The 69,368-nt window shown below is 42.8% G+C and overlaps 6 protein-coding genes and 1 pseudogene across 7 annotated transcripts in view; 6 read left to right on the top strand and 1 right to left on the bottom strand.

Moving 5' to 3' along the window:
* The window catches only part of LOC110753006 (putative disease resistance protein At5g66900), a 4,437-nt gene extending 338 nt beyond the window's left edge, over positions 1-4,099 (top strand). Inside the window, exons 2-6 of the mRNA XM_021953799.2 lie at positions 1-572; positions 1,471-1,874; positions 2,287-2,648; positions 2,794-3,002; positions 3,145-4,099. The exon at positions 1-572 is cut by the window's left edge and continues 111 nt beyond it. Coding sequence (XP_021809491.2) covers positions 1-572; positions 1,471-1,874; positions 2,287-2,648; positions 2,794-3,002; positions 3,145-3,986 — 2,389 coding nt within the window. The 3' untranslated portion in view covers positions 3,987-4,099. The remainder of the gene's footprint in view (positions 573-1,470; positions 1,875-2,286; positions 2,649-2,793; positions 3,003-3,144) is intronic.
* A 6,133-nt stretch (positions 4,100-10,232) lies between these two features.
* On the bottom strand, positions 10,233-11,127 carry LOC148293330 (uncharacterized). Its single transcript, XM_088244683.1, has 2 exons — positions 11,047-11,127; positions 10,233-10,976 (listed from the first exon to the last, which is right to left on the bottom strand). The coding sequence occupies exons 1-2, from the start codon at positions 11,125-11,127 to the stop codon at positions 10,233-10,235; spliced, it is 825 nt and encodes a 274-aa protein (XP_088100809.1).
* A 7,522-nt stretch (positions 11,128-18,649) lies between these two features.
* LOC110752962 (putative disease resistance protein At5g66910) lies at positions 18,650-22,274 on the top strand (annotated as a pseudogene). The gene is made up of 5 exons (XR_015825869.1): positions 18,650-19,490; positions 19,667-20,070; positions 20,450-20,794; positions 20,938-21,146; positions 21,280-22,274. The product of XR_015825869.1 is annotated as a putative disease resistance protein At5g66910 (transcript).
* Positions 22,275-24,054: 1,780 nt separating this feature from the next.
* On the top strand, positions 24,055-29,083 carry LOC110752965 (putative disease resistance protein At5g66900). The gene is made up of 6 exons (XM_088244682.1): positions 24,055-24,292; positions 25,230-25,619; positions 25,764-26,164; positions 27,403-27,764; positions 27,923-28,122; positions 28,242-29,083. The coding sequence occupies exons 1-6, from the start codon at positions 24,061-24,063 to the stop codon at positions 29,081-29,083; spliced, it is 2,427 nt and encodes an 808-aa protein (XP_088100808.1). The 5' UTR covers positions 24,055-24,060.
* A 617-nt stretch (positions 29,084-29,700) lies between these two features.
* On the top strand, positions 29,701-51,194 carry LOC110752964 (putative disease resistance protein At5g66900). The gene is made up of 6 exons (XM_088244872.1): positions 29,701-30,459; positions 30,644-31,044; positions 31,354-31,703; positions 31,808-31,870; positions 49,798-49,946; positions 50,054-51,194. The coding sequence occupies exons 1-6, from the start codon at positions 29,820-29,822 to the stop codon at positions 50,881-50,883; spliced, it is 2,433 nt and encodes an 810-aa protein (XP_088100998.1). The 5' UTR covers positions 29,701-29,819; the 3' UTR covers positions 50,884-51,194.
* A 964-nt stretch (positions 51,195-52,158) lies between these two features.
* Positions 52,159-57,193, top strand: LOC110753005 (putative disease resistance protein At5g66900). Its single transcript, XM_021953797.2, has 6 exons — positions 52,159-52,386; positions 52,641-53,255; positions 53,954-54,357; positions 54,746-55,107; positions 55,251-55,459; positions 55,593-57,193. Exons 1-6 carry the CDS (start codon positions 52,233-52,235, stop codon positions 56,432-56,434), a joined length of 2,586 nt encoding a protein of 861 aa, XP_021809489.2. The 5' UTR covers positions 52,159-52,232; the 3' UTR covers positions 56,435-57,193.
* A 142-nt stretch (positions 57,194-57,335) lies between these two features.
* Positions 57,336-67,967, top strand: LOC110766111 (putative disease resistance protein At5g66900). The gene is made up of 6 exons (XM_088244871.1): positions 57,336-58,184; positions 64,608-65,249; positions 65,440-65,840; positions 66,136-66,494; positions 66,599-66,810; positions 66,941-67,967. Exons 2-6 carry the CDS (start codon positions 64,610-64,612, stop codon positions 67,777-67,779), a joined length of 2,451 nt encoding a protein of 816 aa, XP_088100997.1. The 5' UTR covers positions 57,336-58,184; positions 64,608-64,609; the 3' UTR covers positions 67,780-67,967.
* The last annotated feature ends 1,401 nt before the right edge of the window (positions 67,968-69,368 follow it).

Genomic DNA, 69,368 nt, shown 5'->3' with positions numbered 1-69,368 from the left:
GCTTGATGCGGTTATAACAGTAAAGGCGGAGACTACCATGTTTAAGCCTCACCTTGGAAATATCAAATCCACACTAGACGCTTTACATCCAATGATAAAAGACATAGAAAAATATAACCCAAAGGAGGGGCTAGAAAATTATGCAATGCAAATGGAGGAGGGGGTAAATCTTGTTCGCAAGTGCAGCAAGGTTGGTGTGTGGAGCTGCTGCAGGAAATATAGATACACCAAAAAACTTGATGAATTGGATAGATGTCTTCAAAGACTAGTGGATGTGTTGAAAGTGCAGGGCATAAGGGATGTCAGGGAGACCTTGGTTTCATTAAGGAATATAGAGACGGTGCTGCGTCGTATTGAAGGGAACTTAGTGATGCAAAATCAGTCTGAAAAAATCAATGGTTGGTCTGCTGTGCCCGAACCTCCCCCGGTTACAGTCGGGTTGGATGTGCCAGTGAAGGAATTGAAGATAAAGCTTCTTAAGGATGATGTGTCCATGCTTGTGCTGACTGCTGCTGGTGGATGTGGGAAAACCACATTGGCCAAAAAATTTTGTCAAGATCAGGAAGTAAAAGGTATCTCGGTCTACTTTTTTTTTTTTTTTTTTTTTTTTTTTTTTTTTTTTTTTTTTTTCTGAACTTCTCTTTTAGTCTAGTAATAGTGATATGGAAGGATGAAAGCATCATTGCTCATATTTACACAATTGGAGACATATTTAAATGAGCTTCTAGTGAGAGGGACGGACCGTCCCTTTAGTTAACATGGGCTATAGCCAGGCGGTTCCCTTTTTTTTTTTAAAAAGTATAAAATAACAAACCCAGCACACCTACCCCAAGTTTCAATCAACATAAAATACCAAACCCAGCATTGAATTGGTGAAAGTGAAACAATGAACTTTTTTGTTTTGAAAACAGAGAAACAATTAACCTTAAAAAACTTTAATTAAAAACCACATTTACCCATCAAATTTTTGTTTAAATTAAAACCACACCCCCTTGCGCAATATTGTAACAATTAATAACATCAAAAAGAATTTTGAGACAAAGAAACAAGTAATACATCAGCTCCAACAAAAAAAAAAAAAGTAATAAATGTTATTTTTTTTAGAGGTAATAAATGTTATCTTTTATCTCCTTATACCATTTATGAATCAAAATTTTGCTTCCCAAATTTGAATTTTTTTTAAAAGTTAAATGTTCAAGAAAATAAATTACGATGATATAAACTAAAATTAAGTTAAGAAAAAATTAAACATAAAATTATTTTAGAGTTAAATCATTTTTAAACAATTAATAAAGTTGAGTATGAGATATACATGAATAGTTCTATTTTAGATCGGGAAATTTTGGGTTTGAGTTATCTAGCATTAGAGATGAACTTAATAAGCTTATACGTAAGGTAAATTTAGCGCATCCCATTTTGAAATCCTAAGTTCGTCTCTAGTGACACCTTTCTTATATCTTATTTCGATAGATAAATTCAAGGACAATATCTTCTTTGTCACTCTTTCGAAGAAGCCCAACTTGGACCTTATTGTACATGAAATATATCAACGGAAGGGTTCCCAGGTGCCTGCGTTCCAAAACGAAGTAATTGCGGTTAACTGGTTGCAACAATTTCTGAAGGAAACAGGACAAAGTCCTTTACTGTTTGTCCTGGATGATGTTTGGTCAGGATCAGAGTCCCTTCTTGAGAAGTTTGATCAATTCAAAATGTCAAATTACAAAGTTTTGGTCACGTCAAGATTTGCATTTCCAAGATTTGGTTCTCCATATCATTTGGAATCATTGAATGATGCGGATGCAATGGCTCTTTTTCGTCATTCATCATCCTTGGATGATAAGACCTCTTATGCTCGGGAAGACCTTTCGAGAAAGGTGAGTTCTTTGTCCGCAAAGCACAACATATATGCTTATTTATGTGTCACAGACAAGGATCAAGAGATTATGTTTGCTTTTCATATAATTACATATAGGGGTTTTTCTCTCTACATGACATCCGTCTTTTATATACAAAATTCATCTTTTGTTAAAAGGATGGATGTCCGGCTCTGAGAATTCCTATATATATATATATATGTGTGTGTGTGTATATTTGTAGAACAACCATGCATACATACATGAGTGAATAGTGAACACTCCCATTTACATCTACCTGCAAAAGATTATACGTTCATTTTAAGTAGACAATTACTTAAACCTTGTCATCTTCATGAAACCAACTTAGACACTTTTGTTTTGGGCCTGCACTCAAATATTGATTGACTTCAGTTGGGAAAATTGACTGCAGATAGTAGAGCTCTGTAAGGGATTTCCACTTGCCATTACAGCGGTTGGAAGATCACTTCGCGGCCAGCCTATAGAGATCTGGCGAAAAAAAGTAATGGAATGGTCTAAAGGTTCTTCTATACTTGCATCTAACAGTGATTTGCTTGCTTGCCTCCAAAGCAGCTTAGATGCCTTGGACAAAGAAAAGCCTATCCTCAAGGAATGTTTCCTAGACTTTTGCTCATTTCCTAAAGATCAAAGGATCTCTGCTGCCACCCTCATAGATATGTGGGCTGAGTTACATGGGCTAGACGAACCTAGTCTGTCCATTGCAAACCTCTATGAACTAACCACCCAGAGTTTAGCTAATCTTGTAGACACAAGGTATGTAGGATTCCATGTTCCTCTTGTCTGCTACTATCACTCCACTTTTTCCCTTATATTCACGACTCACCGCTGCTCATAATTTTCTGTTCCAAAATTTATGTTGAAGAAATCTCTTATGAGAAAATTATTATTGAACATCCAGGAATGAGAGGGAGGCGGATGGCTATTACACTGAACACTTTGTTACTCAGCATGATATGCTTAGAGAGTTGGCTATCCATCAGGCGAGCCAGGAACCAATAGGACAGAGAAAAAGACTAACTATAGACATACATGGAGACAATCTTCCTAAATGGCTGACAGAGGCAAAGCATCAGCTCATGCAGGCTCGACTAGTATCTATCTCAACTGGTTGTCCCATCCTTCTCTCTCTATAGTAAAAACGCATACGCACACACGTTCACATATTCACACACACACACACACTCGTATGCGCGCCAGTAGCACTTCCGCACATTTCCCACACTCACACCTTATAACATGTTTTTCGCAGATGGAGCGTTCTCAAATAAATGGCCAAACATGCAACTACCAAAAGCAGAGGTTCTAGTTCTAAATTTTGAAACAAAGAGCTACGCCTTACCCGAATTTGTGAAGAAAATGGATAATTTAAAGGTTCTAATAGTCACAAATTATGGTTTCTTACCTTCTGAGTTAAATAATTTTCAACTACTTGGTTCGTCATCAAATCTGAAAAGAATTAGATTGGAACGCATTTCAATTCCTTCCATAAGCAAGAACCTCAAACAGTTGAAAAGTGTACAGAAGATATCTTTATTCATGTGTAGCATCGGTCAAGCTTTTGGTAAAGGTTCCATCCAAATTCTAGATGCATTGCCAAATCTAGCCGAAATGCACATAGATTATTGCCATGATCTGGTGGAATTTCCAGCCGAGCTTTGTGATCTTATTCGCCTTAAGAAGCTTAGCATCACTAACTGTCATAACTTATCCGCCTTGCCTGAAAAGATTGGAAAGCTAGTAAGTTTGGAAGTGTTGAGGCTTCGGTCATGTACAGACTTGTTAGAGTTGCCAGGCTCGATTAGGAACCTTAAAAAGTTAAACTTTCTCGACATATCCTATTGCTTTAGCATTAAGGAGTTGCCTGAACACATTGGTGAGATGTGCAGTTTAAAAAAGCTCAACATGAGGCAATGCTCAAGATTGCAAGATCTGCCTGCATCAGTTTTGGACCTTGAACAGTTGAAGAATGTGATATGTGACGAAGAGACTGAAATTTTATGGGAACCCTTCTTACCCCTTCTCAAAAACATACACATAAAGGTGGTCAAAGAAGATATCAACCTAAATTGGCTCCACAAGCATCCATCTTGAAGAATTTGTTGTGTGTGGATTATCTTGTTTACGTGTATCATACGTACGTCCAATTGAAGAATTTCATGCGAAATTACTCCAACTTTACTATTTGTAATCGAGCTCAGAATAAAGATGCTATTTCTTTAAAAACGAAAAAAGGGTAAGTTATTCCTCGTTTTGGTAAAACTCATGCATCAAACAGTAAAACGTATAAAATCCTTAAGAAGAAAAACGTACATGCGGTGGGTAAATGATAAAGTAAGTAACCAACAACTTAGGTGGTGGAGTAACCAACAACCTAGGTGGTGGAGTAACCAACAACTTAACTTTTGTTAAATGTGACAACAAACCTTTGTCTTTCGAAGAAATGATAAAGAAAAAGCAAACGGCTGAACTAATAATTCAGGAAATTTCTTTTATTTCTTAAATAGCTAGGCGCAACGAGCACTCTTACATAACTAATCTTTAATCTAATGATAGTTATCTTTGTTTAACCAATTCATAGGAATGCAACATTCGGACTTTGTGGTGGGTGGAATATCTTGTTTACCAGTATAATACATCCAACCGAAGTGAAATTGCTCCAACTTTACTATTGTGATTGAGCTAAGAACTACATGTGGAGAGGACATGATATAGTGTCCTATTGTTTCCCTTAATCTAATAATATTTAGCTAGACGTTCAAAGACCGACTCATATGAATGCAACCTTCAAACCTTGTCGTGGGTGGATTATCTTGTTTGTGTTTATCATATGTTGAACAAAGAATTTCATGTGAATTGCTCCAACTTTATTATTGTGATTGAGCTCAGAATTACGTGTCGGGAGGACACAATATAGTTTCCTAACTTTGTTTTCTTTAATCTAATAATAGTCTTCTTTATTAGCTAGACGTTCAAAGACCGACTCATATGAATGCAACATTCAGACTTTGTCGTGTGTGGATTATCTTGTTTGCGTGTATCATACGTCGAACGAAGAATTTCATGCGAAATTGCTTTGACTTTATTATTGTGATAAGTGTTTTCAAAGGCATGCGTAGGCGCGTGTCGGAGGTGAGGCAAGACCAAACCGCCTCAGTATTTATTGTACATAAAGTTTTCCGTGTGTTTGTACCGTATATGACCCTCAACTCATACTTTGACACGTGGATCAGTAAAACCCCCAATGGCCCAAGGCAACGAACAATCGGTATAGGCTACTGATGACGCTTAGCGGAGTCTAGAATCGGTATCGCCTACCGATTCTGCGAAGCAAACCTCGAAGGCCACGCCCAAAATATCCAAAGACTCATGTCAACCTCGTAGGGCCCTCCAACAAGTCCCACATCGAAATTAAGTACTAAGAGCATACCAAATGCCCTCTATAAATAGGCCCCTTCATTATAATACGAGGGGTAAGACTTTTCAGCTTGACTTTTATGCTAAATACATTGTCAGTAGTAAAAGCTCTTAGAAACAAACTTACTTCGGCATCGGAGGGTCTTAGGCTGGTTCCACACCGGTTCCATAGACCTCACGAGCCTCGGCTTCCTTCTACTCAGAATCAGCATCCAAGGACAGGAAGAATCTGTGTCAAGCACTCAATCGATCTCTAGATCGTCCACATCACTTGTAAGTTGCACTCATCTCTATCTGTTCAGTTTTAGTGTCAACAAATTGGCGTCGTCTGTGGGAATTGCTTATCGATCAACCCATATCTCAAAACTTTGAGCCAAAGAATGATGAATCCATCTTCGTCCCTCCCTGCCGATGGTCCCATCCTCGGCGTCGGTGGCGAGCCAAGCCCTGCTCCCCTACCTCACACACCCCGAACAGAAACACCTGTTCGACAAAATACTCTGGAAGCTCGCATGGAGACTCTACAACGAGAAATGGCAAAAATGCAGGAGCACAACAATATCCTCTCCTCTAAACTTGATGACACCCAGAGGCAGCTTCATGATCAGCAAACGCACTCAACCCAGCTGCAGGACGGTATGGAACGGACCATACAGCTTCGGCAGGAGAAATCGTTTAAAAGCGTGCGGAAACCCAGCGCTCAGGATAAAGGGAAGTAGCAAGCCATCTGCCTCCCGAAGGCTGTTCGTACCCTCCTTAAGGGAGCGTCACTAAGAATACCAAGTTTACTCCGACTGCCGCGATAGGATCAACGATCGGCGCAAAGAGCGACCGCCTTCGCCCATCCCAATCCAAGCCAAACTTAACGATCGACGTCTGGAGGCACTCGGACCAAAATCCCCCATACGCCGAAGCTACGACGCAATCGGCCTGGAGGAGACGGACGAATCAGACTATGTTCCAACTTCACCGGGAACCACAATCTCCTACCGATCGGCAGGACCTTCAAAAGAGCACCATAGCCACCGATTGAATAAAGGGAACGATCGGCATAAGGGAAGCTATGAGAGAAACTCCAGCCGAACGGCAGATCAAGAGGCTCAGGGCCACAATGCTGGCCGACACACAGAGAACCGAGCAACAGAACCCTTTGGTTACGATCTCCCCTCCACCGATCCCACCATCCGTCTTCTCCTCTAGAAGATGAACCGCATTGAGGAAGAACAGAACCAAGCTCGGACACCAACGTGGGGAAAGGTACAACCGGGACCATTCACCAATCGCATCCGAACGTTCAGACACGAAAAAGAGGTCCAAGCACTCCGGATATCGTTTTACTCAGGGGTGGAAGACCCTGTAACTCACATCCACACTTTTCAATTGGCTTTGGGTTGCCAAGGGCTCACTGACGAAGGTCAATGCTTATTATTCCCCTCCACCTGTCTACCGCGCAGATCTCACGGCCTGGGTTTCCGGGCCGAGGGGATATGCGTTGACACGTGGCTTCCGGCTTTTGGGTGCGGTGCGTTTGTGCGTGGGCGTGCCAGCACGGTCTACTGTGCGTCGAGATGGTTGATGTGGATAGAATGGTTAAGTGGTGCGCCTGTTTGGACTCGTCTTCTAATCAAACGATTGTAGCCGAGAAAGGAACTAATCTCAGCTGTTAGGTTCACGGCCTGAGCTACAAGGCCGTTTAGTGATGGTGTTGGTGGGTTTTGGGAGGTGCTCCGGCGCGCTGCTCAGGGAGCGACGGTCGTATGATATATGGGGTGAATGAGCGAATAACAAGGATGATGCTCCGGCGCCTTGAAAATCAAGGGTCGTATGATATATTGATGAATGAATTTTCCTTACAGTCTAACACTACTCCTAGGAAAACAAGTAAAGATATTGAAAGTGCATTACAGGAAAATATAAGTTGCTCCGTGGGAGGCTTTGGTTTGGTGTTTGAACCTTTTGAATGTATCTTGAGCCTTGTATTTATAGGAGTTTCTTGGAGGAGTAATCGAGGCTGAAATCCTGCATAGTGGAGCCTGATTAGAGCAAGTGGGTAGTCCAATCAACATTTGGGATCGTGAAGTATGGTGTTGCGACCCCATAAATCCTGGTGAATCTCGGCCGCCGCCCTGATCGTGGGTTCTGCGCTTCTGGCCGTGGAGACGCATTTATTGTTCTGATAGCTGGTAACCTAATCTCTCAAGCTGCAAGAATTCTTGTGAGAATGTCCACGTCTAATCACTCTGTTTCCTGTCGCCAAACCCTGACTTCAGTCACTTCCCACCTTCCCTCATGCATTAAATGCTTATTCGTGGCCAGTGGGTTTGCTGCAATAAACAGAGGCATTACTTCATTAAATAAAGCATGGGACCCTGCTATCACGTGATGATTTTATTCTGATATCTCTGGCCGTGATTTTGCTCGGCCTTGACCTCGGCTTACAAACGAGGCCGAGATGATCATGCCTTGGCAACTTTCCTTTTGTTTTCAGGAAGGCAAAACACCTTGGCGAAACGCTGCGCTTTAGCTTCTCGAGGAAGTGCTTGGGCCGAGAAAAGGGGCTCCTTCGGCCAGTTCATGGCCGTGATTTATTAGGCACAAACACCACCCTGGCCGGAGCTGCTTTAAATTGGTTTTACCGATTGGAACCAAGTATGGTTGATTCTTTCGATCAATTGAAACTAACCTTCCTCAACCATTTTAAGATTCAGACCGACCGCTTGTATTCTGCCGATGACCTTTATACCATTCGACAACAAGACGATGAGCCCCTGAGAGAATATGCGGCTAGGTTCAGCCACGAATATTCCCAATGTCCTGAAACTGACGATAGGGCAGCCTTCGATGCCTTCAAAAGTGGCCTTCGGTCATCTCAATTTCGCTATTTAGTCCACAGCAGCAACTGGACCACCTACGCCGAGCTGATGAAACAGGCAACTATCCACGCCAAGGCCGAACATTTCAACTCCAGAGGATCAGCTTCAGCACCATCGAGCAAAACCACACCGGCCGATCGGCCTTCGACACAAAACTATGACTGATTCCCAACAAATTGGACGACAAATCAGGCCCCCTACGGAACGGCACCCCCCGCCCCTGCTTCGTTAGAAACAAGCGGAAGGACAACTTCCAGGATCGGCAGGACAGTAACAAAAAGGGCAAGGACTCCAGCAGGCGGAGCAACTTTGGAGATCAGAAGAAGAATCGGCCGGAGGAAATCTTCACTTTGCTCAACACCACCTACGAGCACCTCCTCCTGACAGAAAATCAGATGATTCCGAAGCTGAATAACCACAAACTCCCTCGACAAAACGAGAAGGACACCGATGTCTTCTGCCGATACCACCAGTACAACGGCCACGATACAGAATCATGTATCGCGCTTCGCAAAATTATCGAACGCCTCATCAACGAAGGAAAGCTAGATCAGTACCTAAGCACAAAAATGGCATCGGACCAACCCCCGAATCGGCAGATTAACATGATCAACGGAGGGGCGCCCATTGCTGAAGCCACCAATCGTTCCGTAAAAAACTACATTTGTGCCGTTCGGCACCCCCAAATCCTCAGCGTAGCAGGAGGACGCAACGACAAGATCCGGCGAATCGGCTGGGAGCCTATCACTTTTTCTGAAGAAGAAGAACGAGGCATCATCTTCCCCCACTCTGATCCCATGATCATGCGAGCCGACATTTCCGACTTCGATGTGGGCCGAATCCTCATAGACACAGGCAGTTCGGTCAACGTGCTATTTGCCGATGCTTTCAATTCCCTCGGCATCGATCCTCAGCACCTAAACAAAGACATAACCCCCCTTCTGAGTTTTTCGGGCGACGTGGTTGAACCAATCGGCAGCGTCCAGCTCCCGTTCGTCATCGGCACTATCCCCAGATGAACAATCATCTACACTCACTTCCTAGTCGTCAATTGCCCAACGGCATACAACGCTATCATCGGGAGGACGACGCTCACCAAAATGAAGGCCATGCTGTCACCACACATGCTCCTCCTCAAGTTCCCCACACACACTGGCGTCGGCTAAGTGCGAGGGGATCAGTTGAGTGCACGGACATGTTACGTTTCGGCAACAAAGGAATCGGCAAAGGCAGCGCTTCGCGAGGCATACTCCGTTTCCACCAGTATGACTGTACCAAATGGCAGAGGGACAGATAAACCCGATGATCCCAGGGACGAGGCCGTTACCCCCCAGGCGCAACCCGTGGAAGATCTAGAATCGGTAACCCTCTCCGAAACATAGCCCGACCGACAGGTCCGAATCGGTACCACATTGAGTTCAGCACTACGAGCCGATTTCATTGCCTTTTTACGCGCCAATGTAGAAGTCTTCGCCTGGTCATACAACGACATGCCCGGCATCGCCCCAAATATCATCAGTCACAAGCTCAGCGTTTCTCCCACCTTTAAGCCCATCCGACAGAAACGGCAAGCCTACGATGCCGAACGGTACGAAGCAATAAGGCTCGAAGTGGATAAATTGAAGACAATCGGCTTCATCTAGGAAGTAACCTACCCAATCTGGTTGGCAAATTCGGTCTAGGTAAAAAAATCCAACGGCGCCTGGAGAATGTGTCAGGACTATACCGATTTAAACAAGACTTGCCCAAAGGACAGTTTCCCTTTGCCAAGGATTGATCAGCTGGTAGACGCCACGGCAGGCCATGAACTTCTCAGCTTTATGGAAGCATACTCGGGCTACAACCAGATATTCACGAGCCCTGCTGGCCACGAACATACGGCATTCATCACTGACAAGGGACTATACTGCTACAATGTTATGCCGTTCGGCTTAAAGAACGCCGGAGCGACATACCAACGGTTGGTCAACAAGATTTTTTCTAAACTCATCGGCATTTCTATGGAAGTATATGTGGACGACATGCTGGTCAAAAGCAAAATGGCCGATTGTCACCTCCACAACCTCTCCCTCATGTTCAACATCTTGAAGAAATACAACATGCGCCTCAATTCAAGCAAATGCGCCTTCGGCGTCTTCTCCGGCAAGTTTCTTGGCTTCATGATCAGCCAACGGGGCATTGAGGTCAACACTGAAAAAATCAAGGCATTGCTTGACATGCCAGCTGGCACACTGGCAGCAGTCGGCACAGGATGACCATCTTCCTCCTCGCTGCTGGAGTCGGTGTCACTGGCGGAATCAGCATCGGCGTCCTCACCTTTGTACGCCTCCACCATCTCCTCGGTCACTCCTTTTGGCAGCGGAGGCGGATCCCGGAGGAAGTTTAGGTTCAGCTTCTTATCAGCGTTATACTGCTTGAACCGATACACAAGATCGTCACACTGTTCCATGACTTCCTTGTCCAAAAATCTTGTGAACTCCTCCGAGGTTCGATAGTCTGCAACGGCCTTCGCCTTCGCCTCTTCCACATCTTTGGCACGCGACCGCTCGGCCGCATCCATTGCCACCTCCACTGCCGCCTTTGCTTCGTGCGCTGCCACCACCTCCAGCTCGGCTGCCGCCAACTTAGACACGAGCTCTGCTATCTTCGCTGCATTCTCCTCGACCCACCGATCGGCTTCCTGGAGGAGCTTCCCAGCTTCGGCAATTTTGGATCGGCTCTCCTCGAACTTTTTATGGGACCGTTCGACAGCATTTACGGCTCGCTTCACGCAGAGCCACATCTTCATATCAGCCTGCAATAACAATAAGTTAGTATGCACCGAATGCGCCAACACTTGAAACACAAAAACTTACAACACTTACCGCAGCCTGAAGCCGGAAAGCTCGTTCGGTCTGCTCGCGCACCGTCTTCATCGACAACTGCTCTACCTCCGAGAGCTCCATCTGTGCGCCATCGATCAGGCAGTTGATAAACAGCACCGCCTTCCGAGGGCATGCTATGTTCACCGGCCCCTCCTCCCCCTCTCCTTCGTCGTCGGGAATCAGAACGGATGTCCCCTCATTCGGTCCCCTCAGCCTTTTCGACAACAGCGTCACATCGAGGGCACCCTCGATCAGCCTCTTCCTCGGCCTCAGCAACCCTCTTCTCCCGGCGACGATCCGCCACCGTCGTCTCGTCTGCTGAAGCCCCTCCGGAAGGCCGTGAAGCCTTATTCTTCGGTCGAGGGGACTCACCCTTCTTCTGCTTTGGCGCCGCGTGACCCTCTAGCCGCCTCCTCGTCGCCTCACTCATCGGCCTCCCTCCTGCCACTGCATAAACACACAAGTTAGCTAAGAAACGGCAACAAGACAAACAAAATGAAAGCTGCCGAACGGCATCACTTACTTTGTCTTCTCTCTTCTTCCTCTTCCTCTTCCTCTTTCTCCCTTCGGTCGTGCTCCACCTTGCTGATCAAGCCAGCCTTATACAAATTGCGAAAACCCAGCAAATTTTTGAAGAAGCGATCTTCCCTCGGACACGCTCTATCGCTTCCACTTCTCTAATCGGCGCAGCCGGCCATTTCAAAGACACTGAAACAGTTCCGCCAAAGGTCAGCCTAAAAAAAAAAAAACCAACACTTCTGCCGAACGGCAGGCTTCAACCTACCGACTGTTTGAAAGGTCGTAGGGATCGGCCTCTCAACAATCACTCCCGGCGCCGATTCCCAAGCACTGGACACAATCACCCGACGCTTGCGCCAAGTCTTTTGGGAGCTCGGCACCCTTACCACAAAGTGCCTACACTGCCCTGCCGAAAGACAGTTAGACTGAACCCAACCCCCTTGATCGGCACTCTTCGCCCTCGTCACGCTATACAACTAGGCGAACTACTCATAGCTCGGCTCCCCCTCGTCAGCTATGCCGAACGCAGTTATTGTCCCGAGCAATGTAATCCAGAAGTTCGGATTAAACTGCCCCGGTGCATACCCAATCTGAGCCAGGATCTTCTACACCGAATGCTTCAACGGGTGTTCGGTTCATTTTTACACATGATTTGTCATGTTATTCACCCATTATTTTGAGTTAGTTCTTGACATTTTATAGCTTTTTACTTCCTTTTTGTGTTTTCATAGGTTTTACCTTGGTTAGAATGAAAATGAGCTAAAAGTGCATTATTGGTTATAAATTCTGATTTTGTTCATTTTCGTAGGTCAACTTCTTGGCCTTGGATCAGCATGCTCTGGTGCTCGGATGAGGTGAAGATCTTCATGACACTTGTTCCAATGGATGTTGACTACAACATATCCAAATTTGAACTCCATTGGACAAGTGTAGCCTATCCAACTGATCTAACAATTGATGCTGGCTCTGGAAATCTGTTTTGGGCCAGTTTTACTTTCACTTGGTGTTACCTCATTTCTACTTGTTACCATGCCTTTTGGTAACAAGAAATCACTTTTGTTGAGTGGGATTTTCTGAGACAAAGAGCATCTTGGTGAAGACAAGAGCAAAAGAAACCCATCATGGCAAGGGGACAAAGGCAAAGGCTTTAACAAAAGCAAGACTTTTATATTAAAAGTATGAGCTGGAAATGATGGGCAAGGGAGTGCAATCTGAAATGAAAGGGCTATTTAACGTGGGGGAAGGAATTCATTCGATCATTCCATAATTTTGCAGAGATTTTGGAGCTGGAGATGAAGCTTGGAGCTAGGGAGCTCAAGGAGGAAGACAAGGGCAACAAAGCAAGAACTGGAAGAGATTTCCACCATTGAAGACCTTGAGCTCCCATGTTCACAAAATCTGTAACTTCTTTCTAATTTTGTTTTGAGTTTGTATTTGAAATAAGTATGAGCAACTAAACTCCATAGCTAGGGCTTAGGTTGAAGCCCTAAACATGATTACTCTATTGTTTTGATGCTTGAGTGTACGAATTTCTAGATTTTGTTGATGAATTTCAATTCACTAAAATAATCTATCCTTGATGTATGTTCTTCTTTGATTGATCACCTTTGAAAGCATGCTTCTTGAGGTTGTTGGGATTGTGTGTATTTTCATATTTTCCTAAGCAACAAATGGATGAAGTAAGAATCATCCATGTGAATTGGTTTCTTGAATACCTAATGTAAACATCATGCTATTAGGGTTCTTGTGGTGTTCATATTCTCTTTGAGCTGAATGGGTTTTTCTTGTAATTGAATCGAAGTACTAAGCACACCTAGATTCGGTTATAGGGAAGGCACAAGCATTGTAGCACTAGTACTGCACTTTATGTATATTAGAGAGAATCAATGCGTCTTGAGCCACTAGTACTGGTCTTGATTGCGAACATCTTCATCAACACATTTAGAGTTCATCACTTGAGTATCCATGAACATGGGTAGAATTGTTTAGGGTGGATTCCGAAACCCTAGTGTTTGTTACTTGATACTTTCACTTTTCGATAACTCATATCTGCCATTTTCATTTAATTTCAAAGTTCATTTACTTTCATGCATTAGAATTAGGTCACTTGAACCAAACCAAAACCCCCCCAAATTGTGTTGTGTGTGTGTTTGAAACATTGTGTGTTTTCTTATTTGATTTCTGTTTATTTATGTAACTGTTTTTGACATTTGGTCTGCGTTGTGTTCTTCGTTTTTGTGTTCTGAATCCAACCGTATAAAGAACTTGAAATTTGGACAAACAGTTGGAAAGTTATAGGCAAAACACTGGACAGAGGTCGAAACTGGAAAAAACAGAGAAACGAATCTGCCAAAAAACGACCGGTCGTCACTGTTCACGACCGGTCTCACTGTTCATGACATGTGATAAATATGTGATAAAAGGGTGATAGAAAGTGATGTTTCTGTTTTTCTTTGGTTTCTTGTTTTGTTTCTTTTCTTTACCTTCCTTTATTCATTTTTAGTTTCCAATTTGTACTGTGTTTGTGTGTTGTGTAAAATTAGTGTTCTTTACGTACTCAAATTAGAACTTATAGGAAGCCGACAAGTTCTTCGTGGGATCGACCCCGTACTTACATAATCTATACCTCAATAGATTCGTGCACTTACGGGTATTTTTAATTGGTTGTTTGCACATTAATTTGTGTCCTTTTACGAGTACAACAACGGGAGCTGAAGCCCATGTTTGAAGGCATCGGTGAAGAAGACCACTCCTTTCTCATTGTCGCTCAGAGACTCTAACGGCCCTGGGATTCGCATCACAACCGAATCCGGAATGTGATACTCGGCCCGTATCTTGGCTAGCTCAGCCTCGGTCAGCACATTTCGCTCTAGATGATCTACTCCAAACACCAGATCCTTCGGCTTCGCCATCGGGATCCGTTGCCTGCTCGCAACAACGCTCAGCACTCTCTCCCCTGGAGCGGCCACTGAGACTTCAGCCTCAGTCCCATCCACTCCACGACCGGAGGTTGATGGTTGACCACTCCCCACTTCAATCACCTCAACACTCGAAGTGCTCCCAGAATCGGCACTCTCACGCTCCTCGGTGGAGCTCCCCAAGGACGATTCATCCTCGAATGCCCCCGGACTACGACTACGCTCGGATTCGGTATCTGACATCTAGAAACACAAACGAAGGGAAACTAAATGCCATGCTAAAATCCAAGTCCCATTCTACCTCCTAAACACTTATGTTCATGCTTGTTCATACATATTCATGCAACAAATTGACGATTTGATTCATCAACAAACAAAACACGGCCACATACCTTGTTTACACGGTGTTTCCTTCTCGTCGGAAATCGCCTCCGCCTTGATAAAGCTCGCCGGAAATCGCCTACAACGCCTTTGCACAGTCGCCGGAAATCGCATCTCACAAGCTCTGGTTGCTCTTAAAAACTTCCAAGTATTCCAACTATCATCCCTTCCTCAGTTTTATAAGATGAACCTAGCATTGGGAAACGAAGCGACGTATCGGGATACGAAACGACATGACTCTCCGCAGCCCTGCCAACACGTGGCACGCATGCACGGGAAAGTCCAACCGCCAAAACCCGAAACGTTTCCACTTCCCATATGCTTGCAGCTATCGCTATCTTTTCAAGCATAACTCCACCAGCGAACGGCAGGCGCACATTGATGAGTTTTCACTCACCTCTCGTGCCGAACGGCAGGCGTTCCCAACACCAGACTTACACTAGCCTCTCAGAACATTCGGCACCTCTTGCCGTCTCTTTTCCAAACTTACTCGCTCGGGCACTTGGGGGACTACATGACCACCATCAGCAAGCCACGAAGGCAGGAACGACACCATCGTGACCGAGTCAGAATGCCGAAGACACGTTCAAGTCCCCAACCAAGAAGTCGCTTCTCAATCGGTAACTTGGGGGACTACTGTTTGTACCGTATCTGACCCTCCACTCATACTTTGACACGTGGATCAGTAAAACCCCCAATGGCCCAAGGCAGCGAACAATCGGTATAGGCTACTGATGACGCCTAGCGGAGTCTACAATCGGTATCGCCTACCGATTCTGCGGAGCAAACCTCGAAGGCCACGCCCAAAATATCCAAAGACTCGTGTCAACCTCGTAGGGCCCTCCCACGAGTCCCACATCGAAATTAAGTACTAAGAGCATACCAAATGCCCTCTATAAATAGGCCCATTCACTACAATACAAGGGGTAAGACTTTTCAGCTTCACTTTTATGCTAAATACATTGTCAGTAGTAAAAGCTCTTAGAAACAAACTTACTTCGGCATCGGAGGGTCTTAGGCTGGTTCCACACCGGTTCCATAGACCTCACGAGCCTCGGCTTCCTTCTACTCAGGATCAGCATCCAAGGACAAGAAGAATCTGTGTCAAGCACTCAATCGATCTCTAGATCGTCCACATCACTTGTAAGTTGCACTCATCTCTATCTATTCAGTTTTAGTGTCAACACCGTGTGTTCAGGTATGCCGGTGAAAATTTTTAAAGGTTGAGTATTAATTTAAAACGACCCCTAAAGATTGGGTACTTTTATGTAATTAACCCTTAAGTTTATATTATTATTATTATTTTTTTATTTTGATTTGAAAATAAACTATTGTTTTAATTAAATTTTCAGTACACGTGGAGGTCAGTTTTGCAACATCAACTTAAAAAGTGGGACCAATTTTTTCCACATCACATCAGTACTTAACAGAATTCTTAACGGTCTTATTAACGGAGGGGCTTGGATGTAGGATCTCTATGAGTTTGCAGGGTCTTCAAAACTTGGGTACCAACGTGAAATAACCCCAAAAGTTCAAGGGGTTTTATGTAGTTGATCCTTTTAATTAAGAAGTTTGATAGAAAAAGCCTTTTATACAACAACTCTAATCATAGCTCTGATTGTAATCCTTGTTTTATCTCTTAATCAATTTAGCTACTTTGCTTCTGCTTACCCCAACATTGACTTGGTATATGGAGCAAGATACAATATTGTCTTGAGGCAATTCCTCAATGCTCAAACATTTATATATGTCAAGAAAGATTAATTTTTTTAGAACCTTCAACTTGGTAATACATGAATAACGAAACCTTGGGCAGACTCTTCAATTACGTGGAGTTGTTTCTTATGGAAGGTAACTGAAATCCGCTCTAATATTATTCTCTTTAGGTTAGGTAAAGAACTCATTAGCTTGAAATTACTTAAGTCAGCTTGTAAGAAACCATAATTTGTAACTATTTAGAACCTTCAACATGGACATTTTCTTCACCAACTTGGGTAATACGTAGTTCTCTGTCTGAAAATTCAGAACTAGAACCTCAGCTTTTGGTAGATGCTTGTTGTGCCACTTTGCTGAGGACGATCCAACTGCAAACCATATGCTATATGGTGTACAGTGTGGAGAGAAATTGATGTGAAAGTACTATTCAACCCTTATGTCTCGTTTGGTATTTAGGACTAGGATTGGATTGAATTGAATTGGATAACTCGCTGAATTTAAGGCAAGTTGAAAAAAGAATGGAAGAAATAAAACAACATAGCCTAAAAAGAAAATGAAGAAAATAGGTCCGAATTGTTTTACAAGTGCTTAAATCGGTCCTATAGGTCCAAAAAAATACAAGGCTGTATATTATCTTAGGTCCAGCTACATTTTTATTTCCCATGAGGTCCATGTTAAGTATTAAAATGCCAAATAAATTGCAATGATGCCACAGTTCATTCTTTGTATTTGTAACAAGAACGAAGGAGGCAGAGAGATTTCCGTGAGCTGCTATGTTACAGCTTCTTAATTGATTGAATGGTAAAAGTTTGAAGCTATTTCCTATTTCAACACAAAAGAGACCCTAGCCAAAGTAAAGTAAAGAAAAACCAAACCAGAGAGCAAAAAGGTTTCAAATAAGCGTATTTGAACAATAACTTATCAGGTCTATTCTGCATTTTATTTTTAAGGCAAAGGAAGTCTTCTCAGGCTGATTACTCTCCGTGCACTGCTTTCAGTATACCTAGAAATTTTTGTAAGAGAGTTATCCAATTCAACAATAGGACAATCAACATTAGTATATTCTACTGTTTTCAAGATAAATGGTTTTAAAGAGTATAAGCAGGAGTCAGGAGCGGCCCTAGGGGTGTGCAAGTGGTGCCACAGAACAGGGCCCCAAAAAAAATTTATGTGTATATTATGTATATTAATATTATAGATATTATATATATACTTGAGCATGCAAAAAAGTAACACAAAGTGTGTATTTGGTTGAGTTGGAATTCATACCCTTGATTTTAGTATGCAAGTTGGGTTCAAGTCCATGTTGTGTCATGCAGTAATTGTATTTTTATTTATTGTTAATAACAGAAAAAAGAAAAAGGAAACACGTCAAAGAAGAGGAAGGCAATATATACAAGCTTTCTCCAATCAAAAAAAATTTGAATCAATCTTTGAACGTTTAACTAAATAAAGATAACTATTATTAGATTAAAGACTAGTTATGTCAGAGTGTTCATTGCGTCCAGCTATTTAAGAAATAATAAAAATTTCCTGAATTATTAGTTCAACTTTTTGCTTTTTCTTTATCATTTCTTCGAAAGACAAAAGTATGTTCTACACCGCGTGTACGTTTGCTTTACAAGAAACGTAAAGTTGTTGGTTACTTTATCATTTACTCCACCGCGTGTACGTTTTTTACCAGTGACGCGGAGTTATACCTCTTTTGTTTTTTTGGGGTGAAAACCAAGGTATCCCCGCGCGATTGCGGGGACTAACCCTCGAGGTACTGTCGGCGCAAAGCGGGGACCTCTCCCAATAAAGTCTGCTCTATTCGCAAGCGCCTGGGATCGAACCCAGAACCTCTTGTTTAAAGAAATATCATCTTTTTATAAAGATTTATTGAATAAAAAAAAAGACGGCTGTTAGTTTTGAAAGGTCTTTGCGAGTTTCGTTAACGGCTCGTGGAATTTGCTGGGCCAATTCAATTCAATTGCGTCCGTATCGTGATTGGCTGGGTCAAAAGTCGGTCAAGGGTCGTCCAACTATATTTATATTAACATTGGCACTGCAACCAAGAATTGCAAACAACGTAACTTATTTATTTTCTTCTCCGGAAACAGTTTTTCGGATTTCTTTCTTGCGCCGTCGGCATCATTAACAACAAAGTAAGACAAGATTGGGATTTCTTTCTTTGATCCCAAGTTACGTCAACTTATTGCTTTTTTTCTTCTTCTTCTTATCTTAGGCTTTGGATTGATACCAAACAGAAGAAGTCTGATTTTTGCATTGGATATTGCTTTATTCTTATGGCATTGGCAGCATGCGTGGGTGCTCTAAGAGCAGCATTTCAAACGCTGCTTGATGCGGTTATAGCAGTGAAGGCGGAAGCTACCATGTTTAAGCCTCCCCTTGAAAATATCAAATCCACACTAGACTCCTTACAGCCAATGATCGAAGAGATAGAAAAATATATCTCAAAGGAGGGGCTAGAAAATTATGCAATGCAAATGGAGGAAGGGGTAAATCTTGTTCGCAAGTGCAGCAAGGTTGGTGTGTGGCGCTGCTGCAGGAGATACAGATACACCAAAAAACTTGATGAATTGGATAGATGTCTTCAAAGACTAGTGGATGTGTTGAAAGTGCAGGGCATAAGGGATGTCAGGGAGACCTTGGTTTCGTTAAGGAATATAGAGACGGTGCTGCATCGTATCGAAGGGAACTTAGTGATGCAAAATCAGTTTGAAAAAATCAATGGTTGGCCTGCTGTGCCTGAACCTCCACAGGTTACTGTCGGGTTGGATGTGCCAGTGAAGGAATTGAGGATAAAGCTTCTTCAGGATGATGTGTCAATGCTTGTGCTGACTGCTGCTGGTGGATGTGGGAAAACCACATTGGCAAAAAAGTTTTGTCAAGATCAGGAAGTAAAAGGTACGTATCTCAACCTTCTTTTTTTTTTAAAAACTTCTTTTTTAGTCTAGTAATAGTGATATGGAAGGATGAAAATATCCTCCGTGTAGATAGTATCATTGCTCATATTTACACAATTGGAGACATATTTAAATGAGCTTCTAGTGACACCTTTCTTATATCTTATTTGGATATAGATAAATTCAAGGACAATATCTTCTTTGTCACTCTTTCGAAGAAGCCCAACTTGGACCTTATTGTACATGAACTATATCAACGGAAGGGTTCCCAGGTGCCTGCTTTCCAAAACGAAGTAATTGCGGTTAACTGGTTGCAACATTTTCTGAAGGAAACAGGACAAAGTCCTTTACTGATTGTCCTGGATGATGTTTGGTCAGGATCAGAGTCCCTTCTTGAGAAGTTTGATCAATTCAAAATGTCAAATTACAAAGTTTTGGTCACGTCAAGATTTGCATTTCCAAGATTTGGTTCTCCATATCATTTGGAATCATTGAATGATGAAGATGCAATGGCTCTTTTTCGTCATTCAGCATCCTTGGATGATAAGACCTCTTATGCTCGGGAAGACCTTTCGAGAAAGGTGATTTCTTTGTCCGCAAAGCACAACATATATGCTTATTTATGTGTCACAGACGAGGGTCAAGAGATTATGTTTGCTTTTCGTATAATTACATATAGGGGTTTTTCTCTCTACAGGACGTCCATCTTTTAGATACAGTCCGTCTCTGAGAATTCCTATATATATATATATATATATATATTTGTAAAACAACCATATATACATGAGTGAATAGTGAACACTTCCATTTACCATATCAACCTGCAAAAGATTATAAGTTCATTTTAAGTAGAAAATTACTTAAACCATTTTGTCATCTTCATGAAACCAATTTAGACACACTTGTTTTGGGCCTGCAACTCAAATAGTGATTGACTTCATTTGGGAAAATTGACTGCAGATAGTAGAGCTCTGTAAGGGATTTCCACTTGCCATTACGGAGGTTGGAAGATCACTTCGCGGCCAGCCTATAGAGATTTGGCGAAAAAAAGTAATGGAATGGTCTAAAGGTTCTTCTATACTTGCATCTAACAGTCATTTGCTTGCTTGATGCCTTGGATACAGATAAACCTATCATCAAGGAATGTTTCCTTGACCTGTGCTCATTTCCTAGAGACCAAAGGATCTCTGCTGCCAACCTCGTAGATATGTGGGCAGAGTTATATGGCCTAGATGAACCCAGTCTGTCCATTGCGAACCTCTACGAACTAACCACGCAGAGTTTAGCTAATCTTGTAGCCACAAGGTATGTAGGCTTCATGTTCCTCTTGTCTGCTACTATCACTCCACTTTTTCCTTTATACTCACTACTCGCTGCTGCTCTTAATTTTCTGTTCCAATATTTATATTGAAGAATTCTCTTATGAGCAATTATTATTGAACATCCAGGAATGAGAGAGAGCCGGATGGCTATTACACTGAACACTTTGTTACCCAACATGATATGCTTAGTGAGTTGGCTATTCATCAAGCGAATGAAGACCCAATAGAACAGAGAAAAAGACTAATTATAAAGACATGTGGAGACAATCTTCCTATGTGGTTGGCAGAGCAAAAGCATCAGCCCCTCCAGGATCGACTATTATCAATCTCAACTGGTTGTCCCATCTTTCTCTCTTTAGTAAATACGCACACACGTACACACAGACGCACACACATACTACGCACTACGACTTGAATAGTACTTTGGCGCATTTCCCACACTCACATCTTATATTATATTGTTTGCAGATGGAGAGTTCTCAAAAAAATGGCCAAACATGCAACTACCAAAAGCAGAGGTTCTAGTTCTAAATTTTGAAACAAAGAGCTACGCCTTACCCGAATTTGTGAAGAAAATGGATAATTTAAAGGTTCTAATAGTCACAAATTACGGTTTCTTACCTTCTGAGTTAAATAATTTTCAATTACTTGGTTCGTCATCAAATCTGAAGAGAATTAGATTGGAACACATTTCAATTCCTTCCATAAGCAAGAACCTCAAACAGTTGAAAAGTGTACATAAGATATCTTTATTCATGTGTAGCATTGGTCAAGCTTTTGATAAAGGTTCCATTCAAATTCTAGATGCATTGCCAAATCTAGCCGAAATGCACATAGATTATTGCCATGATCTGGTGGAATTGCCCGCGGAACTTTGTGATCTTATTCGCCTTAAGAAGCTTAGCATCACCAACTGTCATAAGTTATCCGCCTTGCCTGAAAATATTGGAAAGCTAGTCAGTTTGGAAGTGTTGAGGCTCAGGTCATGTACAGATTTGTTAGAGTTGCCAGGCACGATTAGGAACCTTAAAATGTTAAACTTTCTCGACATATCCTATTGCTTTAGCATTAAGGAGTTGCCTGAACACATTGGTGAGATGTGCAGTTTAAAAAAGCTCAACATGAGACAATGCTCAAGATTGCAAGATCTGCCTGCATCAGTTTTGGACCTTGAGCAGTTGAAGAATGTGACATGTGATGAGGAGACAGAACTTTTATGGGAACCCTTCTTACCCCTTCTCAAAAACATACACATAAAGGTGGTCAAAGAAGATATCAAGCTAAATTGGCTCCACAAGCTTCCATCTTGAGATTTTTATTTTTTATTTTGTAAATAGTTGAGCTATAACTTTGTAAATAGTTGAGCTATAGCTTTGTTACAAACGTCTCTTATGTGGTCGTCAATGGCCCCACTACTTTCAGTGTGGAATTGTTACTAAAGTTTCCTAAAAAGAACACTTATAATTTCCTAGCAAATTACTAAATGTGGTCCTACTGAGGGTTTCCATCGGGATTTCCTATAGAACATTATATGGGAGGAGGCCCTCACCCAAAGAGTCTTGCAAACAACATATTCGTTTGCCATTGACGAGCGAGAAAAGCATATTGACTCCTTTTGCATTGCTTGCTTCCAAGCTTGTCCTAAGAGTCTCTCACTTGTTCCTCATTTGTAATATGCCCCTTGTCTTACAAGTTCAGATTAAATCAAATACAAACTTTTGTTGACATATTACCATGGGTCCAGCCCATGATGGAAGAACACTCTTTCGGTGAAATCAAAAGGGATATCATTGCCAACATAATGATGAAACCAATATAATATTAAAAGGACAAAATGATGATGCTTTTGGTGGGAGACAAGGTGCAATGATGGAGAGATTATTTGTCCAACATCATTATGGTTTTCTTTGGCATGCATGTGGATGTTCTTTGGAGATAAGAATCAGCCTTCTTTCATTTGGTTATATAATGGGCATGCAAGTGTGCATGCGGGAGAGAGAGAGTTTCAGTAGAGTGCTGCACCAGAGAAGAAGTCGAGAGGCAGAGAGTTGGAGAAGCCGTGAGACAGAAAGAGAAGTGTGAGAACACTGACAGCCATCAGCAATTCCACTCTAATATTGTGAGTGTGAGAGAGTTAATTGTGTACCACTCTAAGTGTGTGAGTGAGGTAAAATAGGGAGAGTATGTTGTGAAAATGAACAAGACTTTCACTCACTCCCCTAATAATCTTGTTGTTGATGGACTTTGTGACACACACAAGGATGGATGAATCACACACACACACACTTGAGAAACCAACCAAGCACAAAGTGACACAAGTATTTTAGAGGTTCAGCAAATTGCCTACATCCTCTTGGTGATCCCCTTGAGAAATTCACTAATGAAAGAATAAGTTACAACTTTGGTTTACAAAGAAACCCCCTTAGAACTCTATTCTCTCCCAAGCTCTCTTTTCTCTCTCACCCCTTGCTTAACACTTTGATGCACTTGTGAACACTCTCACACACTGGGTGTTTCCCTCCTTGGTGTCTAGACTCTCAGGACCCAACTCAGCTCCTATCTTGAACTGATTGCCCTCTCTCTCTTCCTCCCTTGGTGAGTTTAACCTCTTGTGGACACTCTAGCTCCCAGCTACTTGACCACCCTTTGAGATTAACCACACTTTTGCTGTCTTGCTTCCTCTTCCCTTTAATACACAAGCCTTTGGACCTAGGAGAAGGCTCCATCTTTTTCTCCCACGTTCTCCCCTTGGTTTCCAGACTTGGACCACAACTTGGGCAGAACAAAGGCTAGTCATTAAAGGCTGCATGTTCAGCCACGCTATCTAGAGCTATAGGGTAGGTACTCCTTGAAGCAAGTCAACAAACATCATTCAATGGTGTTCCAGCTTTTCCAGCACCTTGCTAGACTTCCTAGAACCCATAATGCCTTGCGACCGGTCGCGTCCTACTTCACTTACAACCTTAATGTGAGCCATATTTCCAACAATAGTGTGGTGTCATTGTACTTTCTCTATGTGTATCATCAAGCCCTGGGCATTGGCTTGGTAAGATCTTTCCTGTTGTACCCATTATTTTGTTATAGTGGAAGAAGTTTATACTGCTGCCCCGTGGACGTAGGCATTGCCGAACCACGTTAATTCCTGGTGTTCTTTATTTTTCTGCTTATACTGTTATTTGAGTTGTGAAGATTTCCATTCTAGCACTATCCGATCCTAACAACTTTCAGATCTGAGTTGTTGTTGTAATTATGGATCCGGTTACTTTAGTTGTAGGGTCTGCTCTAGGAGCAGCATTTGAAATTCTATTTTCTGCAGTTCTAAAAGCGAAGCCCATGGCTAAGATGTTTCAAACACCCCTCAGAAATCTCAATATCACGCTAGACTCTTTACAACCACTGATTATACAGCTAGCACAATCTGCCAATCATTTGGTTCACCTGGTGAAGAGCCTACACAATTTTACAACAAAAATGGAGGAGGGCAAGAGGCTGGTTGAAGAGTGATGTGAGGTGTGCAGGTTGAACTATTGGGAAAATTGGCTCGCATAAAGGATATAAGCCCCGGAGACAGAACAGGAAGCGACCGGTCGCCAAATTCAAGCGACCGGTGGCTGGAGACTCTGCCTAAAAGCGACTGATCGCACGAAGCTAGCGACTGGTCGTTTTCAGGCATATTCGAAGTCTGGAGCGAAAGCTGTTGGCGACCGGTCGCCAGCTTCAAGCGACCAGTTGCTTACGACTCTGCCAAAATGCGACCGGTCGCCCTGATCGTGCTGTTTCATTTTTTGGGAAATCTCAACTCCTCTATCCGGTTGCTATCACTTTCTACCTACTTGCAAGGTCATTTTAGGTCACTCCAGACTTAAATGAAAGGGGGCAAGCTACTGGGAAGTTGAGGGAGCAATTAAAGGAAAGTTGTTGACTTGTTTCAAAGAGTACCTACCCTATGGTTCTATATAGGGTGGCTGAACTTGTAGCTATTAATGTATAGCCTTTGGTCTGCCCAACCTGTGGTCCATTTCAGGTAATCAAGGGCAGAACGTGGGAGGAAAGAAGGAGTCTTTTCTCAAGTCCAAAGACTTGTCTATTAAAGGGAAGAGGAAGCAAGACAGCAAAAGAGGAGGTGAAGTAGCTGGAAACTAGTGAGTCAAGTGAAAACCAGGGGAAGAGAGAGTTCTCTATTGTATCAAGGTGTTGAGCAAAGGGTGAGAGAGAAACAGATTGTGAGGGTAGTGTTCTAAGGGGGTTTCTGTGTAAACCAAAGTTGTAACCTATCTTCATTAGTGAAATTTCTCAAGGTGATCACCAAAGAGGATGTAGGCACATTGATGAACCTCTATAAACACTTGTGTCATTTGTGCTTGGTTAATTTTCTGTGTGTGTGTGTAAGACTCATCCATCATTGAGTTTGTCCAAAGTTCATCAACAACAAGGTCTTAAGGGGAGTGAGTTAGTTCTAATTCACAACATGAACTTCATCAAACAGCGCGAATACACCGACAAAATTCAGGCATTGGATGACTCTCTCCGTAGACTCTTAAGTATACTGACAGTGCAGTTAGGAAGCCATTCGGCGATGCTGCTCAACCGAATTGATGGAAATGTTGTGGCACAAAATCAAAATCAAATCGGGGTTCGGTGTGCAGTACCTTCGCTTCCGCTGGTTACTGTTGGCTTGAAGGAGCCTTTGGAGGATCTGAAGATGAAGCTTCTTAAGGAACCGGTGTCAATATTTGTGCTCACGGCTCCTGGCGGATGCGGGAAAACCACTTTGGCAACTATGTTTTGTCATGATCAGGAAGTCAAAGGTACTCTGAAATTTAACATCATTTATTTGCATTAGTGAGATTAAAGAAATAGATGATAGAAATCATTTCCTTGTTTGTACAAGCATAGATAAATTTATATGACGTCTTGGTGACAACTTTCTTAATTATTTTGTACTTGGCTAGATAAGTTCAAGGAAAATATCTTCTTTGCCACTGTTTCAAATAAGCTCAGCTACCTTATTGTGCAAGAACTATGGGAACATACGGGAATGCTAGCACCTGCTTTACCAAATGAAGAAATTGCATTTAAATGGCTGCAAAAGTTTGTGACGGAAAGAGGGCAAAATCCTTTACTATTGGTTTTGGATGATGTTCAATATGGATCAGAATCCCTTCTTGACAAGTTTAATGAATTCAAAATGCCAAGTTACAAGGTTTTGGTGACATCAAGATATAAATTTCCAAAATTTGGTTGTCCATATCCTCTAGAAACATTGAAAGATGAAGATGCAATGGCTCTTTTTCGTCGTTCAGCATTCCTACCAAATACGAGCTCTAACATACCAGATGATCTTCAGAATCAGGTGAGTTGTTAGTCTGAATTTCAAACATACATGCTTAATTATGCATCACAAAAGGGGAAAAGGAATTATGTTTACTTTTTTGCACAAACCATCCATGCACAAAAGTGAACACATCGGTTTTACCGTATCTGCAAATAGGCATGCATGTAGAGTGCTTACTTTGTTTTGTTACTGTTGGAAAATTGGCTCACATAAGGTATATGTGGCTCAGAGAAAGCGACCGGTCTCTAGACATTGGCGACCGGTCGTTTTCAAGCAGATTGGAGGTATGGAGCAAAACCAGCGAGCGACCGGTCGCCAGCTTCAGACGACCGGTTGCTGAAGAATCTGCAAGAATGCGACCGGTCGCTTCTGACGTGCTGTTTCGTTTTCCAAGGCGTTTTCAACTCTTTTGTCGGGTGCTATCGCTTTCTACCCACTTGCAAGGTCTGTTTAAGTCATTTCAGACTTAAATAAAAGGTGGCAAGTTGCTGGGAAGCAAAGAGAGCAAATTAAGGAAGTATGTTGGCTTGTTTCAAAGAGTACCTACACTATTGTTCTAGATAAGATGGCTGAACCTGTAGCTATCATTGTCTAGCCCTTTGTCTGCCCAAGATGTGGTCTATGTCAAGAAAACAAGGGCAGAACGTGGGAGTGAGAGAGGAGTCTCTTCTCAAGTCCAAAGGCATGTGTATTTAATGGGAAGAGGAAGCAAGACAGCAAAGTGAGAGAGGGAAAGTAGCTAGAAACTAGTGAGTCAAGTAGAAGAGAGAGTTCTCAAGTGTATCAAGGTGTTGAGCAAAGGGTGTGAGAGAAACAGATTGTGAGGGTAGTGTTCTAAGGGGGTTTCTGTGTAAACCAAAGTTGTAACCTATCTTCATTAGTGAAATTTCTCAAGGGGATCACCAAAGAGGATGTAGGCAAATTTGCTGAACCTCTATAAACACTTGTGTCATTTGTGCTTGGTTAATTTTCTCTGTGTGTGTGTAAGACTCATCCATCATTGAGTTTGTCCAAAGTCCATCAACAACAAGGTCTAAAGGGGAATGAATTGATTTTAATTCACAACAGTTACTACATCTAAAATAAGAATGAAGAAAAGTTGAAATTTCTCTTCTGCATAAAACCATTGATATGATTTAGAAGAGAGAGTTGAAATTTCTCTTCTTCATGAAACTATTGATATGATTTAGATAAAGTTGAAATTTCGGTCTGCAATCAAATGGTAATTGACTTCATTTGGGACATGTGTACTGCAGATCGTAGAGTTGTGTAAGAGATTTCCACTTGCCATTACAGCGATCGGGAACTCACTTTGCAATCAACCTATAGAGATCTGGAGAAAAAGACTAAAGGAATTGTCTAAAGGTTCTTCTATTCTTGAGTCAGACCGAAAGTTGCTTGTTTACCTCAAAAGTTGCTTGGATGACTTGGATAAAGGAATGACTACCGTCAAGGATTGTTTCATAGACCTTGGTGTATTTCCTCACGACCAAATAATCCCTGTTACTGCCCTCCTTGATATGTGGGCAGAGTCATATGAGGGAGCTGAAGATTTTATGTCCATTGCAAACCTCTACGAGCTCACCACTCGCAATCTGGCCAGTCTTGTAGTCACAAGGTATGCAAGCTTCTGTACATGTGCCTTTTCTCTTGTATGATATTCTCAGTCTACCTTACTTATATAATCAAGACTAGATGGTACTAGTAACTAATTTTCTTGCAAATATGCATGTTTCAAAGTTTATTCTAAGAAACTAAAATTTTGATCATAACCAGGAATGAGGATGCGGATGGCTACTATAGCGAACATTTTGCTATCCAACATGGTATGCTTAGATTGCTATCAATCCATGAGAGTCGTCAAGACCCGATAGGACAGAGACTGATTATAGACATACGTGGAGACAAGCTTCCAACGTGGTGGAAAGAGAATAAGCATAAAACGAAGAAGGCTCGATTAGTATCTATTTCAACTGGTTGGCATATTTCTTTACAAAATACATCAACACACACACATACACTAACACAGAGGCTTGTTTAGTACTTTCACATTAATTTCTCCCATCACTCACATCATATAGCGTATGGTTTGCAGATGGATTGTTCTCACCAAAATGGCACAACATGCATCTACCAAAGGCTGAGGTTCTAGTTCTGAATTTTCAGACAGAGAACTATGTTTTACCCAAGTTCGTGAAGAGGATGTACAAGTTGAAGGTTCTAATAGTCACAAATTATGGTTTCTTTCAAGCTGACTTAAGTAATTTCAAGCTCTTGGGTTTTTTACCTGATCTAAAGAGAATACGATTAGAGCGCATTTCAATTCCTTCCATAAGCAAGAACCTCAAACAATTGAAAAGTGTACAGAAGATATCTTTATTCATGTGTAGCATTGGTCAAGCTTTTGGTAAAGGTTCCATCCAAATTCTAGATGCATTGCCAAATCTAGCCGAAATGCACATAGATTATTGCCACGATCTGGTGGAATTGCCTGCCAAGCTTTGTGATCTCATTAACCTTAAGGAGCTTAGCATCACCAACTGTCATAACTTATCCTGCTTGCCTGAAAAGATTGGAAAGCTAGTCAGTTTGGAAGTGTTGAGGCTTAGGTCTTGTACAGACTTGTTAGAGTTGCCAGGCTCGATTAGTAACCTTAAAAAGTTAAACTTTCTCGACATATCCTATTGCTTTAGCATTAAGCAGTTGCCTGAACACATTGGTGAGACATGCAGTTTGAAAAAGCTCAACATGAGACAATGCTCAAGATTGCAAGATCTGCCTGCATCAGTTTTGGACCTTGAGCAGTTGAAGGATGTGATATGTGATTCAGAGACAGAAATTTTATGGGAACCCTTCGTACCCCTTCTCAAAAACATACACATAAAGGTGGTCAAAGAAGATATCAACCTAAATTGGCTCCACAAGCTTCCATCTTGACATTTTTATTTCCTCAATAAATATTTTAGCTGCCTCTGCTGATTTGTGTTTAAATTTTGCTTTTCCCTGAAATTAATTTCCTCTCTTTATGGTTTATGTTTTTTTTTGTTTTGGGGTAAATAGTTGAGCTATTGCTTTGTAAAAAGAAACAGTGTATAACTAAGTGTTCAATTGTGGGCCTTGTCACAAACGTGTCTGCTCTTATGTGGTCGTCAATGGCCCCACTACCTATCTTTTTTTTTTGGTCAATGGCCCCACTACCTATCAGTGTGGAATTGTTACGAAAGTTTCCTAAAAAGAACACTTATAATTTCCTAGCAAATTACTAAATGTGGTCCTACTGAGGTTTCCATCGGGACTTCCTAAAGAACATTATATGGGAGGAAATTAACCAAATGTGGTCCTACTGGCTTTGCTAAAACTCTGACTATCTTGACTTAGTCGTCAATGGCCCCACTTTCAGCGTGGAAGCTTATTTTACTTGTTACGAAAGTTTCCTAAAAAGAACACATAATTTCCTAGAAGTACGACCGAGCTTCGATCGTGCTTTCCTTATTGACCCAGAGATTCTCTCACCGATATATTCATATTGTTTTTCTTGGGTCCCAAATCTCTGTCAAGAGTCTCCCACTTTCTCCGCATTTCGTATTCTGCGAAGACATAGACTGATTTCTTGTCTCAGATTAGACTCAAACAAATACTAAGCTTGAGAGTTGGGTGTTGTTTGAGTGTATTTATGGCATTTGCTGCGGTAGGAGGAGCTGGTCTAGGAGCAGTATTTGGAGCGCTGCTTGATGGCGTTATAGCAGTGACGTCGAAGGCTACAATGTTTGAAACCCACCTCAGAGATCTCAAATGCACCCTAGACTTGTTTCAACAAGTGGATGAAGATGTAAGGCAACATCCCAACATATTGTTTCGCCCAATGCAGGGCCTAGAAAGGTTTGAAATACAAATAGAGAAGGGTGTTCAGCTCATTGAAAAGTGCTCCAAGGTCTGTCCATGGAAGCCGAACGTGTTCAATAAGCCCAAGTACACCAGAAAACTTATTGCATTGGATGCATCTCTTAGAACACTGTTAAGTGTACTGACAGCGCACATAGCAAGTGACCTGAGGGCTCGGGTGATCAATGTAGCGACAGTGGTGAACCATATCGATGCGAATATTGCGGCACAAAACCAAAATGTAAATCAAATTAGAGGTTGGTCTGCAATACCTGAGCCTCCACCCTTTACAGTTGGATTGGATGTGCATGTGGAGGAGTTGAAGTTGGAGCTTCTTAAGGACGAAGCATCAATGCTTGTGGTGACTGGTCTTGGAGGATGCGGGAAAACCACACTGGCACAAAAGGTTTGCGAAGATCAGAAAGTCAAAGGTATGGTATATATGTATATCAATTCCTATTTTATTTTATATACAAATTGGTGAAGTTTTGATTCCTAAATTGAAAATTTCTACAGTTATAATCTATAATGAATCTGTTGAAGAAAGAATTTGAGAATTGTGGACAGATTTAAATGGCCACTTGGTGACTGCTTTCTTTTGTTCCACTTGACCAGGGAAATTCAGGAGCAATATCTTCTTCGTCATTGTTTCAAAGAACACCAACTGCCTTGTTGTACAAGAACTATGTCAAAAAAGGGGATGCCTGGTACCTGCTCTCCAAGACGAAGCGATTGCCTTTAACTGGCTGCAAGAATTTCTGAAGAAAACAGGACAGGATCCTCTACTTTTGGTCCTGGATGATGTATGGCTAGGATCAGAATCCCTTCTTGATAAGTTCGGTGAATTCAAAAGGCCAAATCACAACATTTTGGTGACATCAAGATTTCAATTTCCAAGATTTGGCCATGAATATCCATTAGGAACATTGGAACAAGGAGATGCAATGACTCTTTTTCGTCATGCAGCATCCCGACCAGATAGGAGCTCTGATATACCGGAAGATCTAGCAAAACAGGTGATTTCTTGTTTGCATTTCAAAACATAATTTATGTTTATTTTGCCTCACAAAACAAGGAAACAAATCACCTTCATTTTCTACAAGAACTGTCCATACACAAAAGTGAACAACATCAATAGCTGCAGATGCATATACTTTTATGCCTACTTTACTTATGAACTAACTCTAAACTAAATAAAGAAAAGTATATAGCCGGTTAACCATTTTCTAATCGTCATTAAACAATTGGTATGATTTGGAGGAGGTTAAATTTTTGATATGTAACTCAAATAGTTATTGACTTCATTTGGGATAATTGAACTGCAGATAGTACAGCTCTGTAAGGGATTTCCACTTGCCATTACAACTATCGGAAGATCAGTTTGCGAACAGCCTACAGAGATCTGGGAGCAAAGAGTAGCGGAATTGTCTAAAGGTTCTTCTATTCTTGATTTTGAGAATAATTTGCTTGCTTGCCTCAAAAGTAGCTTAGATGCCTTGGATGGACGAATCAAGGAATGCTTCATTGACTTTGCTTCATTTCCTGAAGACCGAAGTATCCCTGCTGTTGCTCTCATTGATATGTGGGCAGAATTATATGGACTAGATAAGGATTCTTGGTCCATTGCGAACATCCACAAGCTAACCAATCGTAATTTGGTGAATCTAGTCACAAGGTATGCAAGCTTCTATTCGTCTCGTCTTTGGTATCTCTTCTCCACTTTACCCTTGCTTTTTTATATTTATGACTAGCTAAGAAAATAATTATGATCTTAAACAGGAATGGGAAGATGGAGATGCATGGCTATTACAGTGAACACTTTGTTACCCAGCATGACATGCTTAGAAATTGTTGACGCCAAAAAGTGGTTCTTTGACTTAGAGGGTCAACTTAGTAAATTTGTGTCTTCGGTAGACTTGATGCCTCGGTAGACTGTGCAATCTGCAATAAAAGCCAGCGCACGGTAAGACCTAGGGCACCGGTGTGGTACCGGCCGAAGGCTCTCCGATGCTTAAGTAAGTTCGGGAATAGAAAGTTCAACTGACAGATCAATAGGCTTGTATGCCGTAAGTTCTGATTACCTCTATTTTGGGATAGTTTGCCTCCTTTTATAGCTCTTGGGAGGTGTGCATTTTGTTGATTATTTCGATGTGGGACTGTGGGCGTCGCTTGGGAGCGCGCCACGTGTCCCAGGAGAGGGCGTTGCCCTAATGGAGAGATCGGTAGGTAGGGTGCCGAGGGTGCCTCTGACCAAGCCCAGTTTCCTCCACGTGTCTTGTCCTTATTGGCTGTTTAATTTGGGTGTAAACAGGAGTCCCCCAAGTTCTCGAGCGAGATTTCCCGGTCGGGGACTTGTATGTCCTTCGGTAATCACTAGGTTAATCTACCGTTCGGTAGTCTGTCAGGGAGGCGCGCTGGGGCCTTGTCCTGGTGCCGATCGATTTCAAAGACTTGCCCGGAAACTCAAGAGTCGCCACTTCGAGGGTTACCGTTCGGCAGGTCATAGTATGTTTAAAGGATCCCGAGAGATTCTTGCTGATACCCTGTTAACTTGGGCGAGTTTGATATCTTCTCATGCGACCTCGCGCACAGTGAGGGGTAATGATGGGACAGAATGTCGCTTCGTCTTCTGCACCCAGCGTGCTCTCAGAGATCCCATTCAGCGCTCGACACGTGGCGTGTCTTATCACGCGGAGCAGCGCCATTAATGCGTCGTTTGGGATTTCGAGGAGTACCGTTGCAACTTTCGCCCTATAAATAGAGGGAGTCTCTGAGGCAAAACTCACTTTGCATCTGTGAGTAAGGCGAGAGCTCTGTCCAGGCGATTTCTGACGAAGGCGAACGGTAACATAGGCGATTTCCGGTGTGATCAAACGGCAATACAGGCGATTTCCGGCGACAGCAAACGGTACTAGAAGCGATTTCATCCTTTTACTTCCAATACACAAGGTACCGTTCGGTAACTTTGCAATTTTCATTTCTCCTTTTCATTGTGCATACGTCCTTTCATGGTTTGAACTAGACTAGAACTTTATGCAAGTGGGATGTGGTTCGGTAGTCTAGTTGCCATAGGTAGAGACGTAGGCATCGGTAGGATAGATCCGTGCATGGCCCTTAGTTTCCTTCCGTTGCTTTTGTAGATGTCTGATAGCGAGTCGGGATTCGAGAGTGAGCCCAACGCCTTTGAGGAGGAGTCTCCAGATAGGGGGAAGACTACCGATAGTGAAGAGTCACCCCAAGATACCGATAGCGATAGCGGTTCTGAGGTGGAAGTGGTGGGCGAGAGGTTCAGACCTGCGCCTACCCATGGGATCGGTAAGGGGCTCATGACTAGCCAGCCCCTACCGTTGGCGATCGTTTATAGCAGCGGTCGTCAAGCTGGGTTGGGCTCGTATCCCGAACCTGAAGAGAACGTTCGGACACCTGAGGCATCTTCCAGTCAACCTCCGGAGGCTTCCACTTCAGGCCGTGGAGAGCCTTCTGAGTCACCTTTCATGCCGAGGGTGACGATAGTAAACAGCGGTAATCCTCGGGTGCCGATGGGTGTACCGAGAGAGCAGCTCTTTGACGTAGACTACCTGCCGCCCAACAAGTTGACCTACCGAGAGCTGGCGAGGATCAGGGAGGAGTTCAAGATTCCCCAATCGGTAGGGATGAGGATCCCAAGCCCTACCGAATCTCTGAGCAATCCACAGGACGGTGAGGTGGCGTTCTTCACTGACGTCCTTCAGCAGGGCGTTAGGCTACCGTTGCAGCCCCCAGTTCAGCGAATCTTAGCCCAGATTGGATATGCCCCTGGGCAGTTCAATCCGAACTTCTGGGCTGTTCTGATGGGGGTAGTAACGGCATTCGGGCTTGCCGATGAGGAGGGGCCTTCCTACGAACAGTTCTCCCACCTGTACAGCATCACCAAATCGAAGAGTACTGATCATGGTGGCTGGGTCCAGGCGAACTGTCTCAGGGCTTCCGAAAGGGGCCATTTTCTTACGGCAGTGCCAACCTCCCAGAAGTCCTGGAGGAATCGGCGGGTTCTCCTCTCTGGCGATTGGGAATCGCCCTCAGGGGTTCCCGTTCGCTTCCATATCCCAACTACCTTTCAGATTGCCGGTAGGTTGCCACCATGCCGATCGGTAGATCAGTTTGTTCGATTCAATGGACTAACCTCTTTCGTTATTTTTGTAGGCAAACTGAAGCAACCATCGGCAACACAGTCGGAGCTTCGGCAGATTGACAGAGTTCGGCTGAGAGTTCCCGCCGGTGACAGGGAATACCCACAATTCCTATTTACCGAGAACCTCGTCAGAGCCCGTCTTGTGAACCCTGTTGTGAATTGAGCACAAAACTCAACTCACCCTCCCCTAATGATCTTGTTGTTGATGGACTTTGTGACAAACACAATTATGGATGAATCACACACACTACACTTGAGAAACCAACCGAGCACAAAATGACACAAGAATTTATAGAGGTTCAGCAATTGCCTACATCCTCTTGGTGATCCCCTTGAGAAATTCACTAATGAAAGAATAAGTTACAACTTTGGTTTACAAAGAAACCCCCTTAGAACTCTATTCTCTCCCCAAGCTCTCTTTTCTCTCTCACCCCTTGCTCTACACTTTGATACACTAGAGAACTCTTAAGCCATGATTTGCTTCTTGCATGCTAAACCCCTTTATATAGCCAAATATGCAAGAGTGTGAATGCAACCTCACACTATTCAAATGTTGGCTACCAAACTTAACCATGGATGGCTACCAAACATTCCACCATTTTGTGCCACCAAACAAGTCACCTATTTTTGACAAAGATGGCAAGCCAATATTTACTCACATGGGCAACTCCAAAATTCTTCTAGAAATGAGTCAACCATGTCATGGAATTTAGGTAGAAATCCATAGCACACAAAAGAGGACTTTGTATCCTTAGGTGAGCCAAATTTCCAACAATCTCCACCTTGGCGAACCTTAATCACCTCGTGAACCATTGTTATCCTCTAGAACCTCTTCAACCTCTTAGAAATCGTTCTAGTAATTTCCAAAAGCTCCACCATGGCAATTAACCTCTTGCCTCAATGTACCTTTGGTGAAAGGTGCTCTACCCAAGTCTAAACTTGAGTAACTTGGACCTCCTGTGCAGAAGAGAGATCCCCCATGCCAAATTCGTTGCTCCTTGCCTTCTTGGAACCTTGAATCTTGGACATGCCTTGATATGCGAACCACATACCAAACCTTTGTTCACTAAATCCCCACATAGCCAACCTTGCTCTTGGATTTAAGAACACACTTCTTTTCATCAATGCACCTCTCCAACTTTCCCGCTTCATGCTCCCTATAGCACTCTGAAACGTGGCTGGAACTTCTTGGTCCATCCATCCAAAACCTAGGGACGGTTTGATGGATTCCTTGGGCCCGGACCTTGCATTTGATGATGGCTCCACCTCAAGTAGAACCCCTTTGTGAGTTTGTTGTTGTTGCCTTCCTTCTTCAGCCCTTGTGTCAAGCTCCACCTCAAATGGAGTCCCTTCCATGACCACCTTGGCAAGAAGCTTCTCTTCAACAACATCCTCCCCATCATTCCTTGTCTTGATTTTACCTTTGTGGATATTCCTCTCCACACTTTCTGCAGCTTTGAAATCAAGCACCTTTGATGATGAACCGTTAGTCATACAACCTTGACTAACCTTCCTTGCCCAACTTCTCTTGAGCACACTTGCAGCTACATTATGTTGGACCGTCTCCTTGACATTATGACTTGTTGCTTGCTCTTCCTTGGTACAAATCTCTGCACCACCCAAGAGCTTGTATGTGTTGTTTGGTTGAATCTCCCCCCTCATAACCACAACAGAACCTTGTGTGATCATGAGCTTCCCTCATTTGGCCTTGTAAGAGCAACCTTCTCTATCCAAAGAACCAAGAGAGACTAGATTCGTTCTTAGTGCAGGTACAAACCTTACCTCACTAAGAGTCCAAACTTCACCACCTTGCAACTTGATCTTCACAGTCCCTATGCCCAAAACTTCACATGTAGTTTTGTCTCCCAACATAATCTTGCATGCATCCTTATCCTCATACGTGTCAAACATCAACTTATTTGCACACACATGATATGAGCACCCGGAATCTAAAATCCAACTTGAAGAAGAATTCTTACACGAAGAACTTGCCATGACTTCCCCGTTACTTTCCTCCGTAACCGTCAAGAGTTCATCACATGTGTCCTTATCACACACGTGGGCTGAACTTCCAGCTTTCTTCATCTTGTTCAGCTTCTCCTTCCATACCGGACAATCTCGCCTCCAATGATCCATAGATCCACACTCGAAGCACCCTTCATTGTCCTTGGACTTAGCATTCCTCTCGTTGCTTCTCTTGCCTTCACGCTTGCTTGAACGACTCCTTGCGATCAAACCAGCATCTTGAGAGTTCTCCTCCGAACGTTGAGACATCCTGTGATGCGTCATCACATCTTGCACCACCTCCTCAAAATTCAAAGTACTCTTCCCAAACATAAGTGTCGTTCGGAAATGCTTATAAGACGGAGGCAAGGATGTTAGAAACATGAGTGCCTTATCCTCCGTATTATACAACACGTCCATTCTCTGCAAGTCAGCAACACATCTATTGAAGCTGCTCAAATGCTCCATTAGATTTCCTTCCTCCGCCATCCGAAGATTTAGGAGTTCCTCCTTGAGGAAGAGCTTGTTGGACAGCGACTTCCCTGCAAACATCTCTTCGAGCTTCTCCCATGTTTGCTTCGCTGTATCCTTCAACACGTTGATGAGCACCTCATCGGAGAGGTAGTTTTCGATGGCTCCTCTGGCTAACTCGTCAAGTACACCCCACTCATCATCTGTCATACCTGTTGGCTTCTTTTCCTTGCCCACCAACACAACATGGAGATGTTGTTGTGTAAGGGCTGACTTCATCCTCCTTTGCCAAAGCATGAAGTTCTCCTTCCCTGTGAAGGGCTTTAACTCCACCTTCATGTTGACAGATTGTGGCAGCCTCTGCAGCATAGAGCTACTTTCACCTTCAGCTTCCTTGTCACCTGCCATCTTCAACACTCTAGCAACTTGCTGCTCCAACACAGCTCTGATACCACTTGTTGTGAATTGAGCACAAAACTCAACTCACCCTCCCCTAATGATCTTGTTGTTGATGGACTTTGTGACAAACACAATTATGGATGAATCACACACACTACACTTGAGAAACCAACCGAGCACAAAATGACACAAGAATTTATAGAGGTTCAGCAATTGCCTACATCCTCTTGGTGATCCCCTTGAGAAATTCACTAATGAAAGAATAAGTTACAACTTTGGTTTACAAAGAAACCCCCTTAGAACTCTATTCTCTCCCCAAGCTCTCTTTTCTCTCTCACCCCTTACTCTACACTTTGATACACTAGAGAACTCTTAAGCCATGATTTGCTTCTTGCATGCTAAACCCCTTTATATAGCCAAATATGCAAGAGTGTGAATGCAACCTCACACTATTCAAATGTTGGCTACCAAACTTAACCATGGATGGCTACCAAACATTCCACCATTTTGTGCCACCAAACAAGTCACCTATTTTTGACAAAGATGGCAAGCCAATATTTACTCACATGGGCAACTCCAAAATTCTTCTAGAAATGAGTCAACCATGTCATGGAATTTAGGTAGAAATCCATAGCACACAAAAGAGGACTTTGTATCCTTAGGTGAGCCAAATTTCCAACAAACCCTGCCGAGAGTAAGTTCACTTGAGTTGTTTTTTTTTTTTGTTTTTTTTTTTGCTAACTCCACCGTTCCTGCAGTGTCAGAGGCCAGGAAGACTGCCGAGGCCAAGAAGATGTCGGAGACCTCAAAGAGGCGCCTCCAAGTGCTTTCGAAAGGGAAGAAGCAGAAACGGCATCCTGAGGCCTCGGCGGAGAGGGTCTCGGAGGCAGTCCCTGAGGAGCAGCCTCCTTCCGAACGGCACAGGCAACGCCATGCCGAGCCCGTGAGTAGAAGGTAGAGCTGGCAAACGGGTCGTTTTAACGGGTTCCGGGTCGTTAACGGGTCAACCCGTTTTCTTAACGGGTTGACACGAACACGACCCGTTAAGCTAACGGGTCAGAAATTCTAAACCCAAACACGACCCGCACATATTCGCGAATAACACGACACGACCCGTTATGACTAATGGGTCGTTTTTCACCCGTTTCACCCGCTTCACCCGCTTCACCCGTTTCACCCATTTAAAAAATAAACAATATTTTTGCTGGAATTATTAAATAAAAACACCTCAACTTAGAGATATAATACAAATAAAGCTGAAATCCTTAAATAAGTCTTCCACATTACACATTGGCAAACAAAAAAACTCATAGACAACATGAGTTTCAAATTAATCTCAATTGAAACAAGTTTTAAACAAAATGTCAAGGAGAAAAAGAATAAGTCTAGTGCCTCCTCCATGAACTAATCTCAAAACTTCAATCCTCCATGAACATAATCTCAAAATTGCAATTTTCACCAATTATGCAATCTCTGTGAAGAAAAAAAACAAAACAGACAAAAATGAGAAAATAACATTAAATTATGGAGGGATACAATATGAATAAAATATCAATTATTTATAGTTACCTTTCATCAATCATCAAGGGAAATACTATTGGAACATTGTCCTGATCTAGTCTCTTCACAAGTAAGATTGAAGATATCTTCAGTAAGGCTTTCCACTTCTGTACTTCCTTCATCTATTGCTAAGCATAAAAAAACAGAACTTACAAAGAATTCACATGATGGAAAAACATAAAAGAAAAAAACAGCTACTAGTATTAAGTTATATAAATATACCTCCATTTCCAAAAAGCCAATCTCGAGTGCACAACAAAGCTTGAACAGTTTCTGGTAATAATGAACTACGATATTGATCTAATACTCTACCGCCAATACTAAAAGCTGATTCTGATGCAACGGTAGAAATGGGAATTGTTAACACATCCCGAGCTAACTGTGAAAGTATCGGATAATGAAAATGCTCCATTTGCCACCAAGAAAGAACATCTATATCTTGCTTTCTATCTAGTCTTTCCTCATCTAAATACTTATGCATTTCATTTTTCTTACATGAACTTGAACCATTTTTGTAACTGTTATCAAAATCCTACACCATAAAAAATAAAAAACACAACTATTAGTTACATGCAAATGCAAATATACAATATGAAACAATACATAAATAAAATAATAAGAAATATGCAAATTAACCTCAAGAATGGTGTCTCCACCTTCATTATGACTAGCTGTCTCATTCGTTGGATAACTTGCATGAAGAAAAGGAGATAAAGTATCCATGTACACATGAAAAAGACAAGTCAATGTGTCTGTAACACACTTGAATTCTCGAGAATCCTTACCATGAAGCTTAGTATAAGCCCACTCTACAAAATGCAACTTATAGCGAGGATCCAAAATAATTGCAATTGCAAGAACTAAACTATACTCTGACCAATACTTCTCAAACTTCATGTTCATATTAGTTCCTATCTTGTTCATGAAACTATCATTATCTTCCATGGCTGCCTTAATTTGGTGTTGGATTATGAAGATCTTAGGGAAGAATAAATTTGATGTGGGGTACTTTGTCCCAGAAAATAAGCATGTAACTTCATAAAAATACCCCAAAAACTTGGAAATCTTCTCTACTGTAATCCACTCTTGAGGAGAAGGACAATTACTAAAATTGGAATCAATCAACCCTAAATTAATAAATGCACGATGATAGAAAAGTGCACTATCAAGCATGGTATAAGTTGAGTTCCATCTAGTAGGGACATCTTGTCTCAATCCTCTCTTACTACCCACAATCCCTACTTGTGCAACACAATCATAGAATTTTTGTTTCCTCGCCTCGGATCCCTTTATATACTTGACACATTCCCGAATCTTTGTCACTGAAGAATCAATTTCTTTAAGTCCATCTTGGACTATCAAGTTTAAAATATGGGCACAACAACGCACATGAAAAAACTGACCACCCATCAACAAAAGAGATCTAAAGTTCAATTGATTCTTCAAAATTTCAACAAAAGCAGTATTTGCAGAAGCATTATCAAGAGTAATAGAAAACAACTTCTTCTCAATCCCCCACTCATTTAATAATGCATTGATTTTTTCAGATAATGCAACACCAGAATGTGGAGGAGGCATATGACAAAAGTTGATAATTCTTTTCTGTAATCTCCAATCTTTGTCAACAAAGTGGGCAGTAAGAGCAAGATAGCCATCAGTACATACAGAGGTCCATAAATCTGATGTTAAACAAATTCTTCCCTGAACTGAGCTTAACAAACTCTGAAGTTTTTGTCTTTCACTTTTAAACATCCTCAACACACATGCTTTAACAGTATTTCTACAAGGCAACTTAATATCCGGCGAGACATAAGCAAACAAAGCCCTAACTCCCTCATATTCAACAAAGCTAAAAGGCAAGTTATGTTTTATGATTGTCTCTATTAACAAGTTCCGAAATCTGATATGATCAAATTTAGGGGAACGCAATCCAGATGATGACATAAGTAACTGTTTCACATCACCATGTGATTTCTTTAGGCAGTTTTTAGCGTGATTCAACAAATTTCCAGTCCCACACCTACTATCACACACATAAACTATCTCACAATTTTTACATCTAGCACGCCTTTTTTTATCTTCTCCAAGAGGCAATAAATCAAATGTTTCCCAAGCAGAAGATCTCAATTTTCTCTTACCAATATTGATGCCTCTAGGCTTTTTGCTTCTAGGGCTTGACTCTTTATCTTCTACATCTGCAGTACTTGTATCCCCACCCATTGAAACATCAATAGACTCCTCATCTGTGAGTCTCATAGCTTCGGTACTCTCTGTAACATCCATAAGCTTCAAAAGAAAAAAAAGAGGACATAAATTCAATATCAATTATAGTAATGTAAAACTCACGGATGGAGTGTTTCAAGAATCAAAATAATAGCCTAGTGTGCAGCAAATCAATCATTATCATACCCATTGAATATCCAATAAACTATCTTTCAGCAACTATCTTTTGCTGTATGGATATTGTTTTACCTCTTTTCAAGTTGCAATTGTTTGGTTTTTTTAAGTAGCAAGTCTTCATCTAAACCAATAAATAAATCAAACAAAGAAAATAGGAAAGTAGAAATTAATAGTGCAGCAAGTTGACAAAATAGGTAGAAGCCACTAAACTAGTAAAGGATTGGATTGATCGGTTGGTGTTTTATTATATTCCCCAATTTCTATGAATCAATGAATCTTAACCTGAGCCTACTTTGCTAAGAGAAAGACAGAGAAGGAAAAGACAGACGGCATAAAAGAAAGCAACCGTTTCCAACTCAATTTCATACCTTTTTTCGTTCGAGAAGAGGAAAGGTAGTTGATGTTGATCCTTGATCGTTTGGTTTGGATCTATGGAGAAAAAGAGAGAACTTTTTTTTCTCTTGAGAGAAAGACAGAGAGCGGCGTGAGGAGATGAGGAATAACAAAATTGAAGCTTCCTTTCAAGTTCAACCTAGGTTAATTTTTTAACGAAAATTACAAAAATGCCCTTGCTCCTAACGGGTGTAACGGGTTCACCCGTTTTCGACCCAACACGACCCGTTAGCTTAACGGGTGGCTAACGGGTTCACCCGTTTTCAACCCGACCCATTAAGCTCAACCCAAATACTGATAATTTCGTGCGAATTCGTGTCGTGTTAACGGGTCGTGTGCAATATTGCCAGGTCTAGTAGAAGGGCGCCTGTCAACGAGCCGGCGCCCATTCCGAGCCAGGGTGCCGATGCCGCTTCGTCCAAGGCGTCCGGGAAACGGCCCGTGACGGTGGACCTGGATGCCGCCTCGACTCCCAAGCGCGTCCGGCTTGCCGATTCCCAGAGGGCCATCTTCGCGGTTGAGGACGAGGAGGGCCCTGCCAAAGCAGTGACACTTGCCTGTCCATCCAAGACAGTTCAGTTTACGAACCACATGATCCTGGGTTCGCAGATGGAGCTGTCTGAAATCGACGAGCTGCCGAAGAGGGCTCTTCGGGAAGAGGTGGGGCGTGCCTTCCGTCTCCAGGCCACGGTAACCTTCTGATTCCCCTCTTGTTTTCGTTGTTGTTATGCTTTGTTCGGTACTAACTTGTGGCTTCACCTTTCAGGCGTCGATGGACATGTGGCTGTGCATGAGGAGGGCGATCAATGCTGCCGAGCGTGCCAAACGGCTGTACGAGGATGGCCGTTCCAAGGTTGCCGAAGCAGCCAAGGCCCTCCAGGATCACGCCAACCTCATGCAGGACATGCACGCTGCCGAACGGCAGATCCAAGGCACGAGGCGAAGCTCGCCGAGATGCGCGAGGCTCTGAATGGCGCCGAGCAGGCGGCCAGGAATGCTGAATGAGCGAAGGCGGCGGCGCGGACGGCACTGGAGGCGTCCGAGAGGTCGAAGGCGGCGGAGATAGAGGCTGCCGTTAACGAAGCTATCGGGGGATACCGTTCCTCCTCCGAGTTCACCTCTTTGGTGGATAATGAAGTGGCTTCGGAAATGGCGGACCTCATCTACCGTTTCAAGCGGTTTAATCCGGGCCAGAAGCTGAACCTGAACTTCACTGCCGATCCTCCTCCCCTACCGGAAGGCATCACAGAGGAGATGATCGAGGAATATAAGGGGGAAGATGCCCCTGAAGATGCCGAAGGTCCGGATGCCGAGGATGCCCCTGACGCGACCGTTGGTGCCGCGGTTGAGGCTACCGAAGACCAGGGAGGGCGTGCTGCCGAGGCTTGAGCTGTATTTTTATAATAGTAATTTTTTGTATTGTAATTGCCGTTGGCAAAATTTCAGAACATATTAATGCCGAGGGCATTTTTAATTTGAAGTAATTTGTCTTTTCAGACTTGTGTTTTTTGTTAATTGCACTTTGAATTCTTATCCATGCTTGTTACTGCCGTAGGCTAATAACTGTAGGATAATTACTGATTGGGCCGTTGGCCACTTAGGAGTTGGTTTGCCTTGGATTTAACCAAAGTGCCCTTACCTTCGGTATACAAACCAAAGCATCGGTAGGAACAAGGTCCCACAAAGCCTTTCGCCTATGGAAATGCCGTGGGCACGTCTAGGATACCGTATAGCCTTGTAGTCCTTGCGCGATGAGAATACCGTAGGCAATTCTAGGGCGTTGTACTGCCGTAGGCTCGTACATACTGTATTAACTTGGAATGAAAATTGACAAGCTAAGTTGGAATCGGCAGTAAGCATGTAGTGGTCTACTTTTAGTTGCCGTAGGCAATGTTACTGTGGCTCATTTTGGTGAGCCCTACCGAAACAAATTTTTTGAATGGATACCGCTAGGATGTTACGTTCCGAATACATGGGACTGGATAATCTCGTTTTATTTATATATGCCGTAGGCAACAATACAAATTCCTCCCTGCCGTTGGCTAGGGGGCTTTATTTAAAATAACTCTTGAGATGGTCCACATTCCATGGGTGACCGAGGGTCTTCCCATCTGTGCCTCGGAGTCTGTAAGTACCGGAACGTAGGATGCCGATGACTTCGTAAGGTCCTTCCCAAGAAGGTCCGAGGGTTCCTTCCGTTGGGTTTTTGGTTGCGAGCGAAACCTTGCGCATGACCCAGTCCCCGATTCTGAAGGAACGCGGTTTGACCCTTGAGTCGTAGTACCGAGAGACGCGCTGTTTGTAAGCTTCATTCCGAAGGTTGGCTACCGTTCTCCGTTCTTCGATTAAATCCAGGCTTAACGCAAGTGCTGCCTCGTTAGCCTTCGGCTAGAAGCTTTCCGTTCGGTAAGAAGACTCACCGATCTCAACTGGGACAACGGCTTCCGAGTCGAATGCGAGGCTGAAGGGAGTTTCCCTTGTGGAGGTTCGGTAGGATGTCCGTATGGCCCACAGAGCTTCGGGAAGCTTCTCCGGCCAAGCGCCCTTGGCACTGTTGAGTTGCCGTTTCAAGAGTTTCTTGATGATCTTATTTACGGCCTCAACCTGGCCGTTCGATTGAGGGTGAGCTGGCGAGGCGAAGAACAGGTTGATTTTGAGGCGAGTGCAGAACTGCCTGAAGAGCGCCGAATCGAACTGCCTGCCGTTATCAGTGATTACGGCGTAGGGAATGCCGAAGCGGCAACAGATGTTGGTCCAGATAAATTCTTCAACTCTAGCTGCCGTTATGGTGGCTAAGGCTTCGGCCTCAACCCATTTCGTGAAGTAGTCCACGGCAACGATCGCGTATTTGACCTGTCCTTTGCCTTGCGGCATTGGTCCAATTAGGTCGAGTCCCCATTGGACGAATGGCCATGGGCTTACGATAGGCGTGAGGGGTTCGGCAGGTAGGTGCGGGATGTTACCGAACCTCTGGCATTTGTCGCACTTCTTTACCATGGCGATTGCATCCCTGTGCATGGATGGCCAATAGTAGCCCTGCCGAAAGGCTTTGTGGGCCAGGGATTTAGAACCGGAGTGATCGCCGCAGACACCACTGTGGATCTCCCGAAGGACATACTCGCCCTGCTCTTTGGTGATACATTTCATGTAGGGGGTCGAGTAACCACGTTTGTACAGAATGTCGTTGATGACAATGTACCTCGTCGATCGGTAACGCAGCTGTCTGGCCTTGGCCTTATCCGTAGGAAGGGTACCGTTCGTTAGGTAAGCGTGAATAGGCAACATCCACGTATCGTTGTACTCTACAGCGCAGACCTCGGCAGTGGCGGTGCTCGGATGGGCCAGTATCTCGACGGGGATCTTTCGACCCACTTTGTCGTTGATTGCCGAAGCCAGTCTAGCGAGGGCGTCGGCATGACTGTTCTCGATCCTTGGTATCTGCCGGATCTCGTACGTCAGGAACTTGTTTAGCAATTGGTGTGCTGCCGTAAGATATGCCGTCATGGATGCGTCTTTAGCTGCGAAGTCGGCAGTCACCTGGTTCACTATTAGCTGCGAGTCGCTGTAGATGCTGATCTGAATTGCCCCCATGCTTCTGGCGAGCCGTAGGCCAGCCAAAAGTGCCTCGTATTCGGCCTCGTTGTTGGACGTTCGGAAGCTAAACCTGATGGCATATTCAATTTTGGCTCCATCGGGAGCGGTGAGTACCAGGCCTGCTCCGCATCCTTGTTGGTTTGCCGAACCGTCAACATGCAGGATCCAGAAAGGAGTTGACTGGTCGAGGTGACTGCCATTCGGTAAGCCTTCCTGTGGAGGGGTTTTCTCAGTTTCTGAAGTCTCCGAAGGTGTCAGCTCAGCGATGAAGTCTGCTACGGCTTGTCCCTTTTCGGCAGGCCTAGGTTTGAACTGCACGTCGAATTCTCCTAGCTCGATCGCCCATTTCACCAGCCTTCCGGATGTTTCTGGTTTTTGAAAAACTTGCCGAAGGGGCTGGTTGGTCAGAACGATGATGGTGTGGGCCTGAAAATAGGGCCTTAACCGCCGGGCAGAAACGACCAGAGCTAAAGCCAGCTGCTCGAGTGGGGGGTACCGAGACTCTGCCCCCTGAAGGGCCTTACTGACGTAGAAGATCGGCAGCTCTGCCTTCTCTGGGATCCGTATCAGTACTGAGCTGACGGCAGTGCTGGATACCGACAGATATAGAGAGAGCGTTTCTCCAGGGAGGGGTTTCGACAGTAGCGGTGCTCGGCCCATGTAGTCCTTCAAGTCTTGAAACGCCTTATCGCATTCGGCAGTCCACTCTATATGGTGTTTGCCCCCTTTCAAGGCTTTGAAGAACGGTGCACATTTGTCTGTAGCTTTGGAGATGAAGCGAGTGAGGGCTACCACTCGTCCGGTAAGGCTCTGGATGTCCTTTTGTGTCTTCGGTACCTCCATGTTGATTATGGCTTTGATTTTATCGGGGTTTGCCTCAATACCCCTCTGGCTGATCATGAAACCGAGGAATCTTCCGGAAGATACGCCGAATGCGCACTTCGTCGGGTTGAGTCTCATTCGGTAATCCTTCAAGATGCCGAACATGAGCGATAGGTTTTTCAAATGCTCCCCTGCCGTTCGGCTCTTTACTAGCATGTCATCTACGTAGACCTCCATGGTGCTACCGATCTGCCCAGCGAAGATTCGGTTGACCAGTCTCTGATAGGTTGCCCCCGCATTCTTCAAGCCGAACGGCATGACGTTATAGCAATACAGGCCTTTGTCAGTTATGAACGCCGTGTGTTCACTATCGGCAGGGTGCATGAAGATCTGGTTGTACCCAGAGTATGCGTCCATGAAGCTGAGCAGTTCATGACCGGCAGTGGCGTCAACCAGCTGATCGATGCGTGGCAACGGGAAGCTATCCTTTGGACAGGCCTTATTGAGGTCGGTGTAGTCCTGGCACATTCGCCATCCGCCCTTCGCCTTCCGAACCATGACTGAGTTCGCCAGCCATTCCGGGTATATGGCTTCCCGTATGAAGCCAATGGTCATGAGTTTGTCCACTTCGTTCTTCATGGCCTCATACCGTTCGGTATCATAGGATCGGCGCTTTTGCCTGATAGGTTTGAATGCTGGCGAGATGCTCAGTTTGTGGCTGATGATGTCAGGGGATATGCCTGGCATGTCGTTGTAGGACCAAGCAAAGACTTCTGAGTTCTGCCGAAGGAATTGGATGAATTCGGCACGGAGGGTGGCGTTCAGCATGGTACCGATTCTCACACACCGGTCCGGTTGATTCTCGTCCAGCGCCACCGTTTCGAGATCTTCGGCAGGTTGTGCCACTGGAGTGGGCGTTTCCTCCCTTGGATCGTCCACTGGTTCATTGCCGTTCGGCAAGTCTGCGACCGTGAAGGCTTCCTTCTGCTTGTGGGGAGCTGCCGATTTCAACGTTGTGGCGTAGCAGCTCCGAGCGCTCAATTGATCGCCCCTGATTGCCCCCGTGCCGTAGCAGGTTGGGAACTTCATGAGTAGCATGTGGGGGGACAAATGGGCCTTTATTGCCGTTAGCGCCGTTCGGCCGACAATCACGTTGTACGCCGTAGGACAGTCTACCACAAGGAACTGGTCGTAGACCATGGTCCTTCGTGGTGCTGTGCCGAAGGCGATTGGTAAGCTGACACTGCCGATTGGCTAGACCAGGTCTCCTGAAAAGCTAAGGAGAGGCGAGAGTTGCCGATTGACTTGGCTGTCATCAATTCCGAGTTCTTTGAATGCATTGGCGAAGATGACGTTTACCGAACTGCCATTGTCGATCAGGATTCGTCCGACATCGAACTCGGCAATGTCGGCTCGGATGATCATAGGGTCGTTGTGTGGGTAGATGATCCCTTCCTCTTCTTCTTCGGAGAAGGTGATGGGTTCCCACCTGACCTTCGGCATCTTTGTATGCCGGCTGCTTTCGATGCCGAGGACTTGGGGATATTGTGCCGCCCTGACATACTGCTTTATCGAACGGTTAGATGCTCCGGCAAGGGTTAGGCCTCCGCTGATGGTGCTGATCATGTTGATCTGCCGATTAGCGTTCGGGACTGGCGCCTGCTGAGGCCTGGCTATGTATTGGTCCAGTTTGCCTTCCCGAATTAACCGCTCAACGATTTTTCGCAGGCTTATGCAGTCCTCGGTGTTGTGGCTATTCTGCTGATGGTATCGGCAGAATTTCCCTGTATCCCTGCCGTCCTGCCGATTAGGCTTTCTGAACGATGGCTTCGGGATTATCTCGTTTTCATTCAGCAGCACTGCCTCGTAGGAGGTGTTGAGCAGGATGAACACCTCCGTTCCTTGGTTATGTGCCGTTAGTGGGGCTCGGTAGTTGTCCCTGCCGTACCTGCTCTTGTTTTTCTTAGAATGCCCCTTTTGGGAGCTTCCGGCATCTTTGCGTTTGTGACTTTCAGAGTACGCCGCAGTCTGGGTTGGTGGTGCGTACGGCGATGCCTGTGCCGTGGAGGGACGCTGTACTGGTTCGCTCTGCCGAGCCGTGGGCTCGGCCCTCGAGTTGAAGTATTCAGCCTTGGCGTGGATTGCCGCTTGCTTCATGAGTTCATCATACGTACGCCAATTGCTGCTGTGTACCAGATACCGAAAGTGTGAGGACCGTAGGCCACTCTTGAAGGCGCCGTAGGCTGCCCTGTCGTCGGTATCCGGACATCTCGAGTACTCGTGGCTGAATCGTGCGGCATACTCGCGCAATGGTTCGTCATCCCTCTGCCGGATGGTATACAGATCATCGGCAGAGCACAGTCTGTCTGTCTGAATCATGAAGTGGTTCAGGAAGATTTGCTTCAACTCGTCGAAGGAGTCGACCGTCCCTGGTTCCAGACGGTAGAACCAATTCAGAGCTGCTTCTGTGAGTGAGGAAGGGAACAGAAGGCAAAGGCCTTCGTCGCTTAGCCCTCGGCACCCTACTGCCGATTGAAAAGAATGAAGGTGCGTCAGTGGATCCTCCACCCCTGTGTAGGGGGTGATGCGGAGGGGCTGCACATCCCTATCCTGCCGTGAGTGCCTTATGCGCTCGGTGAAGGGTCCTGGCCGAAGCCTTCCCCAGTCTGGCTCCTGTGAACGAGTCCGATCGTCCTCCATCTTCTGTACCCTTTGAAGGAGGAGGCGGATGATTGGGTCTCTGTCCGGTATCTCCTCCGCCGTTTGATGCTCCGATCGCGGCTGGGACCTGGCAGGGTTAACCTCCGAGAACTTCGTCGGGGTTGCCGAACGGTAGGGAGATGACCGGTTGGTGGAAGGAGTGTACTCATGGTCAGACTCTGCCGTGGATTCTAGGACTTGTATCCTCCGTATCGGAGACTTCCTCCCAATGTTCTTCAGTCGGGGGTCGTCCAAGCGGGCGTTGATCCTGATCGGCGATTGCTGCCGTTCGGTCTGCCGTTCGACTTCTCGCTCCAGCAGCCTGTGTCGGCAATCGGAATAGACCTGCTTCGGTACATGGGGCTTGTTTTTGGGTGCCGGGACCACCAATTGTTTAGACGGCGCAGGCGTTGCCTTTGCCACCTTCTTGCCCTTCTTCTGCCGACGAGGAGTCTGTAGGCTTTCGGACGATCGGTCTGTCGGCATGTTCTGCGTTTGCTGCTGATTTAACAGCAGTTGCGTTTCTTCCACTCTTGTCGAGAGAAGATTATTGTGTTCTTGCATCCTAGCCATGTCCTGCCGAAGGGACACGACTTGGGCTAAAAGCTCCGCGTTTTCGGCGGATTGGATCACAGGGGGATTAGTTGCCGGTGTGTATGGGGCTGGCGCAGGGCTCACCCCGCTTGGCATGCCGAACGGCATCCCCTCTCGTGGTACGAACGTAGTTTTTTCAGTGGTCCCCATATGTTCGGGATAAAGGGTCGATTTTATCGATTTCCCACAGACGGCGCCAAACTATTGACGCCAAAAAGTGGTTCTTTGACTTAGAGGGTCAACTTAGTAAATTTGTGTCTTCGGTAGACTTGATGCCTCGGTAGACTGTGCAATCTGCAATAAAAGCCAGCGCACGGTAAGACCTAGGGCACCGGTGTGGTACCGGCCGAAGGCTCTCCGATGCTTAAGTAAGTTCGGGAATAGAAAGTTCAACTGACAGATCAATAGGCTTGTATGCCGTAAGTTCTGATTACCTCTATTTTGGGATAGTTGGCCTCCTTTTATAGCTCTTGGGAGGTGTGCATTTTGTTGATTATTTCGATGTGGGACTGTGGGCGTCGCTTGGGAGCGCGCCACGTGTCCCAGGAGAGGGCGTTGCCCTAATGGAGAGATCGGTAGGTAGGGTGCCGAGGGTGCCTCTGACCAAGCCCAGTTTCCTCCACGTGTCTTGTCCTTATTGGCTGTTTAATTTGGGTGTAAACAGAAATCTTGCTATCCATCAGACTGGTCAAGATGAAATAGGACAGGAGAAAAGGCTGATTATAGAAATTTGTGGTGACAATCTCCCTAAGTGGTGGACAGAACAGAAGAATAAACCCAAGAAGACCCGCTTATTGTCTATCTCAACTGGTTGTCCCATCTCTCCTTCTTTACCAAATACATAAACTAAGGCTTGAATATAGTACTTTTGCATTAATGTTTCCCCAAAACTTACATCATATAGCGTTGGTTTGCAGATAGATTGTCCTCGGCAAAATGGCACGACATGCATCTACCAAAAGCTGAGGTTCTAGTTCTGAATTTTCAGACGGAGAACTATGTTCTGCCAAAGTTTGTGAAAAAAATGTCCAAGTTGAAGGTTCTAATAGTCACAAATTATGGTGTCTTACAAGCTGACTTGAGTAATTTCAAGCTTTTGGGTTCTTTGGCTAATCTGAAGAGAATAAGATTGGAGCGCATTTCAATTCCTTCCACAAGCAAGAACTTCATGCAGTTGAAGAGTCTGCAGAAGATATCTTTATTCATGTGCAGCATCAGTCAAGCTTTTTGCAACTCTTCCATCCAAATCTTAGAGGCATTTCCAAATCTAGTGGAATTGAACATCGACTATTGCAATGATTTGGTGGAATTGCCTGCCAAGCTCTGTGATCTTATCCGCCTAAAGAAGCTCAGTATTACCAATTGTCATAAGCTATCTGCCTTGCCTGAAGAGATTGGAAAGCTGGTCAATTTGGAGGTATTAAGGCTAAGGTCCTGCACAGAATTGGAAAGGCTTCCAGGCTCTATTAAGAACCTAAAAAAGTTAAGATTTCTTGACATATATAATTGTTTGAGCATTATGGAGTTGCCTGAAGAGATTGGTGAAATGAGTGGTTTAAGAAAGATCAACATGGGACAATGCTCAAGACTGCAAGAGCTGCCTGTATCAGTTTTGAATCTTATGGAGTTACGGGAAGTGATATGTGATGAAGACACAGAAAACTTATGGGGGCCTTTCAAATCCAGTCTCATAAACATAAACATAACAGTGGCAAAAGAACAACACAACCTTAATTGGCTCTACTAACAAGCCGTGAGAGCTGACTGTCCTTAACAAATGTTGGTGCAATGTCTGTGTGATTTGTGTTTCAATATTTCTTTTTCCTACGTTTCTTCTCTTTTACGTTTTTTTGTTTTTCATTTTGCATTGTAAAAACAAAGTGAATGAGAGGATTTGGATTTACCACCATCAGTTTGTCTTAATTTTCTTCTCTACCTTTTTCCTTCGTACCATATACTAATGTACCTTCTATGACGAAAGACAGAGACAGTGCTCAAGGTTGCAGCAGGAAGTGATCTGTGATGGATAGACAAAATATTTGTGTGAATCTTTCTCATCTCGCCTAAAAAACATAAACATAAACATATCCCCATTTCCGCCCCCAAAAAAAGTAAAAAATATCCTCATTCATATCCAACCTTTGCGTCTTCCAAGAGCAGATCCTTTGTTCTGTATAGAATAGCCCGTCCATACCTACTCCTACGTTTTGTTTCTCTTATTATTTCTTTTGAAGTTTACTAGCGCATGACTAGTTTTTTTTATTATAAATTTTTATGAAAAAGGAGTAGATCCTTTAATCGATATAATCAGCCCATAACCACCCCTATGTTTTGTTTTCTCGTATTATTTCTTTGGCCAAATTATACTTTTGATCCTTGCATTTTGAGTAATTTTCCATTAATACTTGCAATTGCGGAGCCAAGAATTTTTCAGGGAGAGTTTAAAAGGCTAAAAGCTCAATAACAAAAAAAACAAAAACAAAAAAACCAAATACCCTTAGAATTCAAATAATACTAATGTCATTCATAATTCATGGAAAAAAGAAAAAACACAAGCAAACAAAATAGCACAACCTCTTTGAGGCATTTAGTCGAACACATGGTGGGCACCATCAAAGGGGTAAGTCCCAGCCTCTCCAAGGGATTTTTCGGTGAGAGGAAATACAGCTACACCTCCTTGTTCTTTTGTAGCTCCGCCGCTATTTCTCTGTATTATTTCTCACATTATTTCTTTGGTGAAATTACACTCTAGTAAAATTGTTTCAATTTTTGACAATTTTAGTATGTAGTTTGCTTATTTTTACTTCTTCACATACAAGCTGCCACATCAGATTTACATCTTCAATTTTAACAGAATTAACAATTGGGATCAAAATTGCAAAAGTAAATTACATAACTAAGATTGGTAGGTACAACTGAAACTACGGTATAAAAGTGAAAAATTACTCAAACTACAGGGACAAAAGTGTAATGTGACCTATATCTTTAAACTCTATCCTAGCAATTGCCAAAAGAAAAAAAAAAAAAAAAAAAAAGGTCTAACGAAATTAGGGCTTGTTTTCTCCACCGCGTGCACGGTCTGATCATCTGCCCTCGATGTTTCCGAGACACGGTGAATTGCAGAAACAAAAATCTGGTGTTCGTAGCAGTTTCTTTTGTATTTTTGTGATCATATGGTTGCAGTTTCTCGAATTAGTACAACCTTACACTGGAAACTGCGTTTGCTTTAGTCAATCAGTCAATCAAAAAGGTATATAGCTCCAACTTGGAATCTTCTCTCTCTCATCATATAAGTTCAGAGAGTTGCAAACTACATCTTCATAGCATTCTTTGCCACTGAACTAGATTATACTCTCTTTCATCTCAGAAAGCATTTATCGGATTTCTGTCCTGTTTCATCAGAGCAAGGAGATCATTGAGTCTTCGTATTGTTTGGGTTTTTTATTTGAAACAAATAAAATTTGTCTGATTTTGGTGTTGGGTATTATTTTACACTCATGGCAGTGGATTTAGTCGGAGGGGGTACTTTTAGAGCAGCATTTCAAATGCTATTTGATACTGTTATAGCAGTGAAGAAGGAGACTACCATGTTTAAATCTCTGCTTGGAGATATCAAATCCACACTGGAGTCTTTACAGCCAGTGATCAAAGAGAGAGAAAAATATAACTCAAAGGAGGGGCTAGGAAATTTTACAACGCAAATGGAGGAGGGGGTAAAGCTTGTTTACAAATGCAGCAAGGTTGGTGTGTGGAGCTGCAGAAAATACAGATACACCAGAAAGCTTGATGAATTGGATAAATGTCTTCAAAGACTAGTGGAGGTGTTGAAAGTGCAGTGCATAAGGGATGCCAAGGAGACCTTGGTTTCTTTGAGGAATATAGAGACGGTGCTGCATCGAATTGAAGGGAACTTGGTGATGCAAAACCAACCTGAAAAAATCAATGGTTGGTCTTCAGTGCCTGAACCTCCACCGGTTACAGTTGGGTTGGATGTGCCATTGAAAGAATTGAAGATAAAGCTTCTTAAGGATGATGTGTCAATGCTTGTGCTGACTGCTGCTGGTGGATGTGGGAAAACCACATTGGCAAAAAAGTTTTGTCAAGATCAGGAAGTTAGAGGTATATCAACCTTCTTTTTTTCAGTTCTAATTGGTAAAGCAGTTTTACTTCCTAGTTGAAAAGTGCTACACTAGTAGTCTAATGGTAGTGGTATTATGATATGAAACTTAACATTATTTTTTTTGTTTTAGTGGTATGTGGAAGATACCAATATTCTTTAAGTTCCCTTTTGTTGGTGGTTAACATAAGTATACCCTAATCTGATCCATCTGAACAAATTAACATATTTACATAGATTCATTTCAAGCCACTAATCTTGTAATGAGCCGTTGCCTGAATCGTATGTCTTATTGGATTGAAAATTTATGTCAAACTTATATCAATATGCATGGCTAAGGGACAGAGGTTTTAGGGAGACTCAAGTCTCTCTGTTCTATACTTCTGATATCTTATTCAACCTTTAAATGTAGTTGTTTTCTACAGTTATAGCCTTACGGGAATATATTCACCACATCTCACTGATAGGAATTATTACTTCAGAAGAGTAACCAAGGATTTTATAACTTCATGACTGGGATATGTCTTCTTAAGAATATTGCCTCACGTAGTTCTTACTATGTGCATATGTTAGGCTTCCAATTGAGACCTGGATATTCTTTTGTATGACCACCATTTGTGTATATTGTTTTCCTTTGCACAGTTGGAGACATATTTCAATGAGCTTTTCGTGACATGTCTCTTAAATTGTATTTGGATAGATAAATTCAAGAACAATATCTTCTTCGTCACTCTTTCAAAAAAGCCCAACTTGGACCTTATTGTACATGAGCTATATCAACGCAAGGGTTCCCAGGTGCCTGCTTTCGAAAATGAAGTAATTGCAGTTTACTGGTTGCAACAATTTCTGAAGGAAACATCACAAAATCCTGTACTTTTTGTCCTGGATGATGTTTGGTCAGGATCAGAGTCCCTACTTGAGAAGTTTGATGAATTCAAAATGACAAATTACAAAGTTTTGGTCACATCAAGATTTGCATTTCCAAGATTTGGTTCTCCATATCATTTGGAATCCTTGAATGATGAAGATGCAATGGCTCTTTTTCATCATTCAGCATCTTTGGAGGATAAGAGCTCTTATGCTCGGGAAGATCTTTCGAGAAAGGTGATTTCTTTTATTATTTTTCTTTAAATATAATTACATGTAGGTTTTTTTCTCTCTACAGGACGTCTGTCTTTTAAATACAAAATTCGTCCTTTGTTAAAAGGAGGGACATCCTGCACTGAGAACTCCTATATGTATATATATATATATATATATATATATATATATATATATGTATGTATTTGTTAAACATCCATACACATGAGTGAATAGTGAACGCTTCCATTTACCATATCAACCTGCAAATGATTATACATTCATGTTACGTAGATAGTTACTTAACCATTTTGTCATCTGCATGAAACCATTGACATGAGATTTAGACGCTATTGTTTTGGGCCTGCAACTCAAATAGTGATTGGCTTCATTTGGGGAAATTGAACTGCAGATAGTAGAGCTATGTAAGGGATTTCCACTTGCGATTACAGCAGTTGGAAGATCACTTCGCGGCCAACCTATAGAGATCTGGCGAAAAAGAGTAATGGAATGGTCTAAAGGTTCTTCTATACTTGCATCTAACAATGATTTGCTTGCTTGCCTCAAAAGCAGCATAGATGCCTTGGATAAAGAAAAGCCTACACTCAAGGAATGTTTCCTTGACCTTTGCTCATTTCCTAAAGATCAAAGAATCTCTGCTGCCACCCTTATAGATATGTGGGCAGAGTTATATGGCCTAGACGAACCTAGTCTGTCCATTGCAAACCTCTACGAACTAACCACCCAGAGTTTAGCTAATCTTATAGCCGCAAGGTATGTAGGCTTTCATGTTCCTCGTCTGCTACTGTCACTCCATTTTTTCCTTTATATTCATGACTCGGTGCTGCTCATAATTTTCTGTTCCAATATTTATGTTGAAGAAATCTCTTATGAGCAAATTATTATTGAACATCCAGGAATGAGCGGGAGGCTGATGGCTATTACACTGAACACTTCGTTACTCAGCATGATATGCTTAGAGAGTTGGCTATCCATCAGGCAAGCCAGGACCCAATAGGACAGAGAAAAAGACTGATTATAGACATACGTGGAGATAATCTTCCTAACTGGCTGACAGAGGCAAAGCATCAGCTCATGCAGGCTCGACTATTATCTATCTCAACTGGTTGTCCCATCTTTCTTTCTTTAGTAAATACGCACACACGTACACACAGACGCGCACACATACTACGCACTATGAATTGAATATTACTTTGGCGCATTTCCCACACTCACATCTTATAGCTTATTGTTTGCAGATGGAGCCTTCTCAAATAAATGGCCAAACATGCAACTACCAAAAGCAGAGGTTCTAGTTCTAAATTTTGAAACAAAGAGCTACAACTTACCCGAATTTGTGAAGAAAATGGATAAATTAAAGGTTCTAATAGTCACAAATTTCAGTTTCTTACCTGCTGAATTAAATAATTTTCAACTACTTGGTTCGTCATCAAATCTGAAGAGAATTAGATTGGAACACATTTCAATTCCTTCAATAAGCAAGAACCTCAAACAGTTGCAAAGTGTACAGAAGATATCTTTGTTCATGTGTAGCATCGGTCAAGCTTTTAGTAAAGGTTCCATCAACATTTTAGATGCATTGCCAAATCTAGGCGAAATGCACATAGATTATTGCCATGATCTGGTGGAGTTGCCTGTTGAGGTTTGTGATCTCATTCGCCTTAAGAAGCTTAGCATCACCAACTGTCATAACCTATCCGCCTTGCCTGAAAAGATCGGAAAGTTACTCAGTTTGGAAGTGTTGAGGCTTAGGTCTTGTACAGACTTGTTAGAGTTGCCAAGCTCGATTAGGAACCTCAAAAAGTTAAACTTTCTTGACATATCCTATTGCTTTAGCATTAAGCAGTTGCCTGAACACATTGGTGAGATTTGCAGTTTAAAAAAGCTCAACATGAGACAATGCTCAAGATTGCAAGATCTGCCTGCATCAGTTTTGGACCTTGAACAGTTGAAGAATGTGATATGTGACGAAGAGACTGAAATTTTATGGGAACCCTTCTTACCCCTTCTCAAAAACATACACATAAAGGTGCTCAAAGAAGATATCAACCTAAATTGGCTCCACAAGCATCCATCTTGAGATTTTTCTTGATGTTTCCATGTTTTTCTAGCACAAATGTGCATTATAGTTTCAACTTGCTATGTTGTTGGAAGTGCCAGCACTAAAGAGAAGGTTGATCTCTTAAAGCACAAGATGGGGTTCTTTATGAGACACTTGGGTGCCACCTGCATCATCATTGAGACAAACTCGAAGGAGCTGGTTCAAAATGTCAACGGCGGAATTAGTAGGAGTGTTGGTCTATTTGTCCTATCCTTTCTGCTATTAGAAATCGTTATAACCAGTTCAACTTTTGTAATTGGTTGTGGATCCCTCATCGGTTAAATGGTGTAGACGATTCAATTGCGGCGAATGCAAGGAGGAGGATGCGCGAGGAAGTCTGGATTCACAGACCCCCATCATCCCTGGTTTTTTATCTGCAGGCAGATGGATTACCTTGTCCTCCAAGATCGTAAGTTGTTGTTGGTTAGAGGCTGACATGCATCCTTTGGTGGCGTCCTAGTGGCTGGCCGTCTAACTGAGCTTCTTTGCTTGTTTTTTCTCTAGTCTGTTTGTTTTCCTTTTCCTGGCTGTTTGATTGAAGGAGATGTTCCCGCCTTCCCTTTGGCTTCGTGTCTGTATTGTTTTGTTTGCCTATGTTTCAATGATAACCTCTTTGCTAAAATAAAAAAGGCTTCGATCTTGATATTTGTCTTTCCTCAACAAATGGTTGAGCTACCTCTTGTAATTTGTGTTTCATTTTTTTATCTTTTAATTTAATTTCCTTCTCTTTTACATTTCTCTTTTCTTTGTAATTTAATTTCCGTCAAGCTATTGTCTTTTCCTATTTATTTTGCTTTTTTGATCTGCTTTTTTTTTCGTTTCTTGTTCAACTTCATTCCCTCTAAAGTTCTAAACCCAACAATATCACATCAACATTTAAGCACTTCATTGTCCCGTGATTATTTAATCACTACTTATGTGTGCAAATCGGTTTCCTTTTGGCCATTCAAAATTGTTGTTGCTTGCTCGACATGACATGACTTGAGCATATTTCGTGGAGCTTTGGTGCTGCTTTTTAATTTGTAAAAAGGTCGTGCAATTTCCATATATGATGATTATGATCCCCCCGCTCTTTGCAACCCAATAAAGAAAAGGAAGAAAAAGACGTTCGTACTTTACATCACCAGAAAATTGAGATATTTCTTTGTAAAAAGAAACCGTGTATTAACGAACTGTCGAATTCTGGGCTCTGGAAGAAGTTTCTGGTCTTTTGCTGTGGGCTTTCGCTTTCCTTCTTTTGTGGGTTTCCATATTAAAACTTCATTTTCTAGAATTCGTCGTCAATGGTCCGGTACCTTTCAATGTGGAAGCTTATTTTACTTGTTACAAAAGTTTCCTTTTTTATTTAATGAATACAAGCAATAAACTAAATTACTATGAGGTTTTTCACACACACTACCAATCTATCATGAGGGTTCGAACCTGAGATCATTGATATGCAAGTCTAGACCCTTTTCCACTAGTACACAAGTCATCAAAACCCTTTTTCACTGGGCTAAACCCGTTAGTATTACGAAAGTTTCCTAAAACCAATAGTTCTATATTTTCCTAGAAAGCACAGTGTAAAATGGGATTTTGGTCGTTGTTGGTAGCTTCTATCGAGCTTCCCTATTGACCCGAAGAGTCTTTCGCCCCCACATATTCATATCGTCTTCTATATGAAGAAGAATATTTCATTGTACTTTATATATTCTTTGCTTATCGTTTCTTTGTTCGACCACCAATAAAGGTAAGACAACTTATTTTCTTGGGTTCCAAATGACTTGTGAAATCTAAATTTATATGTTAACAGTCTCTGACAAGGTTTCAGAGTTGGGTCTTGTTTGGGTGTGTTGGGAAAATGGCTCACCTAAGGATACAAGGTTGGTTTTGGCGCTGAAAGGAAGATTTTGAATCTGCCTAAAAGCGACCGGTCGCTAGGCATTTGCGACCGGTCGTTTTGAAGCAGATTCGAAGTCTGGAGCAACATCAACGAGCGACCGGTCGCCAGTTCTTTGCGACCGGTCGCAGGAAGCTAGCGACCGGTCGCTTAGCATTTGCGACCGGTCGTTTAGAAGCAGATTCAAGGTCTGGAGGAAAAACCAAAAGCGACCGGTCGCCAGTTCCTGGCGACCGGTCGTCCCAGTCGTGCTGTGACGATTTCTTACGCGTTTTCAACAGTGTTTTCAATGGCTATCGCTTTCCACAAGATTTCAGAGGCTTAGTGGGTCACTTCTGAGTTAAATGAACGTTGACTACCTGCTGGATAGTTGGGAGAGCACTCATGGCTAATTGGTTATCTTATTTCAAAGATATCACTCTCCATTTTCTGGTGTAAGTGGGAGGTGGCTGAGTTGGATTCTATTTACCTACTTGATCTGACATTTAGTCTAAGTGGTGACTAAAGGGAAGAACGTGGAGGACAAGCTGATATCTTATCTCTTGTCTATTGGCTTGTGTAGGAAATGGGGTGAAGTAAGATAACACAAGAGGAGAAAACAAGTTGAATAATTGTAAGTGGAAGAAGCTGGTATTCCAAGTTGAGTTAGAGCTGAAGTTTTAGTTGAGTGTTCAGTTAAACTAAGGGGAGAGCAAGAGAGTTCTCTAAGTGTATCAAGGTGTTGAGCAAGGGTGTGAGAGAAACAGATTGTGAGGGTAGTGTTCTAAGGGGGTTTCCTTTGTAAACCAAAGTTGTAACCTATCTTCATTAGTGAAATTTCTCAAGGTGATCACCAAAGAGGATGTAGGCAATTTGCTGAACCTCTATAAACACTTGTGTCATTTGTGCTTGGTTAATTTCTGTGTGTGTGTGTAAGACTCATCCATCATTGAGTTCTTTGTCCAAAGTCCATCAACAACAAGATCTTAAAAGGGCAGTGAGTTAGTCATTAATTATCAACAAGTGGTATCAGAGCTGTGTTTGGCAAGTGACATGGAAGCTGAGAGTGGTAGCAGTTCACAGCATATGAAGCCACCACAGGCAGCAAGTATGAAGGTGGAGTTAAAGCCTTTCACAGGGAAGGAGAACTTCACTCTTTGGCAACGAAGGATGAAGTCAGCTCTTACACAACAACAGCTCCATGTAGTGTTGGTTGGCAAGGAGAAGAAGCCAGCAAGCATGACGGATGATGAGTGGGGAGTTCTTGACGAGTTAGCCAGAGGAGCTATCGAAAACTATCTCTCCGATGAGGTGCTCATCAACGTGATAAAGGATACAGCGAAGCAAACATGGGAGAAGCTCGAAGAGATGTTTGCAGGGAAATCGTTGTCCAACAAACTCTTCCTCAAGGAAGAACTCCTGAATCTTAAGATGGAGGAGGGAGGAAATCTAATGGAACATCTAAGTAGTTTCAATAGATGTGTTGCTGACTTGCAGAGAATGGATGTGAATTATAGTCCGGAGGATAAGGCTCTCATGTTGTTGACATCCTTACCTTCGTCCTATAAACACTTCCGAACCACTCTTATGTTCGGAAAGGTTACTCTTGATTTTGAGCCTGTGGTGCAAGACATCATGACACACCATAGGATGACTCAACGTTCGGGAGAAAACTCTCAAGGTGAAGGTCTAGTTGCAAAGACCGGAGAGAGAGGTCGTTCAAAGAGGCGTGAAGGCAAGAAAGGCAATAGAGGAAGGTCCAAATCCAAGGCGAAAGATGGTTGTTTCGAGTGTGGGTCAAAGGAGCATTGGAAAAAGAATTGCCCCATATGGAAGGAGAAGAAGAACAAAGGGAAGAATGCAGCAAACACAGCGGAGGATGTCACGGAAAGTGATGGTGAGCTTTTGTGTGTTAATAGCAATGTTAAAACAAATGCATTGGCTAATTCTTCAAGGTGTTCCTCTTCCGATTGGATTTTGGATTCCGGATGCTCATATCATATGTGCTCAAACAAGGAGTGGTTTGACACGTATGAGAAAGAAGATAGCAGTGAAGTGATGATGGGGGATGGCTCAATGTGTAGAGTCAAAGGAACCGGTACAATCAAGGTAAAGATGCATGATGGGGCTGTTAGGACGCTTGGAATGGTAAGGCACATTCCAAAGTTGCGTAAGAATCTCATTTCCCTTGGAACTCTTGATAAGAATGGTTATTCATTCAAAGCAAATGGAGGGAAACTCATAGTCTCAAAAGGTTCACTTGTGATTATGAAGGGTGAGATTCAACCTAATTGTCTATATAGGTTGTGTGGTACAACAATCATAGGTGGAGCAGCTGTATCTACAAGCAAGGACTCGGAAGATGAAACTCAGCTTTGGCATTTGAGGCTAGGGCACATGAGTGAGAGGGGCATGCAGGAACTACACAACAGAAAATTGTTGAAAGGTGTTCAAAGTTGCAAGCTTGAGTTCTGCAGATTTTGTACCATGGGAAAGCAATCAAAAATAGCTTTCAAGCAGCGAAACAAAGAGGAAGAAAGCACGGGTGTGCTAGATTATATTCACACGGATGTATGGGGGCCATCACCGGTTAAATCGAAGGGTGGAGCTCGCTATTTTGTGACTTTCTTGGATGATTTTTCCAGGAAGGTTTGGGTCTACTTCATGAAGGAGAAATCTGAGGTCTTCACCAAATTCAAAGAGTGGAAGGCGGAAGTAGAGAACCTAACCGGAAGAAAGATCAAGATCCTAAAGAGTGACAATGGTGGTGAATATAAGGACAGCAAGTTCCTTGAGTTTTGCAAAAGTGAAGGCATTAAGAGGCACTTTACCGTGAAGAAGACACCCCAACAAAATGGAGCTGCGGAGAGGATGAACCGAACTCTCATGGAGCGTGAGAGATGTATGAGAATTCATGCAGGGTTGCCCGAATCTTTTTGGGCAGAAACGGTTAACCACGCTGCCTATTTGGTTAACCGATCGCCTTCAAGAAATCTTGAGTTCAAGTGTGCAGAGGAGGTATGGTCTAAAAGGTCAATCGATTATTCGAATCTTAAGGTGTTTGGGTGCAGTGCATATGCACTTATTCCTAGTGATGAAAGATCCAAGTTGAAGCCAAAGTCTCTTGAATGTATTTTCATTGGATTTGAGAGTGGTGTGAAGGGCTACAAGCTGTGGGATCCAGTGAACCACAAGAAGATACTCAGCAGAAATGTTGTGTTTGATGAGAAGACCATACCTATGAACAAAGTCAAGAATTCAGAGGCAAAGGAGGATGTTGTTGAGAAAGAAACAACCTTTGAAGTTCCACTCAAGAAGGTGTCAAGAAAGACTACTCAGAAACAGCCAACTGAAGACGTTCAGGAGGAGGTGGAGTCCGACATTGAAGAGGAAGAAGCTGGGCAGCATCAACAACACACTCAAGAAGAAGAAGAGGCTCAAGAACAGGTGGAGCCATCATCTATAGCTCGGTCCAGGCCCAAGAGAACCATCAAACCACCTCAAAGGTTTGGATGGGAGATGGATGCAGTTCACTATGCCCTAAATGCTAGTGAAGAAGAACCAACCACGTTCCAAGAAGCTGTTGAGAACAAGGAACGGGAAAGTTGGATGGAAGCTATGATGCAAGAGATGGAATCTCTACACCAAAACTCAGTTTGGGAGTTAGTTCCTAAACCCAAAGGTCGCAAGGTTATTGGCTGCAAATGGGTGTTTAGGAAGAAAGAAGAAATGCATGAGAAGGGTGCCACCTTATTCAAAGCTCGGTTGGTGGCAAAAGGATTCTTGCAAAAGGAGGGAGTTGATTATGATGAAATCTTCTCTCCGGTGGTGAAACATACTTCTATACGACTACTACTCTCCATAGTAGCACAAGAGGACATGGAGGTGGAGCAAATGGATGTGAAGACTGCTTTCCTTCATGGTGAATTGGAGGAAGACATCTACATGAGCCAACCTCAAGGGTTCATTGAAGCAGGGAAGGAAAATCTGGTTTGCAGGTTGAAGAAGTCTTTGTATGGACTGAAGCAATCTCCAAGGCAGTGGAACAAGTGCTTCGATTCTTACATGATGAAGATTGGGTATAGAAGATGTGAATCTGATTGTTGTGTGTACTCTCATGCATTCAAGGATGGTAACTTCATCCTTTTGCTTCTTTATGTTGATGACATGCTAATTGCATGTAAGGACATGTCAAAAATCCAGAATTTGAAGACATTACTTGGAAGGGAGTTTGACATGAAGGATCTTGGTGCTGCACAAAAGATCCTAGGAATGGAGATAAGGAGAGACAGAAAGGAAGGCAAGTTGTGGCTGTCACAAAGCAAGTATATTTCCAAGGTACTTGAAAGGTTTAATATGATGGATTGCAAACCGGTGTCTACTCCTTTGGCGGAGCATTTTAAGTTAAGTGCAAAAGAATGTCCTTCTACGAATGTGGAGAAGGAGGAAATGAGTAAAGTTCCATATGCAAGCTTGGTAGGGTGTCTCATGTATGCAATGGTGTGCACACGCCCCGACTTAGCCCAAGCCGTTAGTGTGGTGTCAAGGTATATGGCGAATCCTGGAAGGCAACATTGGACAGCAGCAAAATGGATTCTCAGGTACTTGAAGGGCACCAAAAGGCTTGGGATATTGTTTGAAAGACAACAAGGAAAGGCATGTGTGTCGGGGTATGTAGATTCTGATTATGCAGGAGATCTAGACAAGAGGAGATCCACCACAGGATATGTCTTCACTTGTGGTGGAGGACCGATTAGTTGGAGAGCAGTGTTACAATCGGTTAGTGCCTTGTCTACTACGGAAGCGGAGTATATGGCTTTAACGGAAGCTTCAAAAGAAGCGGTATGGCTGAAGAGATTGGCAAAGGAATTCGGGATAGCTCAAGACTTGGTGGTGATTCTAAGTGACAGTCAAAGTGCTATTTGCTTAGTGAAGAATCAAGTGTTCCATGGGAGGTCCAAACACATTGATGTGAGATACCACCGGATAAGGGATTGGGTGAATGATGGAGACATCACAATAATGAAGGTTCATACAAATGAGAACGCTTCAGATTGCCTAACAAAGCCAGTCACAACAGCTAAGTTCAAGCATTGTTTGAGCTTGCTCAATCTTGTTACATGCTAAAGATTGAGGTGGAGTTCTTGAGAGTTATTAGGACGATTCTCAAGACATTACAGATGTCCTAGAAGGCAATGATGTCCACAAGGAGTATTAGGCTCGCCATGGTGGAGATTGTTGGGAAAATGGCTCACCTAAGGATACAAGGTTGGTTTTGGCGCTGAAAGGAAGATTTTGAATCTGCCTAAAAGCGACCGGTCGCTAGGCATTTGCGACCGGTCGTTTTGAAGCAGATTCGAAGTCTGGAGCAACATCAACGAGCGACCGGTCGCCAGTTCTTTGCGACCGGTCGCAGGAAGCTAGCGACCGGTCGCTTAGCATTTGCGACCGGTCGTTTAGAAGCAGATTCAAGGTCTGGAGGAAAAACCAAAAGCGACCGGTCGCCAGTTCCTGGCGACCGGTCGTCCCAGTCGTGCTGTGACGATTTCTTACGCGTTTTCAACAGTGTTTTCAATGGCTATCGCTTTCCACAAGATTTCAGAGGCTTAGTGGGTCACTTCTGAGTTAAATGAACGTTGACTACCTGCTGGATAGTTGGGAGAGCACTCATGGCTAATTGGTTATCTTATTTCAAAGATATCACTCTCCATTTTCTGGTGTAAGTGGGAGGTGGCTGAGTTGGATTCTATTTACCTACTTGATCTGACATTTAGTCTAAGTGGTGACTAAAGGGAAGAACGTGGAGGACAAGCTGATATCTTATCTCTTGTCTATTGGCTTGTGTAGGAAATGGGGTGAAGTAAGATAACACAAGAGGAGAAAACAAGTTGAATAATTGTAAGTGGAAGAAGCTGGTATTCCAAGTTGAGTTAGAGCTGAAGTTTTAGTTGAGTGTTCAGTTAAACTAAGGGGAGAGCAAGAGAGTTCTCTAAGTGTATCAAGGTGTTGAGCAAGGGTGTGAGAGAAACAGATTGTGAGGGTAGTGTTCTAAGGGGGTTTCCTTTGTAAACCAAAGTTGTAACCTATCTTCATTAGTGAAATTTCTCAAGGTGATCACCAAAGAGGATGTAGGCAATTTGCTGAACCTCTATAAACACTTGTGTCATTTGTGCTTGGTTAATTTCTGTGTGTGTGTGTAAGACTCATCCATCATTGAGTTCTTTGTCCAAAGTCCATCAACAACAAGATCTTAAAAGGGCAGTGAGTTAGTCATTAATTATCAACAGGGTGTAGTTATGGCATTGGAGGCAGTGGGAGGAGCTGCTCTGGGAGCATTATTTGGGACGCTGCTTGATGGTGTTATAGCGGTGTGGTCGAAGACTATAATGTTTAAAACCCACCTCAGAGATCTCAAATTCACCATGGACTCTTTTCAGCAAGTGGATGAAGATGTAAGACAACATCCCAACATATCGTTTCGCCCCATCCCGGGCCTAGAAAGGTTTAGGATCCAAATGAAGAAGGGCGTTCAGCTCGTTGACAAGTGCTCCAAGGTTCGTCCATGGAAGTTAAACGCTTTCAAAAAGCCTATTTACACCAGCAAACTTGTTGCATTGAATGCATCTCTCAATACACTGTTAAGTGTACTGACAGTGCACATAATAAGTGATACGAGGGCTCGGGTAATCAATGTGGCAACAACATTGAACCAAATCGATGCGAATATTGTAGCACAATATCAAAATCAAAACCAAATTAGAGGTTGGTGTGCAATACCTGAGCCTCCACCCTTCACTGTTGGATTGGATGTGCATGTGGAGGAGTTGAAGATGGAGCTTCTTAAAGACGAGGCATCAATGCTTGTGGTGACTGGTCTTGGAGGATGCGGGAAAACCACACTGGCACAAAAGATTTGCAAAGAACAGAAAATCAAAGGTATATATGGTACAGAAGTATATCAATTTCTATTTATTTTAATACTAATTGGTGAATTATTCATAAATTGAAACGTTCTATACCTACTTATAATCTAGAATCTAGAATGTGTTGAAGAAAGAATTTGTACCATTGTAGACAGATTTAAATGACCTCTTGGTGACTGCTTTCTCTTGTTCTACTTGGACAGAGAAATTCAAAGGCAATCTCTTTTTTGTCATTGTTTCAAAGAAGTCCAACTGCCTTGTTGTACAAGAACTATGTCGAAAAACTGGATCCCTGGTACCTTCTTTCCAAGAAGAAGCAATTGCATTTAACTGGCTGCAAGAATTTCTGAATACAACAGGACAAGATCCTCTACTTTTGGTCCTGGATGATGTGTCGCCGGGATCAGACTCCCTTCTTGATAAGCTTGATGAATTCAAAAGGCCAAATCACAACATTTTGGTGACATCAAGAGTTCAATTTCCAAGATTTGGTCCTGCATATCTTTTAGGAACATTGGAACCAGGAGATGCAATGACACTTTTTCGTCATTTAGCATCCCGGTCTGATAGGAGCTCTTATATACCGGACAATCTAGCAGAACAGGTAATTTCTTATTTGCACCTCAAAAAATAATTTGTGTTTATTGTGCCTATCAAAAAAAGGAGACAAATTACCTTCATTTTCTATGTGAATCGTCCATACACGCAAGTAAACACATTACGATATCTGAAAATGCACATACCTTTATGCCTACTTTACTTATAAACTAAATTTAAAATAAGAATAAGGAGAAGCAGATAGCCGGTTAACCAAACAATTGATATGATTTGGAAGAAGTTCAATTTTCGATGTGCAACTCAAATAGTACTTGACTTCATTTGGGACAATTTAACTGCAGATAGTACAGCACTGTAAGGGATTTCCACTTGCCATTACAACGATCGGAAGATCAGTTTGCGAACAGCCTACAGAGATCTGGGAGAAAAGAGTAGCGGAATTGTCCAAAGGCTCTTCTATTCTTGATTCTGAGGATTATTTGCTTGCTTGCCTCAAAAGTAGCTTAGATGCCTTGGATGAACGAATGCCTATCATCAAGGAATGCTTCATTGACCTTGCTTTATTTCCTGAAGACCGAAGTATCCCTGCTGTTGCTCTCATTGATATGTGGGCAGAGTTATATGGACTAGATAAGGATTCTTGGTCCATTGCGAACATCCACGAGCTTACCAATCGTAATTTGGCAAATCTAGTCACAAGGTATATGCAAGCTTGTATTCGTTTTGTCTTTGATATATTTTCTCACCTTACCTTTTCCTTTAATATTTATGACTAGCTAAGCAAATAGTTATGATCTTAACCAGGAATGGGAAGACGGAGATCGATGGCTATTACAGTGAACACTTTGTTACCCAGCATGATATGCTTAGAAATCTAGCTTTCCATCAGATTGGTCAAGATGAAATAGGAAAGGAAAAAAGGCTGACTATAGATATTTTTGGTGACAATCTCCCTAAGTGGTGGACAGAACAGAAGAATAAACCCAAGAAGACCCGCTTATTGTCTATCTCAACTGGTTGTCCCATCTCTCCTTCTTTACCAAATGCATATGACAAACACACACACATGTAAACACTAAGGCTTGAATATAGTACTTTCACATTAATTTCTTCCCACACTCACATCATATAGCGTATGGCTTGCAGATGGATTGTCCTCGGAAAAGTGGCACAACATGCATCTACCAAAAGCTGAGGTTCTAGTTCTTAATTTTCAGACAGAGAACTTTGGTCTGCCCAAGTTCGTGAAGAAAATGTCCAAGTTGAAGGTTCTAATAGTCACAAATTATGGTGTCTTACAAGCTTACTTGAGTAATTTCAAGCTTTTGGGTTCTTTGCCTAATCTGAAGAGAATAAGATTAGAGCGCATTTCAATTCCTTCCATAAGCAAGAACTCCATGCAGTTGAAGAGTCTGCAGAAGATATCTTTATTCATGTGCAGCATCGGTCAAGCTTTTAGTAACTCTTCCATCCAAATCTTAGAGGCATTTCCAAATCTAGTGGAATTGAACATTGACTACTGCAATGATTTGGTGGAATTGCCTGTCAAGCTCTGTGATCTTATCCGCCTAAAGAAGCTCAGTATTACCAATTGTCATAAGCTATCTAGCTTGCCTGAAGAGATTGGAAAGCTAGAGGGTTTAGAGGTATTGAGGCTAAGGTCCTGCACAGACTTGGTAAAACTTCCAGGCTCCATTAAGGACCTCACTAAGTTACACTTACTTGACATATATAAATGTTTCAGCATCAAGGAGTTGCCTGAAGACATTGGTGAAATGAGTGGTTTAGAAAAAATCAACATGGGACAATGCTCAAGATTGCAAGAGTTGCCTGTATCAGTTTTGAATCTTGGGGAGTTACGGGAAGTGATATGTGATGATGACACAGAAAACTTATGGGGGGAACCTTTCAAATCCAATCTCACAAAGATAAAGATATCGGTGGTAAAAGAAGACTTCAACCTGAATTGGCTCCACAATCTTTGAGAGCTGAATGTCCTTAATGTACGTATGTTGGGGCGATGTTTCTGTTGAGTGATTTGTATTTCAATTCTTTTTTTCCTATTTTTCTTCTCTTTCAGTTGTTTGTTTTTCATTTGCTTTTTTTGCGTAGTAAAAACAGTGTGGATGAGAGGATTTGGATTTACAACCATATACTAAAGATTTAATTAATATACATGGTTTGTCCAAAAAAAATAATAATATACATGGGCGATTACTTATGAGGGAAGACAAAGTGGGGCAGGGGCTACCCTGGTGTGCAAAAGTTAAAGTATACAACAAAGAAGACAAGAGTCTACCTTTCTTTCTTGGAAACAACTGTAAGCTCCAAATTAGTCACAATACCAACATATTACTTGGAGCCGACGGCAAAACTTTACTGAATTAATGGTGAAAGATATATAATAATATGCGGGTTCAAATTGCAGTCCCATCCCATCGAACAAGTCTAGAAGGAATGCATGGAAAAAACCTAGTAACAAAAATATCAATATTTGAGGCTCACTCTATCAAGTCAACTGTCTTCTTCTTTTCAGCTTTTACAGTGGAAGTAGACCTGTTTAGGTGCTGTTTAAGTAGTTACAATGCAGCCAATGAAGGTTAGTTTAGTTGGTAAGGTCCATGCATTGTGTATAACCCCACCAGTGTTTGAGTTCCTCTGCCAGTAGTTCTCGTTAGTGCGTGATCTATAATTACCTACATAAATCTATACCTGTGGCAACTGACAATTGGGTGCCACATGTAAGTCCTTCCGGCTCAAGGTACTAATTTCGATTTTGGGTTAAAATTCATTATTCAGCCCCGGTGGTGTGGGGGCTTGGCCAACTTTGGCCCAGCCCTGGTTCAGTTCACATCAATGCTAGTAAGCTGCCGTTCAAAGTATAAATAACCTTCTTTATGCCAAAAGAAGGAAGACAAATAAAATGACTGACGACAATAACGAAAACAGATATGTTGGGCTTTTCTAAGCCCAAAGTCAACTTTGCATAGGCTTATCATCTCTCCCTCTTTGGGCCTCGTCACCCGAATGTCAAACATAAATAAGAAGACAAAAAACAGCAAGAAAACGAAAATTTACATAACCAATGCAATGGTTAAAGTGTTTATCCTAGACCCAAAGATGTTTTATACTATTGCTTGCTTGTATTAAGAAAAAAAAAACCTCGAACTTATATTTCTAGTTCAAATTAAGTTGTCACTTGCCGCTATTTATTCAATCAAATTGTGGTAAAATTGTCGCTTATGACTGTCTTTCAATGTGGTACGTACATATATATATTTGAAAGTTTCCCAGAAATGGTATTTGAAAATCCAAATTGTGGTCACCTGACGGTTTCTTCAATGATTGCAGATATAGTTGTTTTTGTTTGCTTTTAAAAGTTTCCAAGAAATGATATTGCAGAAATTTCCGGCTATCGTTGAAGCATTATATATTGCAGTTAAGAGGTCTTGTATGATTACCAACAAAGTAAGAGAGTTTTTTTTTTTTTTTTTTTTGAACGAAAGTAAAAAGAGTTTATATTAAGACTCTCAACTTCCCCACAATTTTTTTTTTCTAATCATGGCACTGGAGT

This window comes from Prunus avium, chromosome 7 (genome assembly GCF_965620075.1).
Source record: "Prunus avium chromosome 7, drPruAviu1.hap1.1, whole genome shotgun sequence".
Taxonomy (NCBI): Eukaryota; Viridiplantae; Streptophyta; class Magnoliopsida; order Rosales; family Rosaceae; genus Prunus; species Prunus avium.
This window is presented reverse-complemented; position numbering and strand designations above follow the sequence as displayed.

What these genes read in the sequence shown, in the direction of transcription:
- LOC110752964 (XM_088244872.1), top strand. Translation starts at nt 29,820, where the DNA reads ATGGCATTTGCTGCGGTAGGAGGAGCTGGTCTAGGAGCAGTATTTGGA. An exon ending in CGAAGATCAGAAAGTCAAAG is followed by an intron (nt 30,460 to 30,643) that starts GTATGGTATATA and finishes CCACTTGACCAG; the next exon opens with GGAAATTCAGGAGCAATATC. An exon ending in GTTACCCAGCATGACATGCT is followed by an intron (nt 31,871 to 49,797) that starts TAGAAATTGTTG and finishes TTTGGGTGTAAA; the next exon opens with CAGAAATCTTGCTATCCATC.
- LOC148293330 (XM_088244683.1), bottom strand. Translation starts at nt 11,127, where the DNA reads ATGGAGCTCTCGGAGGTAGAGCAGTTGTCGATGAAGACGGTGCGCGAG. An exon ending in CTTTCCGGCTTCAGGCTGCG is followed by an intron (nt 10,977 to 11,046) that starts GTAAGTGTTGTA and finishes TTGTTATTGCAG; the next exon opens with GCTGATATGAAGATGTGGCT.
- LOC110766111 (XM_088244871.1), top strand. Translation starts at nt 64,610, where the DNA reads ATGGCATTGGAGGCAGTGGGAGGAGCTGCTCTGGGAGCATTATTTGGG. An exon ending in CAAAGAACAGAAAATCAAAG is followed by an intron (nt 65,250 to 65,439) that starts GTATATATGGTA and finishes CTACTTGGACAG; the next exon opens with AGAAATTCAAAGGCAATCTC. An exon ending in CGGACAATCTAGCAGAACAG is followed by an intron (nt 65,841 to 66,135) that starts GTAATTTCTTAT and finishes ATTTAACTGCAG; the next exon opens with ATAGTACAGCACTGTAAGGG.
- LOC110753005 (XM_021953797.2), top strand. Translation starts at nt 52,233, where the DNA reads ATGTTTCCGAGACACGGTGAATTGCAGAAACAAAAATCTGGTGTTCGT. An exon ending in TCAAGATCAGGAAGTTAGAG is followed by an intron (nt 53,256 to 53,953) that starts GTATATCAACCT and finishes GTATTTGGATAG; the next exon opens with ATAAATTCAAGAACAATATC. An exon ending in ACTATTATCTATCTCAACTG is followed by an intron (nt 55,460 to 55,592) that starts GTTGTCCCATCT and finishes TATTGTTTGCAG; the next exon opens with ATGGAGCCTTCTCAAATAAA.
- LOC110752965 (XM_088244682.1), top strand. Translation starts at nt 24,061, where the DNA reads ATGGATCCGGTTACTTTAGTTGTAGGGTCTGCTCTAGGAGCAGCATTT. An exon ending in TCATGATCAGGAAGTCAAAG is followed by an intron (nt 25,620 to 25,763) that starts GTACTCTGAAAT and finishes GTACTTGGCTAG; the next exon opens with ATAAGTTCAAGGAAAATATC. An exon ending in ATTAGTATCTATTTCAACTG is followed by an intron (nt 28,123 to 28,241) that starts GTTGGCATATTT and finishes TATGGTTTGCAG; the next exon opens with ATGGATTGTTCTCACCAAAA.